Source organism: Bidens hawaiensis, unplaced genomic scaffold (genome assembly GCF_021521415.1).
Source record: "Bidens hawaiensis isolate Kalapana, Puna unplaced genomic scaffold, B.hawaiensis_p1.1 tig00020765_1, whole genome shotgun sequence".
NCBI lineage: Eukaryota > Viridiplantae > Streptophyta > Magnoliopsida > Asterales > Asteraceae > Bidens > Bidens hawaiensis.
In genome coordinates, this window is record NW_027493190.1 from 183,799 (window position 1) to 255,887 (window position 72,089).

The 72,089-nt window shown below is 39.0% G+C and overlaps 3 protein-coding genes and 1 pseudogene across 4 annotated transcripts; 2 read left to right on the forward strand and 2 right to left on the reverse strand.

Moving 5' to 3' along the window:
• Window positions 1-2,837: 2,837 nt before the first annotated feature.
• LOC143561642 (CASP-like protein 4A1) lies at window positions 2,838-5,643 on the reverse strand (annotated as a pseudogene). The gene is made up of 3 exons (XR_013140346.1): window positions 5,129-5,643; window positions 4,931-5,069; window positions 2,838-3,244 (listed from the first exon to the last, which is right to left on the reverse strand). The product of XR_013140346.1 is annotated as a CASP-like protein 4A1 (transcript).
• A 4,003-nt stretch (window positions 5,644-9,646) lies between these two features.
• On the forward strand, window positions 9,647-10,550 carry LOC143561639 (uncharacterized). Its single transcript, XM_077049660.1, has 2 exons — window positions 9,647-9,967; window positions 10,074-10,550. The coding sequence occupies exons 1-2, from the start codon at window positions 9,647-9,649 to the stop codon at window positions 10,548-10,550; spliced, it is 798 nt and encodes a 265-aa protein (XP_076905775.1).
• Window positions 10,551-32,301: 21,751 nt separating this feature from the next.
• Window positions 32,302-36,101, forward strand: LOC143561643 (serine/threonine-protein kinase 52-like). The gene is made up of 6 exons (XM_077049662.1): window positions 32,302-32,752; window positions 34,494-34,615; window positions 34,787-34,983; window positions 35,077-35,251; window positions 35,360-35,494; window positions 35,709-36,101. The coding sequence occupies exons 1-6, from the start codon at window positions 32,332-32,334 to the stop codon at window positions 35,910-35,912; spliced, it is 1,254 nt and encodes a 417-aa protein (XP_076905777.1). The 5' UTR covers window positions 32,302-32,331; the 3' UTR covers window positions 35,913-36,101.
• Window positions 36,102-37,006: 905 nt separating this feature from the next.
• Window positions 37,007-38,921, reverse strand: LOC143561644 (bidirectional sugar transporter SWEET6b-like). The gene is made up of 6 exons (XM_077049663.1): window positions 38,851-38,921; window positions 38,283-38,319; window positions 37,958-38,174; window positions 37,706-37,867; window positions 37,485-37,604; window positions 37,007-37,403 (listed from the first exon to the last, which is right to left on the reverse strand). Exons 1-6 carry the CDS (start codon window positions 38,894-38,896, stop codon window positions 37,266-37,268), a joined length of 720 nt encoding a protein of 239 aa, XP_076905778.1. The 5' UTR covers window positions 38,897-38,921; the 3' UTR covers window positions 37,007-37,265.
• Between the last annotated feature and the right edge of the window lie 33,168 nt (window positions 38,922-72,089).

A 72,089-nucleotide genomic window follows, 5' to 3' on the forward strand; every position in this document is an offset into this window, starting at 1 on the left:
TGTCATATTCTGTTCCAGAGGGTCTATCTTGGAAATCAGCGTCGGATACTTGCAACGACTTTTGGTAGAGACGATTAATTCATTTTGTTTATTAGGGTTTCTGGCTCATCTCTTTTGTATTCGCTAATCCGGTTTATTATGTTTTTATATCTTTGTTATTAGATCATATCAACTGATTGTGTTTGTATTCTGAAGAACTCATACATTTGTGAGTTGTGGTTTGGTGGGAAATTTTTGTGTTTGGGCGTTTGGCTTAAAATCTAAAAAAGGTTGTCATTGTTTTGTCGCTATATAGCTATGTTTTGGAGTATTGTTGAGATTTTGTTCAATGTATTAGAGCCATATGCTCTGGATTCATGATCTTCCGCTGTTCTTGTCGATTGAAGATGATTTCTAGGGATAGTTCATCGGTGCAATTTTACTCTCCATATGATAACGTACAGCATATCACATTGATGTATGTATATGTATGGTGCGCGATAATTATTCAAATAGTATTGTACTTCGAATATATATAACACTAGGTCAGTTACCCGTGTAGCACACGGGCTTAATTAAATTTATATAATAATAACATAATGTCAAATACATTATATTAAGTTTCATTGCAAAACAAAACTAATGTGGAAATTATGTTCTTTGAAATTAATCATTTTATCTAAAGGTGTAAAATTTTTCTTTTTAAAAATAGAAGTGTGAGTTCCGGTAATACTTCCGGATATGATTTCTGCTTCAATAACGCGGTTATCATATTGTATTTTCACATGTATTTTTAGTTTCATTGCATACACCATTTAAGCATCATCTTTTAGGACTACCCTATGACTTTGACAACCTTAGTTTTGAGGTCATTCAAAACATCAAAAAACTATTTTTTTTTTGTAATGTATCATTTTATGTCTGATAGATATCATCTGAATAATGGTAATATTTTTCATCTCCCAAAAACATGGATAACAAAAATTTGTTAATTTCTTGAACCACCTCATTTTTTGGTGCAAGTAAAACTCATTCACTAAAGAAATCTATATTTTTGAAATCTTTAATTAAAAGTGTGTTAATGTCTAACATTTATATTCCTAAGGTAAGAAGTTGTTTTATCCTCCTAAAAAACCAAAATATGTAGTCTAATGGTTATATATTTTTGTTGATTTTAAGATGATGAACTTAATATAAATGATGAGTTGATTAAATAGTCAATTATAAAAATAAGTTGTAAATGTCTCTTTTTTTAAACCAACCCGTGGACCGAAACTCATTATAATTATTAATTGTTTTCACCTGAACCATGTTAGATACTTTAACCAGTAAAAAAACCCACTCATTTAAATTGACATAAACACTGATAATGCATCAATAATGAATTTGTCTTTTAATGGTTTGAAAGGAAAAAAAAACTTGTAATTTAGTAAATATCATATATATTTAATTAGTTGAAGTTTATTGAAATTTAAATTTTAAATTAATCTTGTCTCTTCATCCAATAATATCATTTCTTATAATACCTCAATATTAATTAACTAATATAATATATTTAAAACCTTAGTTTTTGGAATCATTATTCAAAATCAACGTGAAAATTAGTTAATTATAAAAACCTAATTAATAACTAAGACAATATATTTATATAAAGCAAAACAAAATATTTATGCTGGTATTAATTTTTTAAATCAGCAAAAAATTATTAATAAGAGAAATTGAAATATTAAAGAAAAAAGAATGTATTTAATATGAGAGAGAGGAGAGAAAATTGTGTAATGATCACCATGATGATGATATGTGGCATTAAGAAACTTTTATTTATTATATATTATAGATACAGATACTAAAAAACATGAGTATAAGATAATGTACAGGATAAAATTCCATGTAACCTATAGCCTCGTGTGTTAAATCCTAAAAGCTTATAGGCAAAGTAGCACATACATGCTATGAAGAAGTATATCATTTCTCATAGCTACAGCTTTAAATGTGTTCTAAGATGCTTATTGTCTTATATATAACCTTGCTCATTTTCTATGAATTTCACCAACTTTAAGTATTTTCTCTTTCGTTTTAACTTCGATCAAAGATCATTGGAACCAAAAGCACAAGCTCGCTCTCATTAGGCACTCATAAGTATACGTATACATGTTAGTGTCTGTAGTCAATTATTACAGCCGTGGGGTAATAAAACCCAATCTTCTATATCCTCATATATCTAACCATATATCAAAAGGCTTGTAGTCTAACAGTATCAAGGTCATTGAAAATTTATTCTCCCCGAGTATTTGAAAGGTAGACAAGGTGCAAATTAAGGAGTAAGTTATTTATGAAAATGCGTTTACACATAGTGGTTACTCAGTACTCAATAGGCAAAGTGTAAATTAAAAAGTTTAGAGGGTGCCTTGAGTTAGTCATACCACAAAAATCTGACTATATAGAAAACATGATATGCAACTAGAATTCGCATAACAGACGTTCTAAAATACAAAAATTCTATTTATAAACCACAAAAAGAAAAATACCCTGTTGATCCACCCGTCCTGCCCCATTTTATCTCGCACCAAAATTACATCTTGAATCAACCGGTCCATATTGCCACCCAACCGAAAAATGACATGCGTATATATATATATACAGGACATAACTCCACTCACAATGTAAACCAACACTACTGCACGATTGCCTGAAGGGTCATCATACATTGGCACATAAAGCTTTCACTTTGCTAAAAAGTAACCACAAACTTCCTCTAGGTTACCCTGGATGAATAGTTACCAAAATCCACCCTTCGGTGTGAGAATATGACTGCAACGGGTCATACGATCTAGTCTATCAGTAAATGCAAGTTGAGCTAACATAAAGCTTATTTAGATTTAACAACCAATAAGTCTAGGGTACGGTCCAAGCTCAACTAGTAAAATTTACATCATCACACTATTATAAGCATGTTTTGTACCATACAATATCTATATACAAGAATCAAAAACATAGTGTTTGCATAGACGACTGACTTTACACCTTCTGTATGATTATCTCACAAAATTTAGCAAATAATTATCAAAAATCAAGAGGAGGTTGCGGTGTATAGTGAATAACCAGAAATCACAGAGCTGAAGGCAAAGGCAACAAAAGCCGCAAAACCCAAACCAACCGATGCAGTAGCCAGCTCCGGGAACTTGTCTGCACCCCAGTTTGCTTTCCATTCATCCACTCTGGTGGCTGCGCATGATCCCGATGATATCAGCAGGTATGACAGCATCTGAAGTTTACCAATATTCAGTAACAATTGAAAAACAACAAACGTTACCTAATAAGACCCACACATATCAGGTCTGTGGAAGGTGAGATAATTTCTTATGACCCAAGAGATATAGAGGGTGCACCCACTGGGGCGCCACTAACACCCAGCTCTTTTTACTTTAGATATAAGTAGGGGCGTGCATGAAATCGAAATAACCAACGGTTTGATTTTATATTTTCGTAGAACAGAACTTTTAGTTCGGTTTTGGTTTTGTATGTAACTAAAACAGAATAACCGAACCAAACCATATTCATGGATATTTCTTTACATTTTGAAGTATAAGTAATTTTAAAAAGTTTAAAAACAGTGTAACCCAAGTATTATACCCTAAATGCATAATAATCAACTAATATTATAGACCCTAGTCGCATTTTATTCTCTTTGATTTGAGTATGATATTGCTATAGTTTTTTTAGTTTTAAAACGTTAACATGTTACGCGCTTACGATTTGGAACCGAGTAACAGGTCGAGTCGGGCGAGCTCAGGTCATTCGTAGAAGTACAGTAGGGTCGGAATGAGTCAATACAAAAAAAATTGTTAATTTGGTTCGGGTTCAAGTAGAAAGGGGCCAGGTCAGAACGATGTCGAGTCAGAACAGGTTTGGGGCCAAAACGGATTGGTTTAAAAAAATGATGTATTTCAGATTGATGTATATTTAATGTTTGCCTTTTGATTTTCGTTACAAGTTACGCAGATACTGTTGTTTAAATATACTGGGGCCGATAAATACGTGTCCAGTCCCACGTAGCACCCTACACTGTTAATCGCCATGAATTACACGCGTGGTGTTGGTTAAGCATGTTCCAATGTCGGTAACGTGCATTCCCGCCGGGTTACGCGTGTTCAGTATTTGATAACACGCAACTGGCTTTGCACGAGTTACGCGGTCCAATTTTAGGCTACGTGTGCACTGTCACCAGGTGATGTAGGTACCGATACGAACTATGCGTTCACTGTGGAGTTGCGCGCGCCCCCGCTGCATCGTGCGGGCACCCAGCTAGTATAACAAAATATGTGAATATCAATATAAATAAGAGAAATACACTTTTAAATAATAAATTATTCTAAAAATTGCTAATCATTAATTAAAAAAAATTATATTTGTTTTTTAATATTATAAAATATACGAATTGTGTTTTATTTTTTAAGTCAAAATCAGCTCAAGTTCACAAATAGATGTGATTTTGGCTGAGGTTGACCACTTTCGATCGATCCTTAGTAACTAGGTGGAGTTAAAAGAAACTCCCCTCGGTGACATACCTTGTAGCGAGTACCCGGCCTCATAAACCTATTTTTACAACATTGATTTTGGGCCAATATTTTTTTCAGCCCAAAAAATTCAAGCCCAAATGGCGAAACCGAATTAACGAACCCAAGCCGAAAACCAAAAAATACGAACCCATGCCAAGATCCCAAGCTAAAAAACAAACCGAAACTGAATTGTTTTCAAAAACTCAAAAATCGAAAAACTGTTTCCTAGTTTGGTTTGAGCTCAAAACCGACCCAAACCAACCCATGCACAACTCTAATATAAGCGCAACACAAAGTGAATCCATGAAAAACATAATAAACTACAGTAACAAGTAATCAAGGAGTACTAAAACTAGCTATCCTAATAATTATTTCATAAATTTAGAACTCACCTGATCCATGGCGAAATCCAAGTAGTATAGAAGCGGGTGTCGGCTGGCGGAACGATTCCCGGTGGCCAACTGATACACCAAGTCACACACTTGTAGCACGGCGTACGCAAATCCAACCACATTGACTCCCATAGAGTACCTGTAACCCCACCATTAAAAAAACTAAAAACCAATTAACATAATTAAACAAAAACTCACCGGAACTCTTTATAACGGTTGTACGAATCCATAGCCCATCCTTGACGCTTATCAGTAGCCATCACCGACAACGAAACCAAACAGAATATTACTTCGAATATTCTAAACCCCAGCGCTATCTTCTTTAACGACCCTTGTTTATCCGATCTCCGGCGCCGGCGGTTGGCTGCCGGACGAATCCGTCAATTGGGGCGTGTTCGGATTTCTTAACCGGCGGTGTTTCGTCACGGACGTACCGGTTCAGGTTGACCATCGGCACCGGCGTCGGGGAGGTTATACGGTCTGGTGGTAATTCCGGCAAGGGATCTAACGGCGGAGATCCGTGTGGTGTTTGTGGGTGTGGGTGTGGTTGTGGTTGTGGGTCTGGTTCTGATTCGGGTCTTTCCGGTGAGAATCCGTGGCTGAGAGATGAAAGAGATGACACGGATGAGGCCGGAGAGTATTCCGGTGCCGATGAGTCAACGGCAGTTTGGTGTTTGGGTTTTGATTCTTGTTCCATTAAAGGAGAATCTGGAAACCAGTTTGGTTCAAGCGATGGGTTTAGAAGGAAGAAGAAGAAGACTGATTGGATTGGTGGTTCAAGTGAAGGGTAAAGGTGAATAAGATGTACAAGTTTAGAATTTTGGGTGTTTTAAGTGAGGACAAAGTACCACGTGTTTGTGTGCTTAAAGGTGTCTTAAGTTATTTAATTTTCTTGCTTTTAGCATTAATGTATTCTAATTAAGTTGGATATTTTTAGGTAATCTTTTCTACTTTTAGTATATTGTATTAAGAAATCGTTTTATATGAGAAGATTGAATTTTAGATTAGACATGGAAAAACTTTTTGTACAAGTAAATAGATGATACTCATACATATACATAAGTAGTTACTATTATTTATTTAAAAAACTAAAAACTAATTATGTTTAGTTTTGGATCCTAAATATGAAAAATTACACTTTTATATTTTAACAATCTTTTGACGTGTTTGTCACTTTTGAACTTTTAAAACTACTCTCACCCTCCATTTTCAATTAACCAGCAAAAACTCTATCAGATTCATCGTCAATACATCTTTCGATGACCTAGCTATCCCTTACCCGTTGTCTTATAATCATTTTTGGGTAGCGTTAATATCACTAGGACTCTAAGCTAGCTCTAATATAATCCTCTAAACTTTTCAAGAACTTGGCCATGTTTTGGCCTTTCTTACGGCAAAAAAATTCACCCAATGATTCTTAAAATAAGCAACTCCAAGAACACCGATTGGATCCCCATTAATTCCAAGTCAAAACCTTCATTAATTCACTATTCCTTCAAACTAATATCACCCCTTGTGCAGAGCCAACCTACCTATATATGAAAATAAGTTATCTCTTTGGTCCCAATTTTTTTGGAGTTTGAGAAATAATATACGTAAAACTAATATACTATGTGTGTTTTGATTATTTGAATACACAAAGTCGTTGTAGTTGTTTAGAGGGGCACTTTTCCATGCTATTTTGTACAGACATGGAGATTGTTAATCGGCATTAATCCTAAATATTAGCCACAATACGAGCCGTATATAGTCATACGACTTGTATACAACTCGTATCCCAAGTCGAAAAACCTAAATTTCATTAAGTGTATAAAGAAACCGACCCCAATAAAGCAAAGGTAGGCTTTTATTTGAAGATCTTCTATCTAAACCATTGCTAAAAACATATTTGATAGTAGAGGGTTGATCTTTGGTGAGAATTGAGGCTGAAAGGAGGATTAGTCTTATTCATGTGCTCCCCACATAGTGCCACTGGTGAAGGTTGTCTATAGAGATAGGGTACTGAAAGGACCCAAATACTCTTAAGTATTACCCGCGGGTCAACCATAAGTCCTTCATAAGGCACCCGCGGGACATACGGACCACCCGCATAGTCACCTGAGGAAGAAACACCCTCAAAGGACATGCGGAAGCATCCTAGCACCCTCAAAAGTTATTCGCGAGACGGAATATTCATCCGCGTAAATAATCATGAGGTAATGCCCCGAGACAGCTGTCAACATTCTAGAAGAGCTACCAAGATGCTTTCTTGAGCAATACGTGATGTTTCAGCTAATCAGTAAAGGACACCTGGCCAGGCCGTTATAACCCTGCACATGGCCAGGGTTGTCTATCGTCCTATCATGTAAAGACGCGTGTCCAGGTTGTTATACATGCACATGCAACGTATAAACTAAACCTATAGTACGAGGACACGTGTCCAGGCGGTTACGAGAGCATCTTCCAAAGGGACAGCTGGCCCAATCACCTTCTCATACCCTTCGGCTATAAATACCTTCTCAATCATCATCAGGTATTCATATTCACTCCCACTGTACTTTCACTATTTACTTAAGTGCATTATCTTTGTCAGAATTGTACTTATTCTTACGCCGAAGGGTGGTTACGGGAAGACCCCCCCCCCACCCTCTTGTCCTTCCCGTAACGAGCTCACGGTGTCTGTTTTGCAGGTTCACGTCATTGGACTTTGGGAATTGTGTTCATATCGCATTGGCAATTAGCCGTATCCTACCCTGTGGAATCATTGGATCTAAGACCCGTTAAGGGGAGTAGATCCGTGTTTCTTCATTGGCGCTATCCGTGTTTTCGTTAGAACAACAAAAAATATTCCGTTCTTTTTACGATATGAATCAGTTACCTAAAGGGCCGACGGAGAACCAAGCACAGTCTTCGCGTGATTTCAACCCAGAAACATCTATTTTTGCTCGAGTCACGACTCCTACTGCACGAACTGATGTCGTAAACCCTGTAAATTTTAGTTTAGGTGGTTAAACGACTCGGGGGCATTTCACTCCGTTAACAGATGCTACTCCGGTAGACACTGATAATGTCATTATACCAACAGGTCCTACTCATACTGATCTGGGGCATGTTACAGCCCCAGGAGGTTCCATTTTGGGAGATCTGGAAAGAATCATGAGAGAAGCCCAGCGAACTCACTCAGAGTTAGGCCTGGAAGAAAATTTCGGTGACTCTAACCCAAGAAGAGCTCGTCATCATAGCTCCAGGTCCAAAGGACTTTTGTCCCCAGACGAATGGCTTCGTATTCAGCAAGACAATTTGAAAGCAGAATATGAGCGTATGGTGCGGAATGAGCGTTTTCACGGTCGTACCCTGACGTATGATGACCTTCCCAGGAGATCTATTTCTCCTCCCATAAGGGGAAGTCACATTCAGTACAGTCAGCCACCAGAGCAGAATATAGGCGAGATCCCAAGGTTACGTCCTTGTCCCCGCATAGATATGCGGGTACCATCTTATGAGGACGAACTGGATGGGTACGATTCAACTTATCGTCAGGAAGGTAGTTATTACAGCGGGGATAGCCGTCTTCCTTCATATAGAGGGGCTAGTTACCCGCGTCCAGTCGTCCATCAGGCGGAATACTACAGTAATGCTGAGCATGATTTTTCTAAGCCATATCGTCCGGAATCCTTTGCTGAAAAGTCAAAGTTTACTGCGAGCATCGCGACAGCTCCGTTCCCAATAAATGCAAAGATCCCAACGACTGTTGGAACGTATAACGGAATGACAGACCCCAGCGATCATTTCTGAGATTTGTGGCAGTCAGGAGAGTCAGTGGTTGGACCCTTGTACCGGTGCCACATGTTTGCACCAACATTCACGGGAGCTGCTCGATAATGGTTTGAAAAGTTTCCATGCGGAAAAATTAAAAGCTGGAACGATTTTGTAGCAAAATTTTCCCAGCATTTTAGTTAACAAAAGAAACATACCTGTGACCCTTCTAAAATACTGGATGTCACAAGGCGAAATAATGAGTCTATCGAAGACTTCATTACTCGTTTTAGTAACGAGAGCCTTAACATTGGAGGGGTCAGCGTGGATATGCTGAGGGGAGCATTCCGTAAGAATGTCCATAGTGATGCCCTGATTCGCACTCTCATAGGGAGAGATGGAATGCCCGAATCATGGGACGAAATCATGAAGGTAGCAAAGTTGTTTGCAAGAACCGAGAAAACTCTAGGTTCCAGTAGTCAAAAGCAATTACCAAGGGTCGAGTTCCAAACTACGAGACCAAATAGACAAGCCAAGGGAACAATCTGGTCGAGACTACAGCCGACTTCGGAACAACCAAAGTAATTCGATGCAAGGTCCTTAATCGGCAACAAAGGCAAACATAATTTTTCAGCCCGGTCCCCCAACAGTTGGACCCCGTTATCAAAGACTCCCTCATAAATTTTCACCACTAAGAATCTGACTTTCAGAAAACCTCAACCATTACCTAGGAAGTCATTCCTCGATAATAATAAGCACTGCTCATATCATAATGATATTGGACATAACACGAACGAGTGTGTGACCCTCGGAAATGAAATTGAAACAGCCGTCAAAAGAGGCAAACTCTAACATTTGGTCAAAGGCACACGACCAGGGACCAGCAAACCTCCCGCAAGGGACAACCAGGGCCCAGCTAAAAGGCAAGTTAAAGACTTAAACGTTCACATGATTCAGGGTAGACATATAGTTAAAGGAAAAATGAGGGAGTACTTAGATGAGGAATGGAAAAACGAGCCTGTGATTTTCCCTCTGATTAAAGGAGGACCGTGCAACAAGAATCCATTGATAATCACGGCTCTTTTTGGTCACTATCGATCGCAATATGTGTTCTTTGACTCCGGCAGTACGTCCGACATCATGTACGAAAAATGTTTCGAACAGTTAGATGAGGAAGACAAAGAAAGATTAAAACCAATCCACGCCCCCGTTTCTGGTTTTGGAGGTGAGATAATGCACCAACGAGGGGTGATATCGTTTCCGGTGGAACTCAGTGATGGAGTTCATTCAATGACAGAGGAAGTAGAATTTTTAGTCCTACCAGCAACTTCTGAACACAATATTATTCTGGGACGAGAGGCGATTGGTGATTTCAATGCTCACCCGTCCACAGCCCACGGTGCAGTAGGAGTTCCAACTCGCACCGGGGGTAGCAATAATTCATGTCAACCGACACTGCTTTGCAACCGAGAGTTCAAGACCTAGCAAGGTCCCAAGACAAGCTCAAAGGACGGAACCAGAGAAATGGGTTTTGAACAAGAAATTCCCTGACCAAACAGTTACAATTGGACCCGCTATTTCAGAAATAGTGAGGACCTTTTTGAAGCAGCTATTAACCAAAAACATAGACATCTTCGCTTGGCAGCCCGCGGACATGACTGGTGTTCCGCGGAGCATTGCTGAACACAAGTTAAGGGTAAACCCGATGTTTACCCCAATTGTGCAGAAGAAGCGGAAAATGGGCCCAGAACAAACGAAAGCCATGAATGAGCAAGTGCAAGAACTTCTTCACGCCGGGATCATCCGAGATAGCAAATATCAGACATGGGTAGCCAATCCGGTCATTGTTCCAAAGAGAAACAGGAACATGGCAGATGTGTATTGATTTTAAAGATCTAAACAAAGCTTGACCGAAAGATTGTTACCCATTACCTGAGATCGACCTCAAGGTAGACGTTGTAGCCCTATTCAAATTTAAATGCTTCCTTGATGCTTACAAGGGCTATCACCAAATCCGCATGGCGGCGGGTGATGAGGATAAAACGGCATTTTGAACCGATCAAGGCACCTTTTGTTATAAAATGATGCCTTTCGGGTTAAAAAAACGCGGGTGCCACATATCAGCGGTTAATGGATCAAGCTTTCCAAGGTCAGATAAGTCGAAACCTAGAAGTTTATATGGATGTTTTAGTGATCAAAAGCATAGAAGAAGATCAAATGTTAAGAGATATTGAAGAGACCTTCAAATCATTAAGAAGCATCAACATGAAGCTGAACTCGGCTAAGTGTTCGTTTGGGATGGAAGAGGGAAAGTTCTTTGGATTCATAGTGACGGATGTGGGCTTTAAAGCCAACCCTAACAATGTTCAGACTATAGCCCGCATGCATTCCCCGTCTTCCCTCAAAGAAGTTCAGACACTTAATGGAAGACTTGTGGCGTTAAATCGTTTCTTAGCAAATCATGTGGCCAAGTCTTACCCATTTGTGTCAACACTTATAAATTGCCTCAAGAAGGCACATTTCAAGTGGACCATGGAAACTGAAAAAGCATTTTTAGAGGTTAAGAAACGCTTAATGGAGCTGCCTACCCTAACAGCGCCATATGCGGGTGAACCTCTGATGCTCTATTTATCTGCTTCTGATATTGCCATCGGGGCCGTGCTACTGACAGATAGGAAAAATCTCTAAACTCCAATTTACTGCGTCAGTAGGACGTTGTCAGACCCGGAGACAAGATATTCGATGTTAGAAAAACTTGTTTTAGCATTGGTCTATGCAGCACGACAGCAACAAAAGATATTTCTCAACAACTTGAAGCATAAAAAATTCCCAATTACGTGTTAAGTCTAGAATTTCACCCGCATAAGTAATCCACGCGGAAGAAACACTGGAGTGGGGGGGCTTATAGAGGTAGGGTACTGAAAGATCCCAAATACTCTTAAGTATTACCCACGGGTCAACCAGAAGTCCTTCATAAGGCACCCGCGGGACATACGGACCACCCGCATAGTCACCTGAGGAAGAAATAATATACGTAAAACTAATATACTATGTGTGTTTTGATTATTTGGATACAAAAAGTCGTTGTAGCTGTTTAGAGGGGCACTTTTCCATGCTATTTTGTACAGACATGGAGATTTCTAATCGGCGTTAATCTAAATATTAGCCACAATACGAGCCGTATATAGTCATACGACTTGTATACAACTCGTATCCCAAGTCGAAAAACCTAATTTCATTAAGTGTATAAAGAAATCGACTCCAATAAAGCAAAGGTAGGCTTTTATTTGAAGATCTTCTATCTAACCCATTGCTAAAAACATATTTGAGAGTAGAGGGTTGATCTTTGGTGAGAATTGAGGCTGACAGGAGGATTAGTCGTACTCATGTGCTCCCCACATAGTGCCACTGGTGAAGGTTGTCGATTGGTCGGTGATAATTGGGTGGAGAATGATTGGTGGAGGTGTTTTTATATTTTATTTTTAATAATGAAGGAATGATTGGAATGACGGATTATCCATTACACACCTTTTGAGTATAATGCTCATGTGATTACATGACACCACATGACGCACAACGCCCTCATAGAAACGTCATCCATTATACACGGTCTAATGGTTTAAGTAAATTTTGTAATCTTATATTTATGACTAATACGGATAAATGATTATTGTTATGATTGTGTGGTTGTGCTTGTGTTATACATAGGACTGTGTTTAGGATAAACGAATGTCATTGTTAGGTTAATCACCTATGGCTAGACATCAAAAATAAAAAATCCGATACCCATAAACTCCGGTTCCAATCTGGACTGTCACCGGAATCTTCCAAAACCTTTTCCACCATCACCGGTCCTCGCTTCTTATCCAGTTCCATTACAAAATAATTCACTAATTCTTTTAATTGAAGTTGCAATAATCACATTAGACGCATAACGCATTATATGCCATTATTATAATTTATTGTATTGCAGGCTGCCAATGGAGTTGGGCTGTCTCAAATCATTCAAGGGCATTATCTTAATTCTTTCATGACTCGCTCTCCAAAGAATGGCTTGATTTGGCAAAATAAATTGTATATGGGCTCATTTGGGTCGTCTCAAATCATTCAACGGGCTAAATTTAAGTCTACTAAAATTAGTCAATGGGTCAAAAAGGTAATTGTTATTGAAACTGTTTTGACATGAACCAAATTTGAAGAAACACTAATTGACCCCGAGCAGATTACGGATAATCTGGGGGTTAATAGATGTTTCCCACGAGGGGTTAGGTCCGGCAAAGATGGTTCTTCTGACCTGCAAAACAGACACCGTGAGCTCGTCACTGAGAAGGGGGTGGTACCTCCTTGTGACCACCCTCCGGCGTGAGAATCAGACTAGATTGCTCTTGAATATAAGTGTATATTAAGAGATTGCTAGAGAAGATAAGATAATGAGATATCAGATAATGTAAGATAATGTAATGTGTATACCATTCCAAGGTGTTGGAGTATTTATAGCCGAAGGTAGGTTTCCAAGAAGGTACAGCCGGCTGAATAGTATTCCTGTTCTGCCAACTGTGGGCTACGCACATGCCATGCTGGTGGTTGGTGGGTAGGCAGCGGCTGATAGTGACCAGGCCGGCTGTGTACTATTCCTTTTCCACCAACTGCAGGCTATGCACGTGCTACGACAGGTTGGTGAGTAGGCAGCGGCTGATAGTGACATTAAGTAATAGAGCATGCTGCTTGTTGTACTGTTGTCATTGAGCTGTCGCAGCTTTGGTCAGATCTTTTGTCCATACCTCGTCAGGTACAGTACAAAAGATCCTCCAGTAGCGTACGGCCTGGCTTATTTGGGCGGGAGTATTCCCGGCTTTGGGCGGGAGTGTTCCCGGCTTGCTCACTCCTTCTTCAGGTGACATTACTGAATTATTTAAGAGTTAAGTGCCTTGTGCGTGTAGCCTTGCTGCGCGGGTAGCCTTCCCTGATGGCTAGTATCCGTTACTGCGGGAACAGGCGGAGTACGTCGACCATTGGGAGGCTTTTCCTGCGGGAACAGCTTGCGTACTGCGCGTAAGGACGTCACGTCTCTGAGCATGGTGGGTCCTGCGGATCCAGTTGGTTTCTGCGCAGACGTCTCTCTTCAAGGTGAGTCTTGCGAGTTTAGCCTTTGCGCAGACATCCCTGTTGAAGGTGAGTCTTGCGGTTTCAACTGCGCAGACATCCCTCTTTGAGGTGAGTCTTGCGGGTCCAACTGGGCTCTGCTGGGACCTACCTCTTCAAGTCCCCCCAGTCCAATGTTCTTCTCATGAATTGTTTAATAAGTGAGGTGAACTTTTGGACTTAAGCAAAGGGTTTTGAAAAGGGTTTAGTTTTAAGGTTTTCCATGGGGATTCTTCCCGCGGAAGTCCTAATGTCACATGCAGAAATTCCCGACTTTTCTGCTTGATCTTTGGGTATGATGCGGGTAGGTCTGTAACCTCCTCGCAAGTCAGGAGCTTTGAGTTCCACTTGTGTAGATTCTTGATGAGGTTTTGGTAGTTTTGAACATAGTGATCAATTATGTTTAAACAACCAATTCCATCTTGGAGCTTCAAACAATCTAGTTCTCGACGTTCCCGCTATGCGGGGATGTTATTCCCGTTTCCGCAAGCATGGCCCAGAAGATCCTTCTTGGTTTCAATTCCCTGCGGAGTGCTAGGTATGTGAAGGGTTTCGCCTTGACACTGTACCCGCACTCGTCTTATAGTTACTTTACTTCCAAGGTATTCCTGGCTTCAATTCCCTGCGGGTGCTAAGTATGTGAAGGGTTTTGCCTTGACACTGTACCCGCACCCGTCTTATAGTTACTTGGTTGCCGAGGCATTCTTGGCTTCAATTCCCTGCAGGTGCTAAGTATATGAAGGGTTTTGCCTTAACACTGTACTCGCACCTGTCTTATAGTTACTTGGTTGCCAAGGTAAGGGGTATAGTCCCGCTTACTTTTGAATCTTTTTTGAATCTTTTTGAAATTTGAAGAGTTGGTGAAAGGATAAGAACAGTCCAAACTGTTGAAACGTCGTCCGACGGTTTCTTCTGACAGTGTCAGGACGTGCAGGAAGTTATGGCGACGTGACAGTATATGGTCATTCCAGACGCTTTTTCAGGCGCGTGGGCGCGAGTTTTCGGGCGCGTGGCCGCGAAGTTTACGGCACGCGTCCTGTCAACAGTTTTTGCCAGCTTGCATATTCCACGTGTCATAGTTTCATTGCACCTGCGCTTTCCTCTCTCTTCCGCATTAAATTCATCGCATTCATTGCGATGAGTATATAAAGGGAGGAGAGGATGCATCTCAACTCACAGTTTCACCTTTCTTCTTCTTCTAAACGATTTCCGGTGAATACTCTAACTTTTCTGTCGAGCATTCTCCTGAAATCGTTCTTTACATTCAAAACATGTCTTCTCATGATCTTGAAGTTACTGCTGAAGAGTCGGACGTGTATTCCGAGAACCCGACGTCCACTTCTGATAGGGACGATAAGAGTACTGCTGGCGAGTGCCAGTGTGCTCTTCCCGTCGACCAGTATCAGTACATCGTCAGGAAGTTCATGCTCGAACCTTTCGAGCTGAGTTTCCTGAGCCACACCAGACGGTGTACGATGCCCCCAAGGGCAAAATAGGGGTGTATGCTGCATTCTTCATCTATGGGAATCTCAGGTTCCCATTGACGAAGTTTGTGTACCGTGTTTTGGAGAGACACGGTGTACATTTGACGGAGGTACACCCAATGGCGATCGCCAAGATTACCCATTTTGAATGGGTGTGACTCATTCTGGGCGTGGAGCCCCATGTCGACCGCCTGATGACCTTCTATTCCTGGAGGTGCATCCAGGGGTGGTATACCTTGGTCACTCGGATCAAGGGTTTGAAGATCTGCGCTACCGAGCGCAGTCTTCGGTCTTGGAAGCGGGAGTTCTTCTATATCTCCGCCCGCGTCGTCCCCATAGCGTTGACGTTCAAGAACGGGAGAGCTCTCCCGAACCTTCACGCCTTCAACTATGAGGAGACGGAATGGTTCTCCAAGATTTCCCGGGTCCAGTCTCCGGTTTACCGCTTTGCGGAGTCTAGGATGGTGATGCTCGGGATGAGCCGGGTGTGGAAAGATGCTGGGGTGGAGGCGCCACAGGTTCCCATCATCCTTGAATATGGTTTGAACTCTATCCCTTACGGTATGCTTCATTTTCTTTGCTGATTTAAAGTTTTCTTCTAACTGTTTCTTTTGTTTTCAGAGGGAAACGACCTACAATCGCTCCTGCATCCGCGGGAGGCTGGTGGTCCCGCTCGGATGGGTACCCGTGCTCTTGATGAGAACGAGTTGCCCATCTTGGAGCAAACGGCGGATCGGTTTGTGGAGGTCTACCCGCCGGGCCACCCGATTCTGAGCGCCACGCGGCCAGGTAAGGAGTTATTTAACCCTCGCCCTGTCAATGCTCAAACCTCTGCTGGAATTCCTCTAATTTTGTCATCTTCTGATGAGGAATCCGCAGATGGTCCTTTCTTCACGCGGAAGAAGAAGGCTGCTGGCGGGAAGGGTAAGGCGAAGGTTGCCTCTACTGCCGATCAGGGGAATCGGTCAGAGTCAGAGACCGAGAGTGAAGAGGTGGCGGGGAACCCTGGTGGTGACGATACCACTGTTCCGGAGGTTGAGACAGCTGTCACCTCCGGGCAGCCTAGTACGACGGTGAGCGGCGTGAAGAGGCCGGCTCCATCGGGTTCGTCCCCGCCTATCAGAACCTTCAAGCTGAAGAGAACTCGTAAGTATAATTTTCATTTACTTTAACTACATATCCTTCCGCCATTATATTTAACTATCTTGTCTTCTTGCAGGCGTGGATGCAACTGCATTCCAGGGTGGAGCGGGGAGGAGCACCTCTGGACCCATGACGGTAGGTTTGGTCAACCTACCCGAGGCGATGACCCAGGCGACAGCGCCTGCTTCAAGTGTTGGTTCAGTTGCTCACTCGGTTGAGGCAACTGTTCCAACTGTAACATCATCCCCGCCGGCTGTCAGTGCGATCTTCACGGAATCCTTCACTGAGCCGGCGGTGATATTTTCTGCGGGTTCCGCAGCGGCGGCCACGGTTGTGAGTTCACCTCCAGTGAGTTCACCTCCGATGGTCTCTACCGCAGCGGCTTCGACCGTGCCGCCGGCACCGGCGACTACCTCGTCCCCGGCCGGTTCAGCAGGTATGTTCGGGGTTTCAAGCCAATCTCTGCCTCCTTCCCATCTGCCTGACCTCTTGGATGGATATCCATTAGGTTCGGGTGATGGGTTTGGCGGCTACCGGCCTACTGTCGACCCTACAGGTGCGTAGGGTTATTTTGGCCTTTTTATATATATTTTTGGTTTTATCATCTTTTCCTAACTGCTTTTTGTTTTTGCAGTGTCGGATTCAAATGAGGTGTTTGTTCCGCGGTGGAATATCCGCCGGGGAACCACCCTTCGGACGGCTGTGGATTGCGTCGAGTGGGCGCGCCACGCCGCCCCCAGTGGTGCACTGGGAGAAGCTATGTCAAGCTACCAAGATGGTAGGCTGACAAACGAGCTTCGAATTCTCCTTGCCCGGATGCAGCCGCCCGTCGAGCTGCTTTGTCGTGAAAACGACAAGTTAAAGGCGGCTCGTATCCAAGAAGTAGCTCAGGCGCGGGCTATCCGGGAGGAGAACAGGAGACTCTCCGCCGTTGCTGCGGAGAAGAAGAAGGCCTTCAAGGCCCTCGAGGTTGAAGTTCAGGCCCGTCTCGAGGCCCGTTCCAAGGCTACCCAAGCTGTTAATGAACAGCTTCGGTTGGCTAAGAAAACTGCACGGAACGCAACTGAGAGGGCCACCAAGGCTGAAGCTGTTGCTGAGCCTCTACGCACTGAGAATGAAGAGCTCAAAGCCAAATTAGAGAGGCTCCAGCAGGCTCATGATGCCTTGGCCATGGAAGATGCCAATAAGCTCCAAGAGATCTTGGACCAGAGGGGGGTGCTTGACCACACTGAGCGTAAGCTAAAGGGCGTCGAAGAGGCTGCAGCCAAAGATGTGTTGCTTGCCAACCTTACAAAGAACGAAGCCGAACGCGCCCGTAATGAAGCTCAAGCTGCCCTCCAGGAGGCTCTGGTTACCAAGAATGGCTTCTACGAGAAGCGTTGTCGCAGCTATGCATAGCTTCATAATATCTTTACGCTTTTCTTTGTACTTAGAAAAGGTTTTGATACTTGTATTTTTGTTTTGTAGGTTGTGCATCGGGTCTTCACGGACACATCATATGACGATGCCATGAGCGCAGCCCTCAATGCTTCTCATGAGGATGGGGAAAAGGCTGGCTTCCTGCTTGGTCTAGGGTTCGTTGAGAAGGGCATCCCGCCTTCCAACTTCCCTTTATATGATGTGGATACTGAAGCTGTATATGACCAAGCAGTGAACCAGTATGCCGCCTTCCCGCACCCGGTGGTGGAGAAGGTGAACGAAGTTGCTGCTACTGATGATGGGCTAACAATTCTCAAGACCTTCCTTGAACCGCCACAGCCAACTGATGGTGCGGGTACAAGTGGGTTTGGAGGGAGTGGCCCTGAAGCTTGATCTTTTAAATCCTTTCCCACTGTTAGGATAGATTTACGTCTTTGTATAGATTTATATTCTTGTAGGCGGGTAGATACCCGGCCATTCTTGTAACAGTTGAATTTTTATGGAATATAAATCTTTTGTGCGGGTAGGACCGTCACTCTTGCTTTATAAACATTATACGACTTGCTCATGCATATTATAGTTTAATTTGGCACTAGTTTTGCCGCATAAACAATATATGATTCGCTTGTGCATACTTTAGTTTAACTTAGCAATTTCTTAAGTACTTTGGATAAGTTAACCTTTCAACGTGGCAGATAATAGGTTAAAGTTTTGCTTTCTCTTTCGTGATTGTGCGGGTAAGACCGTCACTTTCACTTAGTAGGATGGCTAAACTTTACCTATATCTGACCTGCGTGGAGGTTTTCCTCATTTTTTCCTTAAGAGATTTTCTAAGTGTTCTGAATAAGTTAACCTTTCGACGCGCGGTTGTCAATAGGTTAATGTTCAGTTTCCTCTATCATGATTGTGCGGGTAAGACCGTCACTTGCATTTAGTAGGATGACCAAACTTTACCTATGACTGACCTGCGTGAAGGTTTTCATCATCTTTTCCTTAGAAATTCTTGCCGTTTTTTGTGTTTATACGGGTTTTACCGCCTTCCACACGCAACGACTTCTTTTCACACTTATTTATGCGGTGAATACCGGCATATCAGTGTTTTGGATAAGTTAACCATTCGACGCGCGGTTGTCAATAGGTTAACGTTCAGTTTCCTCTATGATGATTGTGCGGGTAGGACCGGCACTTTCATTTAGTGGGATGACCGAACTTCACCTATGACTGACCTGCGAGAAGGTTTGCCATTTTTTGTGTTTATGCGGGTTTTGCCGCCTTCCACACGCAACGACTTCTTTTCACACTTAGTTATGCGGTGAATACCGGCATATCAGTGTTTTGGATAAGTTAACCGTTCGACGCGCGGTTGTCAATAGGTTAACGTTCAGTTTCCTCTATGATGATTGTGCGGGTATGACCGGCACTTTCATTTAGTGGGATGACCTAACTTCACCTATGACTGACCTGCGTGAAGGTTTGCCGTTTTTTGTGTTTATGCGGGTTTTGCCGCCTTTCACACGCAACGACTTCTTCACACTTATTTATGCGGTGAAGACAGGCATATCAGTGTTTTGAATAAATTAACCGTTCGACGCGCGGTTGTCAATAGGTTAGTTCGGTTTCCTCTATCATGATTTGTGCGGGTAGGACCGGCACTTTCATTTAGTGGGATGACCCAACTTTACCTATAACTGACCTGCGTGAAGGTTGGCCATTTTTTGTGTTTATGCGGGTTTTTTCGCCTTCCACACGCAACGACTTACTTCCCCACTTATGTATGCAGTGAAGACCGGCATATCAGTGTGGAAAGTTCATAAGTATAAATGTAAGATTATCATCGTCAATGTGATAAGGAGAATCATTCCCATTAGAAGTGGCTCTGGGCCTTTTCTTTTACAAGTTTGGAATTGATCTACATGCACTGTGTAATTGAGCTCCCTTCCATGTTGCTTGGATGGGAGTGCCATCGAGCCGATATGCACTTGGTTCGGAATCTCGTTGTTTACGCAGTATGTAGTCTCCAACATTGTAGCTGTAGTTTCGTGTTTTTCCCAACTGGGGTTCTACACGCGTTGGCCTGCTCAGCATCCTTTACGCCACGAGGTGTGCGAGTTCTCCATCTCTGACGAATGTCTCGATGATGTCTTTCAAGTCTATGCATTCGTCGGTGTTGTGGCCTTTTGTCCTGTGGAAGTCACAGAATTTGCTCTGATCAGCGTTGTGACGCTCTCGGATTATTGGAGCCTTTGGCCATGGGAGCCTCTCGGTGTCGAAAATCTCGGTGACGCGTTTGGTGAGCGGTGTCCACTGGGGGTTCCGGTTCGACGACTGCCTGTTGTCCTTTTCGCCTAACCGAGGGTGCGAGCCGGATGAGGTGTCGAAGTTTACCCTTGACTGCCAAATACCAAGCTTCCTCTTTTTGTTTAGTCGGGCGGTAAGGACGTTATTTTCTCTTGTTTTCTGGGTCTAGAGGTTTGTGCTTTGGGGAAGATCTCTATCCAGTTGCTTTTCCGTTTCCGCGAAGCGTTTAGCTGCTGACATGATGGCATCCCATGTGGATGGCATGCCATCTTTACCCGTTAAGGTGCGGATGAGCTTTGGGTCTTTCGCGCCCTGGATGAAAGCAGCGCGAACAAGATCTTCGCTAATACTGCCCAGACTTAGCTTCTTTGAATTGAAGCGCGTGATGAAGTCTAGTAAAGACTCATCTTCCTCTCGGATGCAGTTGAGGATTGTCCATTGCTCTTCAGTGTACTTTCTTTGTTGACTGAAGTGTTGGCTGAACTTCTGTTGGAAGTCTGCCAAATCGTAGATGTGGTGGACCGGTAGACGGTCGAACCACGCTCTGGCTGCTCCAACCAACGTCATCTGGAACATATAACACCACGTGGGTTCCGTCCAGTTGCTGACGGTTTCCCCCGCTATGAATCTGTTCAAATGATCGTCTGGGTCGGATATACCATCATAGGTGCCGATGTTGGACATCTGTTTGGCACTTCTTGGGGCGATTGCTTCCGCAATGTCCCTTGCAAACTTGGAGGTTCCCGCATTTGCAGCGGTTGGTCTGAAGGTTTTAGAGAAGTCACGTGGGTTTCCACCCACGTTTTTTGGTTTGAAGGTTTCTCCAAAATTCCTTCTTGGTTGGAAGTCCGTTTTCTTACGCTTCCCTTTCGCCTTATGGCGAAGGTTTACGTCGGTGTCGGATTCCTCCGAATCATCGTCCAAGTACTCGCACTCATTGCTCATGTTGAGCTGTTGTCGAGTGCTTCCGAATTCGTCAGCCTGTTGGAGTGAACGTAAGCGTTCATCCAACTCAGCTTGGAATTCCCTTTGACGTTTTACCGCCCACGCTTTAACTTGCTCAAGTGTTTGGCGGGGGGGCCTCGTCTGTTGTCTTTCCACCTGGGTATCAATGAATCCCAGGGGAGGATTGTTTACTTCACTTGCCCCGGCTCGGGTAACCGGGGTAGTGTTCGTAAAATTTAATGCACTTGCCCCGGCTTGGGTAACCGGGGAAGTGTTCGTATAATGTGTGTATTCGCCGGTGTTCCCCCCAGTAGCTGTGGTTGTGGTTACCGGGGTTTCTTGGTTACTCCCTGGCCTGGGGACCGGAGTAACGTTAACCATCTTTTCGGAGGTTTTGAAAAAACTGAGAGAATTAGTTCTAGCATTTATGCACGGATGGCGCCAATGAAGAAACACTAATTGACCCCGTGCAGATTACGGATAATCTGGGGGTTAATAGATGCTTCCCACGAGGGGTTAGGTCCGGCAAAGATGGTTCTTCTGATGACCTGCAAAACAGACACCGTGAGCTCGTCACTGAGAAGGGGGGGTACCTCCTTGTGACCACCCTCCGGCGTGAGAATCAGACTAGATTGCTCTTGAATATAAGTGTATATTAAGAGATTGCTAGAGAAGATAAGATAATGAGATATCAGATAATGTAAGATAATGTAATGTGTATACCATTCCAAGGTGTTGGAGTATTTATAGCCGAATGTAGGTTTCCAAGAAGGTACAGCCGGCTGAATAGTATTCCTGTCCTGCCAACTGTGGGCTACGCACATGCCATGCTGGTGGTTGGTGGGTAGGCAGCGGCTGATAGTGACCAGGCCGGCTGTGTACTATTTCTTTTCCACCAACTGCAGGCTATGCATGTGCTACGACAGGTTGGTGAGTAGGCAGCGGCTGATAGTGAAATTAAGTAATAGAGCATGCTGCTCGTTGTACTGTTGTCAGTGAGCTGTCGCAGCTTTGGTCAGATCTTTTGTCCATACCTCGTCAGGTACAGTACAAAAGATCCTCCAGTAGCGTACGGACTGGCTTATTTGGGCGGGAGTATTCCCGGCTTTGGGCGGGAGTGTTCCCGGCTTGCTCACTCCTTCTTCAGGTGACATTACTGAATTATTTAAGAGTTAAGTGCCTTGTGCGTGTAGCCTTGCTGCGCGGGTAGCCTTCCCTGATGGCTAGTATCCGATACTGCGGGAACAGGCGGAGTACGTCGACCATTGGGAGGCTTTTCCTGCGGGAACAACTTGCGTACTGCGCGTAAGGACGTCACGTCTCTGAGCATGGTGGATCCTGCGGATCCAGTTGGTTTCTGCGCAGACGTCTCTCTTCAAGGTGAGTCTTGCGAGTTTAGCCTTTGCGCAGACGTCCCTGTTGAAGGTGAGTCTTGCGGTTTCAACTGCGCAGACGTCCCTCTTTGAGGTGAGTCTTGCGGGTCCAACTGGGCTCTGCTGGGACCTACCTCTTCAAAATTGATGCATTTTTAAAGTGATTGTTGTGACCCAAATTCATTTTGCGTAGAATCCATATTGACCCAACTCTATTTTGACTCCTAAACCTGAACTTGCCCGACTTGCCAAGTTTGCCAGACATATTACCTTCGGTATTACCTGCATTTAAAAGGTTACTTGTGTTTTTAAGTGAACATACCATGCCTAGTACAACCCTTTCTATATTTGATATCTGAAAATGGTGGCAACTGATTTTTGTGTCAACGTAAAGTTATTGCTTGAATGCTTTCTTCGTCTAGCTTTGGTGTTACAGTCATGCATCATGACTAGTGTTCAATATCTATGAGCAACTATGGTTTTTAGCTTGCAAACAGGCCTGGCAAACTGGGCGGGATTGGTTCACTGATCAGAATAGGTTTGGGGTTATTCGTGTTCAGAGCAAAAATGATTTTGGGTCAGAATGTCCGTTTAAAAAGATATCAATTTGGTTCGGGTCGAAACGGTGTGTGGCCAAAATGGAGTCAGGTTGAAATGAGTTTCTTTAAAAAATGTATTAAAATAGGTTCATCCGGAATATTGTTTTATGGTGGCAACTGGTGACCACAGAGATGGTTGTGGCCGCGGTGGTGGTGAGGCCGGTAGTGACGGCGTTAATGGAGTGGCGACAACGGGGCTGTTTTGCGGTGTTGGCGTAGTGATGGCGGCGACAAAGCTAGTGGTGGTGGTGTTGGTTGAGATGGCATCGGTGACAACGAGTAGGTGGTGGAGACAAACATGGTCATGGCGGTGGTAATGCATTACGACTTTTTTTAAGTTAAGTTTCATAATACTTGCTTGTCTTGATCCAGTCGACTAATTTGAGGTGACCCAAATTGATACGTTGACTTGCGACTCAAATTACTCATATAAAATTTAATAAGGCCAATTCAGTTCATTATTTGAAGAATGAGTCAAGATTTGCTACCTTTACTTTCAAACATAGTTTAAAGTTAAACCTTCAAGTTGAAAAATAATTCATAATTTGGTATTTGTTTTGGAATGCATAGCAGGTAAGTTTACATTACATATACAAATTTTATATGAAACACATATATTTACATTACTGAACAAAAAAATGAGGGGCGTAGAGACCACACCATAAATTTACAATGCATATCGTATATCTGTTTGAAACCATCCTCTTGATGATACATCACCAAAATTTTATCTTAGTTTTATTTACATGACAGGATTCGCTACACCACTGTAACACAGACTTCAAGTAACAAATTTATGAAGCTGTTAGACCACCTACTATGGGACGTGGTCAAGTGATGTGGTGGGTGCCCTTGGGTGTGAAACACCACCAAAGGGCACCCTTGGTGGTGGGGCGCGGACCCCAATGGGCACTCTTGGGTGAATGTGGGCCCCCCCTCTCCTCAACGGTCACCTAACGGTAACTAAAAAAATTATTTATTTATTTTCTATATAATACAAACTATTTTTTCAATTTTTACTCAACCAAATATCAAATTTCACTCAAACAAACTCTCAAAACTCTCTCAACTTTCTACCATGGATCATTTCTCAAATTTCACAAGCTCGAGCTTAAACCCTACCACAAACCCGTGGGATCCGTCTCAAAGGTGGTGGGCTAGTATGCTCGCAAACAACAATGACCCTACCAACCCTTTATATGCCAACCAACATCTACCCGTATTGCCTCCAACCATGCAATCGTTCCCCAACGATATGTTGTATCGAATGCGAATGCCGTTTATGCCACCGCCAACCCAAACCCAAATACCCGAAACTCAAGTTCCCAAAACCCAAGTAGACGAACCACAAGTTTGTCGCAAACGAAGTCATAAAAAGAAGGTTGATGTCGGTCAAACAACTACCAAAAGGACTGAAAGAAAAAAGTGGGAAGACGATGAGGAAGTGGCGTTGGCGCAAGCATGGATCGACTCATCCGAAAACTCAATTGAAGGTAAATCATCAAATTATTTATATATATTTTATGTTTTATTATTTTTTTTGTTTAGTAATACTAAGCTTTTAAATGTATCGTAGGTGACGGTAAACACAGTGCGGTATTTTGTGAAGAAATACGTAGTAAGTTCTTTGAGATAATGGGTCGAGGTCGCTACCGCGGGGATGATTCTGTCTCCAACAAATGGAAGGCAATGGTTTTAAAGATGAACAACTTCTCCAAAGTTCACAATTGCGTTACAAACAATAAAGGAAGCGGCACTAACGATGTTGACCTCATTGAGACTTGCTTGAAACAATATAAGGGCCTTCATGGTTACAATTTCGGTATGTTGGAAATTTGAAGGAAATGCACAAGCTCGCCAAAGTGGCATCCGGTCCCAACATCTTCACTGTGACCGTCCAAACGATCAAAAACAACGTCTACTTCGGTCAACCAATCGCCGTCTCAAGCTGGGTCGGATGCTCGTTCTCAATTTAACTTAAACGAGATTGATCCTGATTTTCTTTTTGATGAACCGGATGAGTTGCCACGTCCGGTAGGAAGAGAAAAGGCCAAGGCGGTGGGTAGAGGTGGGGGGTCTTCGTCTAGAACGACATCCTCGATGAGTTCCAATGTGAGCGCGCGGTTTGACAACTTGAAGCTTGCATTTAAAGAGTTTCGCGATGAGAAAAAACACTCAAAAAATAAACTCAAGAAAATGCATGAAGAAAGAAAAGTGATGCATGCGGAATACAAAGCCATGCATGAAGGAAGAAAGAAGGCTAACTGTTAGTGCACGGTTTGTGACTGGTGATTTGCAGTTAAAGTATTCAAGGATAAAGTATTCGATAGCTACGGAAAAGGGGGAGTCTGTTAGTTCACGATTTTGGTGTCCGTAGCGATCGAATAAGTTATAGGTTGTCTCGTCTTTGTATTTAATCTATATTTATTGTGAACTGGGCTTTGGCCTATAAATAGGTAGATTATGTCATAATTTAGGTAGAGAACTTGTACATAGTTTAAGTTATTCTCTCCATAACTTATCTCCACTATAATGTATTTACTCCATATTTATCAATAAAGTATTATATTTAAAGTAACGATTTCGTGTTGATGTATCGTATTAGCGGCTAGATCTTGGTCTCTATAACGTTTTCACAATATGTATCAAAGCTAGCGTCTGATTGATCTCGGTTTAGGTACGTCATTAACGTATTGATTGTTTGATTTGTCGAAGTTTAACGTATGAGTTGAAATCGGTTTTTGATTAATTTTGATGAAATCGGTTTCGGTTTGATAATGTATGAATTCGGATTTGTGTTATGAATTCGGATTTGTTTTTGGTTAAGGTACGAAATCGGTTTAGTTTAGATTGTTGAAATCGATTTTGGTAAGCTATGGATTTAGATCCGGTTTTTTGGTTGATGAATCGGATTGAATTCGGCTAGATTACAGTTTGTGTTTTATGAAATGAATTGAATCCGGTGGATTAATGTATTGGATCTGGTTTTTGGATGAAAAATTGAATTAGATCCGGTTTTAGTTTCATGATTTGGATTAGATCCGGATTGTTTAACGTATATGATTCATGTTTTCGGTTTGATTCTGAGAATCGATCACATAATTAAGTAATTATGGTTTGATTCGGATTGATGCGGTTCGAAGCAATTGATTAATGTATTGATTGGGCGTTATATGGATTTGATTTGAGTGAATTGGATCTTAGTCTATTAGCAACGATTTCGATTTCGTTGATGAAACCGGATTTGGATTCGGTGTTGAATAGTGTTTGGAGTGGATCGGGTGATGATTTTGTGCAAATGGTTAACGTATTTGATCTTTCGGTTTGATTTTCGGTAATTTCGGATGATAATCGGTTGATGTTTAATGTGTGAAAGAGTTAAATGTTATTCAACGAATGATTTCGGAATGAAATCGGGATGAAACTTGATCTCCGATTTTCCGACAATGATTTACATGATGATTCCGGCCATTGTATTGATTCTGGCGATTCATGATGATGATGATTGGTTACAGTATTACTTATGTGCATGAAATCACGGTTCCGGCGATGAATATGCGGTTCCGGTGTTAATTATATGCATGTGGTTACGGTTCCGGCAATGATGATGTATATGACGTTATGAGTTCCGGCCGTAGTATAATTATCGTTGCTGAAATACTTGAAGTTCTTCAAGGAAAGTTTGAATGCTAATTCGTATGGTTGGGCACATTCGTTATGTAACAAAAGGAAATTCGTTAGCTTATGAATCGTTATGGTGTGTGGTTGCTATGGGTTTGTTATGGAGTTGTCAGGGAGTTGGTAAATTGGTTATAACAACTTAACAACCTAGTTCGTTACAATCTTACTCCTCACATTCGTTAGAGGTGCATGTGGGATATATGCTTCATTCGTTAGTCATGCACTGCACAAGATATTTGTTTGTTCATTCGCACAACATGATAATGAAAGTCAACAATTATGGCTGCATGTTTATATATATATATATCATTCTCATTCTTTACTAGCACATGGAAATCACATCGCATACATCATGGTTCACATTCGTTATTAAGGGTCAACAAAGATGGCTACAACTTTATTATTTATTAGTCTAATTCGTTAGATGAAGGCATATTTGTTTGTCTTTCACATTCACTATATGCTACGTTCGTTGGATAGTATATGGGATATTTCATTCAATATTTTAATTCCATGGAATATCACATTCGTTAAAGCAGTTATTGATCATCCAACGTATGTGGTGGGTGGGGTTATCGTTTAAAGTATGAGAAATTCATTCGTTAGAAAGGTGTGAACGAATGAATATAAAGTATGATCGGCTAACGTATGAAGAAAATTTTCACCCGTTTGAAATTTTTGACGAATGAATATTAAAGTATCTAAAGAAAAGAAGATACAAAGCTCGAGATGAGGGGAGTTTGTTACTACACGACATCTCGTTCTTTGTGATAACGTATTCAAGATGGAAGATAACCAAGCTCGAGACGAGGGGGGTTTGTTAGTACATCGTTTAGCGTCTTGATCTTTGTTATATCGTATATAATGTATTCTTAATGTATAGGTTATAGTAGGATAATATAGAGGGATCGTTAATGTAAATATTTATTTCATTAGGGATGTCTAATGAATGAATATATCCTCTATATATACCTTAGTACTAATGGAATAAAGAAATGATGTTAGTTTATTCTTAAAGTATTCCTTCCATATTCTCTCTATCACCATTCACACCATAACATATCCAATACCTAAACAACATCATATCAAATGACCAGATCCTCTCGAATCTAAACGTTTTCTCAATTGGTATCAGAGCAGGAGCTGCTCTCGATGCATCAATAAGGTAAATCTGAGTTTTTGTGTTCTTCGGGTTTTGTCAGATCTGGAGTCAATTAGTGTTTTTGTGAATTCGTGTTTACGGATGGAAGATGATGCTTCCTGTGTAATTTGGTGTTAATTTATGGTGTATTGAGTGATTCACCATGGAAGAGCATGTTAACGTTTGATTCGGTTTATGATGATTTAGTGATTGTTAAGTTAATTGGATGGATTTGTGTTTATTAATGAAATCCGCATGCTTCTGTGGATTTTGGTGGTTAATTATGGTGTATTGAAGGTTTTGCCATGAAAGAGCATGGTTTCGGGTTGATTATTTGGTAATGAATAAGTAATCGTTAAGGTATTTGGATTATGGATTCAGAATCGTGATGAAAATCCGGGTGTTCGGGTAGAATTTCATGATTTATGATGGTGTTTTGATGATTTCACCATGGATGCAGCTTGAAAAATGCATATTCCGGCCAGATCTGCTTATTCCGGCCACTGTAACTGAATTTTCCGGCGAAATTCGTTTTTTCGGCGAAACTGTTCAGATCCAACCACCTGATTCGTTAGTTACTGTAGCTATTTTGGTAAGAAATCTTAACGAATCTACTGTAGCAATTCGTTATGGAAATGGTAACGAATTAAGTTAATTCGTTAAGGATATTCGTTAAGGAAAATGTAACGAATTAAGGCAATTCGTTAAGTTAATTCGTCATGGTAATTCGTTAAGTTAAAGGTAACGAATTAAGGCAATTCGTTAAGTTACTTCGTTAAGTTAATTCGCTAAGGTATTGGTAACGAATTAAGGTAACTCGTTATGTGTGTGACGAATTGGAATTCTTAACGAATAGGAGTTCATTCGTGTAACTGTTATAACGAATTAGAGTTGGTAAGTTATAACGAACTGGCTGGTTGACGAACTGCTTGGTTGAAGAATGGAGAGCACGAACTAATGTAATGAATGGTGGGAAAAATTTTCTTGCGCGAATTTTTTCCTGAATGCTCATCGTAAGTGAGATTTTATTATTGAAAATTTTGGCGTTAATATTTAATTTTCGAAAAATTTCGATGAATTTTTGGCGGGAAAATCGGGAAAAATTTTCTTAATTGAAATTTTTCTGGGATGTTCCTAAGGTATTGGAGACTCTTCGTGTAAGTTTTGGTAATATATTTTCCGGCCGACTATTTATGCGTTTTCGATTGGCCGAGGGGGAGATCTCGTGTAATTTAAGGAGGAGTGTGTTTGTTTGTGAATCTTGAATATTATATAAGACCTTGCCGAATTTGTCAAGAAAAGGGAGAGATAATACTTTCATTTGAGATTATTAGGCTTGTATCTTCCTACATTTGCAAGGTTTCTTGAAAAATTACTGCATTTCGGGTGGTAATTCATGCTTGCAAGGCTACGTTTAACTGAGTTCAAGACTGCAGTTGTTTTTCGATTGGTGATTAATCTGTTCAAGATTGAAACCTGACTATGTGGGATACGAGTGTCTGTTCGTTTACTTCTTTATGAGGGACTTGATCCTGACTATGTTGGCTACGAGTAAATGGCGGATTACTTCTGTTAAGGGGGACAATTCTCGAACGAGTTGATCTTATTGAAGAATATACAAGTCTTGTCATTATATTGAAGAATTTGATCATTTGGGGTTTATTAATGGAGGTTGGAACTCTGAATCATATGCCCAAACATTAGTGCATCTTCGCGAACGAGATGTGGAAGAGCTTCAAAGAGTTATTTGGGATAAACGTTATCAAGAGAGGGAAAACCGAAATGAAAGATGTTGAATGATCGAGTTGTTCATGAAGATGTGTGACGAAGTTAAACGTAAAGATATGTTTTCTTTACCGATGCTGACAGATAGCTGATGACTTGCTGCTGATTGTTAAAAGATTGAACCATATCATACGCCAGTGGATGATCGGGATGATCTCCAAGAGTTGCTCACATTTAGGGGGTGATCTGATATGAGAAGCTACAAGTTGTTGGTTTGCTGAAAAAGATTTAAAGATTGTTTGTCTGCACAAGCCCGAAAAACATCAATCAAGGGGATGTCTGTTAGTGCACGGTTTGTGACTGGTGATTTGCAGTTAAAGTATTCAAGGATAAAGTATTCGATAGCTACGGAAAAGGGGGAGTCTGTTAGTGCACGGTTTTGGTGTCCGTAGCGATCGAATAAGTTATAGGTTGTCTCGTCTTTGTATTTAATCTATATTTATTGTGAATTGGGCTTTGGCCTATAAATAGGTAGATTATGTCATAGTTTAGGTAGAGAACTTGTACATAGTTTAAGTTATTCTCTCCATAACCTATCTCCACTATAATGTATTTACTCCATATTTATCAATAAAGTATTATATTTAAAGTAACGATTTCGTGTTGATGTATCGTATTAGCGGCTAGATCTTGGTCTCTATGACGTTCTCTCACTAACTCGAAGCAGCAATGAGCGAAAGATTTCAAGCTCCTCGCAAAATATCTCTCGCTTCTAGATGAGGCCACACATGCGTTTTGGAGAAAAAAAAAGCAAGATAATGGCAAAATACGCAAACGAGGGCGACGAAAATTAATTCTATTTTTTTTTTGTTTTTTTATTTGCAAGTTTTTTATTTTTATGTTTTTTTAGTTTAATTTAGTTTGATTTTTATTATTATTGTATTTTAAGTTTAATAAATTTGTTGGTTTTATAAAAAAAATAAAAAATAAAGGGGCTTCGAAGCACCCTCACCATAGAAGTTTTGTGATGGGGTTTTGAAGCTCTTAGTGCCCACGTGACGCTGATGTAACACTAGAGAAGGACTTCGAAACCCCTCACCATAAAGGATGATCTTATGACAAAGTGCCTTTGGCTACTGTGTCTTGTTCATGTTTCCAATTAATTAGTCAAAACTTGATACTCATGATATATATTTTTTTGTTGACATTAGTTAAGGACTTATGTTCCCTTAATTGGAAAGAATACCCAATCCATATCATCCATATATCTACACAGGAAGACATTATGTTATTCTATCCTAAAAATTAATCTATAAGATGATCTATGTAACTAGAGGAGATGAGTCGAGTCTCTCAAAAAATATCGAGATCGGTTGCTAGAAGCTTAAATTGAGCCGAACTTAAACAAGCGTCTTAATAAGCTTATTATTTTATGAAAATAATAGTTTTAAATATAATAAAACTAGTGTTTTACTTGGCGCGATGCGCCGGGCAGGTTGGTAAAACTCAAACGTTGGTAAAACCCAAACAATTATTCTAGATCTTGGCTTTGTGGCGGTATGTCGACACGGATTCAGTCAGTTTTGGTTATGTGCGTTATGGCATCGGAACTAAAACAAAAAACAAAATTAAAAAACTAAGGTGGACCAATAGGGTCAAGTCGGTCAGTAAAGCTTTGGCTTTGGTAAAACCCAAGTTTTGTCGATCACGGCGTTGAGGCAATGAGTCTACACAAATTTGGTCGGTCTTCATCACGTTCATTACGATACCGGAACTAAAAAAACAAAACAAAAATAAAAACAAAATTGGTATCCCGTCAGTTTTCGTTATTGCACCGATACTAAAACAAAATGTGGTGATTGTATGCAAATTCGGCCAGTTTCACTTAACAACACAACTATCCGATCCACACTAAAGTTAATGTTGAAAGACAAACCATTCTACGTACCATACACAAAATCAAAAAATAACACAATTTAAAAAAAAAAAACCGTCATTCGCTGCATGACAAACCATTCTACCATACACAAAAACATAAAATAACACAATAAAAAACCATCATTTTACACCATAAGGGACTCAAACCCTGATTGCATATGGTAGAAACACTTACCTTACCAACAAAGTCATCCCATCACCAATACATGTGCCAACTATCAAATAGATTACTACATATATAAAAAGGTCACTTTGTGACACCAAGTTCTCTTTTATATTAATTAGATAATTATAATTACATAATAAGTAAATATAATATAAACGAGCATGAACTAAGTTCGAACTTGAAAAATTACCAAGGTGACGAGCTCGAATTTCATGTATAGTGTTTAAAATAAGTCAACCCTGTATGTTAAACTAACTAGAGCTCTTTTATATTCAAAGTTTGTGGATTTATGTTTTATTTTTCTTTATTATGTTAGAATGACTAGCTCTCACACCCTTTAAACATATTTTTAAATCTACACCATAAGACTACAACCATACCGTTAATCGTTACATGCACTTTGATGTTTGCAAATTTATCTAACTTTTATAAAAGAACCAATCAATCACATTTTTACCCCAAGTTGGGGTAATCTACACTTTGACAAGTGTCATCATCCCATGAACTTGCATGCATATATCTTTCCATGTATCGTATATTTTAGGAGAAACACCCTTGTGTGAGCAAAACTTAAAAGAAGAAAGCAGTTGTTACCCTATCCCAGACCTATTTATGGATCACTCGCATAACAATCAGTATTCTTCACAAACAAAAATGGAGGGAAACAACGACCACATCAAAAACGGCTTTCTGAGAGCGGATCAGATTGATCTAAAGAGCTTAGACGAACAGCTGCAAAGGCATCTCAGCTCTTCTGCCTCGACTACCAGAAGAGGAAGAAGCTTCGATAAGGGCACCGGCCTCAATCTCAGCATCAATTTCAATAATAATCTCCCAAAACCACATGATCATCATCATAATCACACTGGAGATGGGGCTAATCCTATTTCTAGGTTAAGGATTGATACTAATGTTAATCGGCAGAGACAAGATTGGGAGATTGATCCTTCAAAGCTTGTAATAAAATCTGTTATAGCTCGTGGCTCCTTTGGAACTGTTCATCGTGGCTTTTATGATGGGCTTGATGTTGCAGGTGTGTATTCGTTCTCATCCTTAATTACACTTATTGCTAAATTCGTGCTCATTAATTCTACATAGTAACACGTCTAGATTTTCGTTCCCAACTTGTACTTCCCTCATGGGGAGTTTGAATGGTCTCATGCTCACGCCTAAGATATTACTTATAACTTAACGAGTCGAGTTTTAGCTAAGCTCATCTCTAGCTTGGCTCGTGACACAAACTCGAGCTTCACTACTCTCGCCATATTCTTCCTATGAATAATTCATTATGTATTTCATGTAAACTATTTGCATAATTGCTGTGTATATATAAATATCTTTTCTATGTTTAAATGATAGCTACACATACATAATATACTATAATCACTATGTAATTATATATTATATTTTAAAATACAATTGTACAAGTAGTAGACATCTTATGCTTGCGAGTCTAACCGAGATTCGTATATAAAACTCACACTTATGATTGTTTATTAAGGTGACTTCAATTTAGATTTGATTTCGAGTTATTTAAAAACAATTACTTGACTCATTTGCACCTTAAATTTGGATTTGATCTGTAGTGGTGTATAACCCATAAAAAAGTATTAATATTTAAATAGCTTTCCAAGGTATTTATTTGTATTACTTAAAAAGGATTCAGCGTTAATGAATATGGGTAAGTGGTTAAAGTTGTGAATGTGAATGCTTTTAGTAGCAAGTCACGAGATGGAAGTGATCCATAGTTGGACCCTTTAGTTATTGTTTAAAGCAGGTAACCTTTTTAATCCTACCCAAATTGAGTGGGTATTTGATGTGTGTTTTGAGCTTGACATGTGAATTATATGTGAAGGAGGATAAAAGATGCATGTCTTTTCATCCCAAAAACGAACGTTGCTTTTCTAAATTCATATAACTTACTTTTTTTAATTTATAATAAAAAGTCTTAATTACGCGGATGGTCACGATTATGGATATAGTTTCTAACTTTAGTTAGTTTCAAGTCTAGTTACTATCGTTTGTTTGAACGTAACACATATGGTTTTAAAGTAGAGATTCGAACTGTAATTAAAATAAGTTAAGAAATCTAAACTTTTATAGTATCGTATCGATCTGTGTACGTAATTTACTCTATTCAATTTCTTAACTATTTTACAGTTTGGTATTTAATACTATATACTAGAATAATAAATGTTACTAGTATAAGTATTATTATTTTATATTTATATAATTATAAACTGTGACTTTAATCAACACTATTAATATGATTATGATTATATATTGAATATTATTAACAAAGAATTTTATGTAAGTATTTTGTAAATAGTATTCTTTAATCATATAATATTATTTACTATTTTTAATTTTATAACCCATTTATATGATCCAGACAAATACTCCAATTTCAAATTAAGGATATATTCACATATATAGTTTCTAGTATCCTTAAAGTGCTCATTCCAAAAAAGAAATAAACATGCAGTCAACCCAAATCAATAATTTTCAATCCTATTATGTGGCTATGTAATTGAAGATCTCAATCATCCTCTATAAACTAAAAAAAAATAAAAGTATCCGGCTTGAGCATCTGTATCTGAGTTATATACTTTTTCATTACAAGCACACAACTTCAAGCATCTATATACTTCACTAAATAGATCCGTCCAAAGTTAATGAAAAAAAATCATATTTTAAAAAATAGAGTTATTTTATTTAGTAGTAGAAAACGAATGTTCACCGGTTAATTAAGGTTAATTTTTAATTATCTTCAGTTAAACTTCTTGATTGGGGTGAAGAAGGGCACAGAACAGATGCTGAAATCGCTTCACTTAGAGCCGCCTTTACACAAGAAGTCGTCGTTTGGTACAAACTTGATCATCCTAATGTAACCAAGGTAATCGTCATGCATTTTCATCTCAAAATAATGTGTGAACTAAAGAAACTTTGGATGAGTTACATTAAAAACATAATAACATAGTGAAACTATTAATTTAGGTTGTTTGGTTTGGCTAGAAACGGTTTGTTTTCTAACAGATGTTTACTATGTCACCTTTTGTTTTGGTAGTTCATAGGGGCTACAATGGGCATACCAGAACTAAACATACAAGGAGATAATGGTCATTTTGGCGTGCCACGTAACTCTTGTTGCGTCGTAGTTGAATACCTTCCCGGTGGTGCTTTGAAATCTTTTCTCATAAAAAATCGAAGAAAGAAGTTGGTTTTTAAAGTTGTCATGCAACTAGCACTTGATCTTGCTAGAGGGTGCATCTTCATCCCTTAATTTAAATCATCACATTATATTTATATTTAACTTTGAAATATTATAAGTGTCATATTTTTAAAACACCTTTGCAGGTTGAATTATCTTCATACAAAGAAGATTGTCCACAGAGATGTGAAGACGGAAAATATGCTTTTGGACAAGAACCGGACGTTAAAGATTGCAGATTTCGGGGTTGCTCGTGTAGAGGCATCAAACCCGAATGACATGACAGGAGAGACCGGAACCCTTGGTTACATGGCACCAGAAGTATGTTTAGTTAATTATATATAATTCGATGTCATTTGGGATTCAACGTAACTCTTATAGATCATACATTGTAACCATATGTTTATTCTTCAATCAACATGGAGGCAGGTTCTTAATGGCAGCGCGTATAACAGGAAATGTGATGTTTATAGCTTTGGGATTTGTTTGTGGGAAATATATTGTTGCGACATGCCTTATCCCGATCTTAGCTTTTCTGAAGTCACATCAGCGGTGGTCCGTCAGGTATGCAAAATAGACTCTTTATCTTTGGGTGAGTGAACTCCTGGGACCCACCAATCCTTGTTAAACAATGAAAATCAGGTAAACTGCAGTTTACGCAAAGTAGATGACGGGTTAAAGGCAGAAAAACAGTGCAAGCTAAAATTGGGTTATTTTTTGTATACTTATGGTATCATTTTGAGGTTTTTTTAATTGAAAATTAATTGTGAAATTACAGAATTTGAGGCCGGAGATACCGCGTTGCTGTCCTAACTCACTTGCAAGTGTTATGAAGAGATGCTGGGATGCAAATCCGGACAAGAGGCCTGAGATGGACGAGGTGGTGGCGATGTTGGAGGCCATTGATACTTCAAAGGGTGGAGGAATGATACCCGGAGATCAACAAGGATGTTTCTGCTTCAACCGGACTAGAGGCCCTTAAGATTGAGCGAAAATGGACATATGTTGCATGATCCTTTGGTGTTTGATGGTATACTTATCTGCAGATATACATACTTTTTTCTTAAATGTTTATATAGTTGTATAATCTGTGTATTGGATCTTATATTAAATCTCTTAAACTTTATGGCATTTTTCAAAAAAAAAAATAAAATAAATAATAATAATATATGTAATACTTTATGATTATGGTTACAAGAATCAATGTTAACAGGTGTAAATTATGTTTTTATTTGTGGGTATAATTTTGCAGTTGCATTGCAAGATCAAAATTTTGAAATATTTATTTATGAGAAACTTTATATCATTCTAAAATTTAACAAAAAACCCAGTAGAAAAATGAGAGCCTGTTTACAAAAAGTTCAAGCCCAATAAGAGCCCACCTAAATTGCATATACGCTGACTTTATAACTTGATTGTTGACTATTCCCAAATTCGCCAACTTGAAACTCTCCGACCCTTTCCATGTTGTAGCGTATGAAAAATAGATTGCTATGGTTTTTAATTTATGTCGACTACTTCTATCAATAAAGCAGTTAAGCTTATCTTTGGTTTATATTGCAAGCTATGGGTAATTGATGAACTGTGTCATTAAAATGTTAATATTGTTAATAAACTCTTTCATGTAAAACTGATAACTAAGATTTCTATATAGGACTCCTTGCAAAACATCACATTGCGCTAATGACGCGCTTTTGAAAACGTACGTTGGACCTTTTTGAGCGTCCAAATCTTCCTTATTGTTCATGTAAATAAACAAACTTCTAAACCTCTGAATATATTTATTACTTAAATCAAAGTCATTTGACTATACTTTTGAATATATATCCCAACATAACATACTCTATTAAGTATTACCTTCCTGATTTGTAAACTAATTAATTAGGCTGTTTGCTGCCTAATCTGTTAACCAATTTTGCTTTTTCTCCAAAAGAAAAGTTTAGTGTTTGATATGTCATATTAATAATATGTGTGTTACATGGTAAAGTATTAACTCGATCCAACCTGTTTACTTAATCACTTTGAATTTCGGTTTTAGTTAACAGATTCTCTACTCTTTATCCGCTTGTTAACAAAGTAAAACACAAAAATCCAATCATTATCATATGTTAACCACGCCATTAAACACCACCATAAAGAAAATTTTCCACAAAATTTATATACCACCAAATCCTCTCAAAAGTTGATACTCATGAAACTAAAAAACTCTAAAACCAATTCAAATGTCAGTAACCAAAACATGAATCCAAAACCACAAACTAGACAGAATTTCAAACCTATGTAAACCCAAACTATGAAAATCTAACTCCATATTTGTACCAGAAAATATAAACTTCTATACATTCTGGAGCTGCACCACACCATCACCACCATTAACAGGTGGAGTTCTGCTCTTCTTTGGAGTTGTACTCCAAAAACATGCATACAAAACAAGCTGTACAAACCCAAGAACCGCACCAGTACCATTTGCAATCTACAATAATAAAGCAAAACAATCAGTTAACATAAAGTGATAATTGCATATTAACATCATTGAAGATTATGCTTCAATTACCAGAATAGCTAAATCAAATTTGAGTAGAGCATATGCTGTCCAGCAGCATCCATTCAAGAAAGCAGCCACTGAAAGCGGGAGTGGCATGTACTCGACACTCTTTGTTTTGATCACTTTCCACTATCAATTATCATGATAAAGAAACATGAAATCAATTAGTACGTAATAATGTAAATAAATATATGGAATAAATACATGAAGCAGGTAAGTTTGATACTAACCATGATAGTTAAAGGGGACCCGTACATGAAGATACCACACACCACACAAAACGCGCCCACAAAAGTGGACCGCGCCTTATGAGTGTGGAAAGCTCCCAAATCAGCACCCGCAATAGCTCCAACAACAATAACTTCTGCAACTAAAGCACAGGTGATATATTTCTGCAGATTGAAGGAAAATTAGATATATCTAATGCGAACAGGGCGGAAAACATATGACAGTTAAGATATTTGAGGCAATTAAGTGCATACTCTGACTTTATTATTGCCATATGTGAGGAACACAATGAGATATATGAGCTCCAAAACTAGACCAGTGCCATTAATAGTGACCACAAGTGTACTGTTGGGATGATTGAAGGGTAAACCATAGAATATCCATAACAAGCAGTTTAAAACACAAAATATGTAAGGGTCTGCTGAAAACTCCTCTACTGATTTCTTCCTAAAGATTCTCCAAATTGTAGGCCTGCAGGTTTTATTATAAAATATCATTAACTTAGTCATAAAGTTCGTGTCTACTATAATACATATATAACGAATGAATGAATGAATAAAGGAAAAGGAGGTTGTATACGCTGGCGAGATGAACAGGAAGAACGAGATGACATTGCCTGCAATGAGAAATTAGGAATGCACTTCATTAACATAATAATTGATATTATTACTAATCTAATAAATTGATCACATCATTAATTAAGATTCAATGAATTAACTAACTGAGAAGTTGACCTAATTACACATCAGTTAAATTAAGAATGAAATCAGGATATACATGCAGCTAATTAACTAGAATTGAATGCTTCAAATAATTAATTCATCTGCTACAATTAATTAACCCTAACCTAACTACCTAACAGAAGTTTAAATACCTAACAATTAACAGAAGAGATTAACAAAAGTAAGATGATGATTCACTCGAGCTCGTAATCAGTATACGTACTGATTAACCTAACAAAATCAATATAAACCTAGCTCCATGTGCACTTGAATTCATATACATATATAGACATACGTACGGTTGATTAACGAGTGGCGTTTGATAAATTGATAATCAGAAACGATGATGAGATGAATATTGAATGATATGATGAAGATGAAGATGAAGATTAATATGTAACGGATCGTGAGAATGAATGACGTACCAATGATGCCGACGATAGTACGAATCTGCATGTTATCCATCGTCATCTTTGAAAACGGAGCGATTGAGGAAGAATTAAAGTCTCGATGTATGTATGGATAATCCGCAGCATATGTATATATATATAAATATTATGGTGATCGGTGATGTATTTATATCTATATCAATATCAATACACATACACATGCGAGATACAGATAGAGAGCATATGCATATCCTCCTATGACTAGCTAATTGTAGTTTAATTATAATAATATTAATAATTAATAATAATTTGCCTAGCTATAAATAGTAGTATCATACCATGACTATGATGCCATTGTTTCTTTTCTTTTCCTACTAATATATATATATATATATATCCATTTTTCAAACTTATCAGCTATAATCCTTTTTTGTATTTATTATTCTCTCGTATATCATAATAATAACTGAAATATTTATTCTGCATGTATATTTTTATATAAGGTTAATTGTAAAAAAACAAAACGAAATATTGATAGTGATTAAGAGAATGCAGGTGTTAATTAGTTAGAATGGGACTCGGAAACTCGACCAAGGTTAAGTTGGTGGATTCTGGCTTGGACTTACGTAACTTACCTAATTATCACGAAAAGGACGTGATTCCAATTTTAAATTCAAATTAAGTCGTAACTATTATTGATGTTATTTAACAAAAAATAAAGAAAAAAAAATTTTGGTTTCATATTATATATATGTTTATCTATCTATATTTATATACTAGTTTTTATCCCCCGTATTACGGCGGTTGTTTTATATTGTTTGTTCTAATATTTATTTATTTTTTTTAATTTATATTTTTTTTATTGTATGAAAGTTAATAATATACTTATGGTTAGATGATAAATTGTTTCACAAATAAATTAGATGTTATAACCCGGTTTAAAAGCTATATGGTTTATCAAGAAGGCACAAGTGCGGAAGATGGAGGTAGCAGAAATGAGAATGCTACGTTGGATGTGTGGGCACACAAGGCTAGACCGAATAAGAAACGTTGTGTTTCGCGAGAGATTAGGGGTGGCGAACATAGCAGACAAGATAAGAGAGTGGAGATTGAGATGGTTTGGACATGTAAAGAGAAGACAGACGACGAATCCTATTAGATCCGTAGAAAACATTACTATAGAGGGGAGGAGGGGTAGAGGACGACCGAAATTGACTTGGGATGAGAGGATTAGGCAGGATTTGATAGACCTAAACCTCTCCGAGGACATGGTTGAGGATAGGAATTCGTGGAGAAGTAGAATTAAAGTTAAGGATTTTTAGAGAGAATTGAATACCTTAGGGCTTAGACTTAACTTATTTAGGTCACATACCATAATGGTATTTCCCTTACATATATTATTAATATTTTTATAATTATTATTAGCTTTTATATAGCTGTTAAACTGTGATCTTATTATTAATATTATTATAATTAGTAGTAGTTTTTATATAACTGTTAAACGTTGATTTCCTTATTTTGCTTCATACACATGTACCTAGAGCCGAGGGTCTCTCTGGAAGCCACCTCTTTATTCCTTTGGATAGAGGTACGGTGTGCCTACATCCCACCCTCCCCAGACCCTACTTATAGCTTTGCTGTCGGTGGGATTTTACTGGGCATAATTGATTGATTGATATGGTTTTGATGAGACCCGAGACCCGTTTATTTTTTTTACTATGAAATTGATTTTTTAATTATAAATAATATTTATGAAAGTTAATAATATACTTATGGTTTGATGAGACCCAAGACTCGTTTATTTTTTTTACTATCAAATTGGTTTTTTAATTTAAATAATATATATATATCTTTTTTAAAATAAATAAGATATTATTTTTTATTATATCCTATTTTATAGGATTTTTACATAAATAATTTGGTGAGAATAATTTTTAATTTAATGAGATGTTATAACCCGTTTAAGAAATATCTGGGTTTGGAGACCCATACCCATGAATTTAGGTCAAATGCATGAGAAGCCTTCATTTAATAATTATGCAAATCTGGTGACTCCAAAAAAAGGGGGAGCGACCACATTGCAACACGTAGGATTTTTATGTCTTCATTTATATATATTATAGATAATACATGAGATATGAGCAAATTAAGATACTTACAATTTAAGTAATTCACAACTTATAATGTATAAAGTACACTTCTATAGCAGGTAAGATAAGGACAAATCTGTCAATTAGAAAATATGCATAGAAATAATTACAACATTGCCCCTAACTTGAAAAAGAATAGTTACAACATTGAACATTCATCTATACTCATTTATTTCTTTTAATTTTAGTTGTAAACTAACTTCCCACCAACGATTTTTCAACGGCCGTAACTTTTTCGTACGTTAATATATATTTTTTTTTCAAAAATTGCACCTTAAAAATGAGTATTTTATTGTCTTTAATTTGGGTATGGTATTGCTTTAGTTAATTTTCAATTAAAAAAATTATCATGTTACGTATGGGTGCTCATAATTCGTTTTTAACGGTTTCTAAATTAATCTGTGTGCCGTTGGTTTGATTTTTTGTCATTGAAAACCGAAACTGAACCGTTGAAAAATTAAATTGAATAGTTACTAATGGTTTGGTTTCACGCATTGAGCTTCAATAACAAGTTTACCATCCGATCCGTTTTTATATGGTCGATTTCGATATAAACTGTAAACCAAACCGTTTGCTATGTTTTGAACATTCGGAAACCGACTGACCAAAAGCGGTGATTGGTTTAACGTTTTCAAGGTTTCAAACGAACATTGAACAACCATAACTATTACATGATTATTAGGATTTTTGTTTTCCGCAGCATCACGTTTGCACCCATCTGGTAATCAAATAAACACAAAATATGATAATTTACGTCTATTCAGATGTAAATCATTATCTCTCTTGTTTGTTCATTTACTAGGTTAGGTACCCGTGTAATACACGGGCTGAAGAATATAAACTTACAAATCTTAAATGTATAAATAAAATAAAAAAACTGATAAATAAAACTGCATATTATATTAGATAAATTAGAGCAATTTTTGGGTATTACACAGTTTGGAAATTCTAAAAGCTAAAATTCATAATTTGTTTAGGCTTCTTAATAACCAAGTTATTATTTTTTGGCTTCTTGACCGGTTGTTCCAACAACTCCTTTCTTGTAATTTGCTGACCCTCATTGTTTTTCTTTTCTTCAAAACAATCTCTAATACACAATAAAAACATTAAAAAAAACTATAAGAAAGTTGCAAATGATCAAACCTGCTCAACCCCCTCCCCCCCCCCCCCCTTCATAATTCCTAAATTATCCTTAATTAACTTGATCTTTTGATCTCGTTTTTTCTTATAGTGTATTGTCTTGACTCTCTTAACAATTATTCCATTAACTGTAATACTTTTGTATAAGAAGTTTGGAAATCTACAAAAATTGTTTCAGCCCAATGCAAACTATATATAGCTAAATGTATTTGCAACTAAAATATAGTTCAATAGTTGTGATCTTTTGATTTCCATTAAGGCAATGACTTTACTAAGTTGTAGGCATATATTAGTTTTAGTACTTGTATTCATCCATAACAAGTACCAAACATAAACCATTTCTCTATAAAAAAACATTATAGAAGTTAAGATTCAAGCAAACCGATTAACAAAATGTTTATTGATTGAAATTACCATTTTACGGTTTCCACAACTGAAGAACAAAATAGATGACCCAAGTTCAGTTCCAGATTTCTTGAGCGCTGATCTTTCTTGAATAAAACCTCCGAACGGGCCAATCCGGTTCCAAGACCAATCATGATACCCGGAGCTTTAGGGACAGGAAGTCTGAAGGTTGATGTTGTAACAAAAATGGGCCCGAGCTACAATCTTGACTTTCGGTCAAAGGCACAACATACTGATACAAGCCATCAAATTTAGCCAATAAATTAAGAATTTAATTAAAAAATTTTGTTTGAAAATCGAAATACCTTCATTCAGGTTAAACGTATTCGTTTATGAATACGACCTGCAAGAGTTTTCTCATTAACTATTGCAAACATAACATAAACTAATGCCCAACAAAAAGAGAAAAAAATAAATAAATATCAAAACCATTTTACTGTATTAAAAAAGTTTATAGAAAATGGCCCAACTGTCTTCGAGGCTTTGTCTATCATTACTACAATAAAAAAAACGGTCCAAATCAAATAATCCCATCGCAAGCATCATTTTTGTTCATGACCCAAATTAGCGATCCATAATCCAAGCTATGAGATCAGTTTATAAGTACCAAAACATTCAATTTATGGATGAGAAACATTATAAAAAAGCACTACTAAAATAAGCACATGCCGCTTCTAAACAAAGCTTTTTCTTGTTTTTTAAATGACAAATCACATAGCCTTAGGCCTTCATATAACTTTGTTTTTCCTTACAACATTACAAACTCAGTAGATAAAACCAACATTGCGTTTAAGAACAAAAGTAATTAGAATATACCTGACCAAGAAGAGCAAGAGTATTATCTAGGTCTTCATCATATACAATCTTTAATGCAACAAAAATCTGATCCACATAGCCTCTTCCTAGTAAAAGTTGACTTGTAACCAAACATATATGATAATTAAACTGATCATTGCAATAATGAAAATAATAATATTTCAGTGGTACAGATGCAATGCAATGATAATTCATATGTAATTATATCAGTGACTGAACTTGTAACAATGAGCATGCCATCAACATACATGGAAAAAATTGTCATCATGAAGATAACATAACGACCACAAAATGCCATTTCTATTATATCTCCTAGCTTCTACAAGTTACCAAACAAGATAGCCTATCAATATTCAATAAAACATACTTTTTTTACATTAAAGTTTAATGTGCTATTTATCTAAATTTTGTTAAATAATACTCAGTTCAGTTTCAAATAACCAAGGTCAGTTTCAACAATTAAGTTATTGAAATAATAAAAGAATGATCCAACCATATCTCATTAACATGGGCTGAATACACACACCAAAAAGATATGATCAAAGTGAACAATTTTAATACAAAAAGTATAGAGTTAATAATTTGTCTATCAGGTTCCAATTTTCATTGATCAGTCATAATACACGAAGTAAAGAATTAACGATTTCATACATAAGAAAATCATGATTATGATCATTTGCAACTTATAATAAATAAAGGACCTAATATATATATATATATATATATATATATATATATATATATATATATATATATATATATCTACACAAGTTAATGTCACATTTTCCACTTAAATTTTATAGTTTATTCATTGTGGCATTTTATTGAACACTTGGTGTGCTTCAAACTTTAATGTAAACATGTTCGAACCTAATGTTATAGATTCCATTGTGATCCAACTTAACAAGTTCAATATCCAAAATACATAGGCATATTAGATGAATTAAATTCCTTAACAATCAAATTTAACCACTCTCTTTGATTAATACCCTAAACTAACATGAACAACCAAAAACACCAACATGTATCGTCATTGTCATAGAAAATTTCCATAATTGAACCAATAGGGAAAATGAAATCGATATAGTCTAATTGTAACTGCAAATTAAATAACTTATGAAAATGATGAGAGATGATAGTCTGATGCTTGTATGAAATCGAATACTTTAAACCGTAGAATATAATATATAGAGCTGGAAAAATCAACAAATTGGAATAAAAGAAACCCTAAATCGTCGTTCATTTATTGAACATGGCAGCCATATATACCCCTAAACCGAATACCTTAAACAGTCAATTGACCACCATTCATCGATGTCACACTCCCATCTAAGACCTAGGAGTGTGACCAACAGTTGGTACCACATTTGTAAATAAATCAGAGTTACGGGTTAATGCTGAAGACTTTATAAAACATGTGGATTTAAAGTTATAAATATTTACAATACAAAAGATGAGACAAAAGTCTCATTCAAGTTTTACTTGTTTATACTTTACAAAACCACCATTCATTAATATTTAAGTTAACAAAATATCCGAGCCATCAAAATCATGAGCACTTCGTTCTTCAAGCCCTGTTCTTGATTACCGGCAAAATGTTAAGAAAATACGTCAGCAACGAATGCTGGTGAATATGCTGACGCTAAAATATTTTCTTTTACTTAATCACCCCTCGAGACCACGTAAGTCTCGGCTCATCTTGGCTTAGGAATAATTAAGTTAAAACAACATCATTATAAACTTGAGTCTCTACACTAGGTCACCCCAGCAAAACACCGCAGCGTTTCGACATACTTAGGTACCATAAATATACACATGGTCAATCTCACTCGAACGTACTTAGGTCCGGCCCATCGTGGCTGGAGGTCGTGACCAAGCGTGGTGCGATGTGCCCACCGCATTTTACCACATATGTAAGGATCCAGACAAACGTATACTACAGCCTGAGGGCTAGGCTTTTACTCTTATTCATAATGTTTTTAGAGACACTTAGTCTCATGTAAAGTTTTTCACATAACACGTTGACTCGTTTGAAAACAAGTTTGTAAAAGTTGGGGTGTATTCACCTTTTGATTGGGATCGTCTTCCCACACCGTCCGAGGGTCTTTCCCTTGCTATCTCGCACCTATAGTACGAGTATAACTTTTTATTAGTCGGATATACAATCCGGCTTAAGACCTTTAGTCTTAGTTTTATAATCGACACCTCGATTTACGTTAAAACCTTTAGTTTATAAAGTAATCTCTTTTCTTTTCTTTTTAAACCTTTAGTTTAAAATATCTTTCTTTATAAGATAACCTATAGATATCTTATTCATAAAACCCTACGTTTCTTCTTCTCTAAGAAACGTATATCTTTCTTCTTTATTATTTAAGAATACTCATTATGCTTAAATAGTATTTATAACAAAGATTTATATATATATATATATATATATATATATATATATATATATATATCCACACATGTGTTTGAATATACATTTATATTTCTTTCTTTTCTTTCCTTTGTTATTTATTCTTTTATTTATCGAGGTATCGGTATTTACTCAACCTTAGGTTTTAAGCCTTTTCAATATTTTATTATTATTTTATTCGGGCATTATGCCTACCTTTTCTTGGCTTATCAAACCCTACACAATTGAGCAGCACTTCGACGCCGCTTCAAGTTCCTTATCACCTTGTTCAACTTCTATACCCTTTTCTTTGTACGCAAAACGAGACACCAACGTTTCTCTTTATCTTGACACGTACTTCGAGGCACCGGCACTTCTTAAAAAGAAACGTTGGGATGTCGAAATGGCACCACCTTCTTGTTTGGAATGTCGTCGGGATATGGCACAATTATCGAGGTATGGCACGGAAATCGAGGAATCGAGGACACGTTTATCGAGGCGAATCGAGGGTTGGTATCTTGGAGTTTAGAGAGATGTTAGAGAGATGATTATGTGTGTGATTTTGGTGTGAGTTGTGAAGAACTCGTAGCCCACTATTTATAGGCAAATTTTGGAGCCCATCGCTGTACGCAACGGCCTCCTTGGCAAGCCCATCGCGTATCACGACGTAGGCTGCCTGAGTCACCATGTAGACCTGCCACGTCCCGATACGTGGCAGGCGTTGTGCTGCATGGCGACACATTGTGCCACCATTTGCCACGTGGCACACGTGTCACGATGTGTCAGACCACGTCATCGCGATACGCGATGACGTTGGTTCAACAGCGATCGCGTATCGCTGTTGACTTCTTCTAGAATTTTTTGACCAAGCCCTTCACGTTACGCGATGGGTTTGTCCTTTGTCCCGTCGCATATAGCGATAGGTCAAGAAAACAAAATTTTCATTTTTAAACCTTGGAGTTTGGAATTTGACAAGATTGGTTCATTGACTTTGGAAGCTTGACATTTTTAACTCCAAATTTACGTGATGTTACAATCGATTCACCATGTTATCACCATATCACAACATCGATTTCAAACTGGCTGGCCATAAAGAATCAGGGGGCGTCAATTAGGAATTAGAGATGAAGAACCCTGGGTAATTGTGGAAAGGGGGTCGGATATAATAATTTTGTAATATGAAACACCCGTTGAAATTATTAAATTAAACCCTTAATAAAGATATGGGCGGGAAAAAATTGATTGAGAAGGGGACACGTGTCTAATTATGGATTCTTTTATTAGAGAGGGTAGATTTTTCCGTATAGATTGATTTGAGTATACTAAATTTGGGCATGTGAATATAAATTTATGTAACGATATAAGACAAAACTGCTATTATAAAGTTTTGTTAACTTGAAAACCAGTATAAATGAGTTAGCATCACTCAAAAACATTTTTTTGTCTCTACCACATACTCATCTCCCACTGGCCATGCAACCACCACCATCGACACAATGGTTGCCCCGGACGGGGCCAGCCCTAGAGGGGAGCTGGGTGGTCGATGGCCTCCGGCCCGACACCCCCTATACACAAAAAAAAAATTTAAAAATTTATATGTATTTTTATGAAAAAAATATATATATTCAATGTTTCAACTCAATTACACAACCACTAGTTTGGTCTAGTGGTAAAACGGTATGAGTTCTAACAAAAATGTTCTGGGTTCTAGTTTCATTTGAGATATTCTTAAGCCTACTTTTATAAAAAAAAATTTACACAACTCAAATCATAAACATTTGAGACATTCTTAAGCCTATTTTTATAAAAAAAAAAAAGTTTTATACACAACTTAAATCATAACCAAGCTAGCTCATTTATAATAAATCGTTTAAACCCAACAAAATGTTCCTTTTACTTATGGCAAAAAAAATTTTTCGCTTTCGATCCAAAATTTATTTCGCCTTTTCAGAGCCAGCCCTGGCCGCATGGTCAGCTTGTTAAAAAAGGAACTAGCACCCTAAATACAACTACTCTCGCTTTCTAACAGTAAACTAAACTGCCTTCCGGTTGCCTCACCAACGCCTTCTCTCCCTAGCGGTCGTGACTTTTCCATCCTCACTTGTTGGGAAAGGGATCAATTATCTAGCACCGACATGAGAATATAAGGATATAATTTCAAAGTTAATTGTATTGACAAAAGCAACATGTACATATCGGAAAACTACAAAAGAGACTAATTTGCCCCTAGGCTACAGAATACTTAACGTCATAAACTTCCTATTTTAACACCCATCCATTCTAATATTATGTTCCAGAGTCTCATTTAACGAGGCGATGGGAGGGGAAGAAAATTAAGAGAGAAAAGAAATGAGACGAAATTTTTTTTTTGTGTTTCCGAGTTTAATGTGAAGGAAAGACAAATCAAGGAATTTACATATTTCATGTGTTCTCGAGTTGAAAAGAAAAGAAAAGAAAGTTATAGTTTTACTATTATACCTTTTAAGTAAAACTAAAATTAAATTAGTTTTAAGTGTAATTTAGTAATCAATAAGATTTTCTCTCCTAATCTCTTCAATTTGAGAGGATGATATTATACTCAAATTTTCTAGCATTTTCCCTCCTTTCCCCTCCCCTTCCTTTCTTAAAAAATCTCTGTAACATTATTTTTTCTTATTTTCCTCTCTTTTCCTTCTCCTCCCCTTGTTAAATGAGACTCGGGAACACAGATGTTCACTTTCTAATCTTTAATTCAGTTTACTTGTAGCTAACTTGGTAAAGGCTCGTCCATAGCTCTGATTGAGCTTATTCGGCTCGAGCTTCTCCTTTCGTATAAACATTCAAGCCTTCAGTAGCTGGCTTTTTGGCTCGATTGCATAAATTTTCATCATTGATTTTTATTGTATTTTGTTATATTTATACCATGGATATTAAGACTTGAACAATTTTGAGGTTGTTTTTTGCTTGTTGTTCTATAAAAACACGCAAAAGAACCAAAGTTCACAATAAGCAAGTTCACTAAGAGCCACGAGCTGGCTACAGACTCAATCTCAACGAGCTGGCACAAATCGGGAATTTTCAGGAACCCTAACCAATGTGGTCGCCTGCTCGGGTATTTGACCTGGTTTTTATCGGGTTTTGACCGGGTCAGGTCGGGTCCGGGTTTTGACCGGGTAAATATGGAACCGGTTTTGGTGGGTCCGGGTATGATTTTATTGAGGGACTGATACATGGTTCGTATCCACGGGTCGAGTAGCTCCGGGGGCAGGTCCGGTCTGGAACCGGGTTTTTTTTCCATCTTTAATCCAAGCTAGCTTGTTTTGTATTTTTATGAGGTAGCTCATTTGGGCTGGGCTCACTTAACCTGCGTCATGTTTGGCCCGTTATTTTTGGTACTTTTTTAAATGAACCCAAATCTTAACACACACATTGCACAATAATAATGGGGGTGTCAACTGAATCGAATTCGATTATACTAAATTACTCATTGAATCAAGATTCTTGAATTCAGAATTTTTTAAAAGTGGATTTGAATTTTGAAAAGGTTGTTTGTGTTCACGGTCAAAATCAGGTTAAAACGATACAAATTTAAAATAAAATAAAAATATAGTAACAGCTTAAATCTATAGATATATTTATCCAAATTAGTTCCACGAAGTTACAAACTAACTTTTTAAGGGATGAAATGATCCAAATTCGACATTCGAGCTAATACTCTAATAGAGCTTAGGGGTGGTAAATTCCACCATAATCCGAAATACGATCGAAAACTAAGGTAGTGTTCGGTATAATGTACTGAGTGAGAGAACCGAATAACCTATTTAAGTGTAATGAGAATTTATGATGTAAGCCTGCCTTTCATTAATTTTGTCTACACTGCATTATATAAGAAAACATATGTTTCATAACAATGCATACACTATATTAGTTTTGGATGCACTATATTAGTGATTTTAGTGTAATTAGGAATTAACATGTTGATCAAGTTAATTATAATATGAATCTAAATAAGTCGGGTGCGGGGTGCACGTTTAATTAATCTTATTATAATTTATAATTCTATTGGTACTTAGGGGCGAAGCCCCTAAGTCTTAGGGGTTCCAAAGGGGCAACGCCCCCTTGACGGGGGCCCAGGGGCAGCGCCCCTGATAGCAGGGTCCAAGGAGCAGCAACCTCTAGCTGGGGAAATTTTTATATATCGGGCATATGTTGCTTCATTATAATCGTAATAGAAAATTAGTTATTATAAGTTTTCATTACAAATTTAATAAACCAACAAGAGCGTATTTTCAATTATTAGATAACTATTGTGATAACTACAAAGATGTTATCATTGTCCCCGTCTCAAAAATCCTAATATCTATTTCGTTTTGATCACACGATACAATCTCTGGTTCATCATACTCTCACAGATATCATACTCAAGTCTTGCTCAAATTAATCTAAGTTTCATCCGGTCAAAGTATTTGGGAACCATAAAATAATTTTGATCTGATAGTGTTTACACAACTATCAGATATCTAAAGATTCTCGTTTGCAGAAATTCCTCAACAATACATTACGTAGTTACGCCTACACTACACTATATATGGCTACAATATTATCTAGGCATGCCTATACTACATTGAAAAGTGTGAGTAATCTATATTATATATAAAGGAAATCCCAATGACCTCTTAATTTTTAAGATGTACAATTATTGTTGTTCATTGTACTAGCCTTATTGCATGTCTTAAGTTGGTTAAGAGAGTAATATGGTATTTAACCAAATGCAATCATTATTTATATCATACTTACATTTTTTACCCCTCAACTTTACTCAATTTATGTAAATTAAAACAATATTTACTTTTCCACCCCTTATGTTTATCCATATATTCCTCAATTTCTATTTTATTTTGTTTTCCTCATATATCTTTTATTAAACTATGTTTTGAAAAAAAATCAAACATATCATTGCGACTAGCTTATTTTTATCAACGTTTCAATATTAACTTTATTAAATATCGAGTTGCATAGCATAATGTACAAATCATAACTTCATCGGGTACAAGTCTTTAATTTTAAAGGTTAAAGATGCAACTTTTTAAGTAACTTTTGTCTTTTTTTTTCAAATTACCAAAACAAGACCTTCAACTATTAATATAAACCAAATTAAAAACCAAAAATACAAAATAAATCCATCCATTTTTTTACAACATGAATAAAGAACAATTAAGAGAACCATTTTATTAACGGGTTACATGTCGAACGGTGTTTTTCAAGAATGGGTCAGAAGATTTTATTAGCGAGCAAGAATTAACCCGGTTTTCCTATGAATTAAGAGGGATGTGTTACTCTCACAATAATATAGATGGTTTTTTAGAGTAAGTGTATTTTTACTTAAGTACTGACCCTTTGCATCAGTTGTAACGCGCAGATTTCCTGCTAATACAAAAGGTTTATAAGGAAGTGAGAACATATATATATATATAGTGGTGGGTTATTGTACAATAATCAGTTATCATACATTAGGTACGCGAACGTTGATTTAATTTTTACGCGGTGGCATAATCGTAAATAACCTAAATCTAATTCTACAATCTAATTCATCAATTGATTCATCAGACGTCCATCCATATCAATATAATTCAATCGTCGATCCATAACAAACTAATCTACAGATTGACATCAAACTAAATTGAGTTATCTAAACCTAAAAAATGTTCGTTACCTGCGAATAAACTTCAAACACAATGGGTCAACTTTTTTTTGCAATTAAACAAACGATTGTTGTTTGTTCTTCAATTTTTCGCCTAATCATACAAATTTTAGCCTTCAATTTTACAGTTGCAACTTATTTTGGATGTTAAACAAAAACTGAAGACATTGTACATTTAAACGTTCTGACAAAAAATGAACACCTTTAAACGTTCAAGTTTAGAAGTTCTGTACCAAAACTTTAGAAGTTCTAACATTAAGTTTATACTTTCTAATTATATGTTCTGTTTAAACGTATTATACGTTCAGTTTAAACGTTCAGAACAAAATCAATTAGACTTTAAAAAGTTTATACGTTCTGTTTATACGTTTTTAAATAATGTTGTTTATAAGTTCAGTACAAATATTATGTTTAAACGTTCTGAAACAAAACTGAAGACCTTTAAAATGTTCTGGCAAAAAAGAACATCTTTAAACGTTCTAAAACGTTCACAGACGTTCTGGGTGTTCAAAAAAATGAACATCTTTAAACATTCTAATAAGTTCTAAGAAGTTCAGGTTGTTTAAAAAAGTTTAGAAGTTCTGATAAAGTTTAGAAGTTCTGGGTGTTTAAAATGGTTTAGAAGTTCTGATAAAAAGTTTAGAAGTTCTAAGAAGTTCTGGGTGTTCAGAACTTCTAAAACTAACATAAAAAAAAATTAAACACATGTAAACATGAAATTGAACACTGAAACCACTTCATATAATCTCATAACCATTAAACAAACGTCAATCGTTCGTTAATTTGATCATTGATTCGATCATATGAACAAAATATGTAACGTTTGCAACTGGGTTCCTGCAAAACTCAAAATTGATCAATTGAAACTTCAAATTGATGATTAATTGGACCAATTTCAAAGTTTAATTGATCAATTAGTGCAACAATTTCAATTTCAATTGGTCACTTTTATAAACTGACCTGTGAGAAAGGCGTGACGTGGAAGATGGTGTTCACGACGGTACCTCGACGGTCGCGGCGGTGGATGCAATCATTGGACGGTGACGGTGATGGTGAACGTGTACGAAATCGATGGAGCAGTGGATTAGAGTTGATGGGAGCAGAGGATTAAAGCACTGGAGAAGGGGAAGGTCGCGTGTTTTTTTGAAATCGATGGTGTACAAACTCGCGTACATATTGTATGATAAGGGATTATTGTATTTGATCCTTTATTTATATATATATATATATGTTGGTGATAATATAAATCGTCAACTGAATTAATATCAAACAGAAAAAATTGATTTAAAGACTCTAATTTAAAAATAAATAACTGATTTAAAAATCGTCAATTGAATATTTAATCTACTTTATCATAATTAAGGGAGTTTAAAAAAAAATGAAAAAGTGAGACATAAATCTTATACCATCCATTTAATCATATGATTCAAATTTTGTATTCTTTGATCATTTACAACTTACATGATCCCATCAAACCAAAAAAAAAAAATCTAAATATGAAAAAAATATAAGATCAAAACAAGCGCAAATATAAAAAAAATGTTTATTTGGCATCCCTTGGTCAACAAAAGTCAAAGCTGGTTTCGCTTCGGGTTGATGCTGGTTTCTTGACCAAGTACGATCAGTTTTGGTCAAGTTATGATTAGTTTCGGTTCGGGTTTTGATTGGTTTTTGGCCATTTTTGGTTTGGTTAACCGGTTTGGAACCAGTTTCGGTGGAGAAAATTACGAGCCGGTTCCTAACCTATGGTTTAAGTTGATTCCAATTCGGTTTCCACATAATCAGTTTCAAACCGGTTCGATTTCCAGGTTGGCTCGGTTTCAGTTCCGGTTCAATTTTCAAGTCTGTTCGGTTAATTGGTTGTTTTGCTCACCTCTTCTAATGTGTAATAAGAAATTTTTTTTAATACATTAACTATTGATAGGAAAGTTAAAAGATGAAATAAGTTTTTTTTCCTTTCTTACAACAATTAAGTTGTATGTATAAAAAACCTCTAATTTATGCTTTCTTTTTATGTTATAACTAGGATTTAAGACCACGTGATTCGCGTCGGGATCGTTAAATCGAATAAAAAAGCATAAGTAAAAACGTTAAACCATAAGCTCGCTGCAAATCGACGCGAGGTCAGTCTATATCAAGTTACGACATCAAAACTAAACAAAAGAAATAAATATTTCAATGCCAAAAATACAACAAATTATCATACGGAGAACCAAAAAAACCCAACACGTTACAGCTACGAATTAACACAAAGTCAATTAGTATAAGCGGTACCAACATAAATTAGTAAGTTAAAAAAATATTTTAAAAGTGATGTATCAAACGTTGAAGCGTATATATAAAACCCTACGGCAATGATATATTTTTAAATCATGAAAAAAGTTTCGGTCATTGTAAAGACAAGCTATAAAAATATGAAAACGAAGTTTAAGAAAATCGTTTAACCGACAAACAAAACATGTAAAACCGATATTTGCCCAAATTTAGTGTTTAAAAATATAGTTTGTTAAATATTTCAATTAGTTAAAATAAATATCATCATTATATTTATAGAATAGTTAATAGCTAGTGATTTTATGGTTATAATTAATAATTTAAAAAATGAATAGTAAAATGAATAGGAACTTTGTGTGGAGAATTGAATCAACCTTTTAATATATATATATATTAATGTTAACAATCTATAAATGTTAAAGGGTGGGACGGGTGCTCCCCAGGGACGGAACCACAGGCGGGTAAGGGGGTCCGTTAATTCTTCGGTGGCCAAGCTTTATATTAGCCTGTATATTTAACGGAAAAACATTTGTATGGTTTGACCTTTTAAAATGCATCATGTTGAGCAGTTAATGTGAAGAAAAAATAATAAAAGTGGCATTTTTAAAATGCTTCGTTGGTTGACGGCGAGCTGAAGCAGAGAGACAAGAAGGAAGAAGGAATGGTTTTTGGTTAATAAATAAATATAAAGTAATATTAAATTATATTAGTTCAGAATTTAGGGTAGAGTGCTAGAATTTGTAGCAGTTAATATAGCCTGCCAACTCAACTTCTTTTTCTTACTTTTGTGTTTTCATTTAATTGATATTTCATTTTTCATATTTAATTGTTTATTACTTTTAACAAAAAAGTAGACGAATTAGTTGTGTTAAGATTTCCACTTCATATCTTAATTTTATAGTTCTATATAACAAGATAATTATGTAATATAGGGATATTTTTTTGGGTCACTGTCTGAAGAAACACTAAATGACCCCGGCAGATTACGGATAATCTGGGGGTTAAGTAGATGTTTCCCACGAGGGTTAGGTCCGGCAAAGATGGTTATTAATCTGATGATATGCAAAACAGACACCGTGAGCTCGTCACTGAGAAGGGGGGGTACCTCCTTGTGACCACCCTCTGACGTGAGAATCAGACTAGATTGCTCTGAATATGTGTATATTAAGAGAAATAGCTAGAGCAGATATATGATGGTATAAGATATGATATAAGATATAAGATGATCATACCGTTCCAAGGTGTTGGAGTATTTATAGCCGAAGGTAGGTTTCCAAGCATATACAGCCAGCAGTATAATATTCCTTTTCTACCAACTGTGGGCTAAGCACGTGCCATGCTGGTGGTTGGTGGGTAGGCAGCGGCTGATAGTGACATGGCCGGCCGTGTACTATTCCTTTTCCACCAACTGCAGGCTATGTACGTGCCACGACAAGGGTTGGTGAGTAGGCAGCGGCTGATAGTGACATTAAGTACTAGAGCGTGCTCCTCGTCGTACTGTTGTCAGTGAGCTGTCGCTGCTTTGGTCAGATCTTGTCTATTTTGTCCATACCTTGGCAGGTATAGTACAAAAGATCCTCCAGAAGCGTACGGACTGGCTCATTTGGGCGGGAGTATTCCCGGCTTGCTCATTCCTTCTTCAGGTGACATTATTGAATTATTGAGAGTTAGTGCCTTGTGCGTGTAGCCTTGCTATTAGTGCGGGTAGCCTCCGCTGATGGCTTGTATCCGCAGCTGCGGGAACAGGCGGGGTACTTCACCATTGGGAGGCTTTTCCTGCCGGAACAGCTGTCGTATGCGCGTCATCTCTCTGAGCATGGTGGGTCCTGCGGAACCAGTTGGTCTTCGCGCAGACGTCCCTCTTCAAGGTGAGTCTTGCGGGTCCAACTGGGCTCTGCTGGGACCTACCTCTTCAAGTCCCTCTGTAGGTTCCCAGCCGGATCTACACGAGATATCTCGTTCTACGTAGGTGCGGAATCTCACGTAAGACGTTACGAGCGTAGAAGACGATACGAGTTAACACAATCGAACACACGTTACAATAAACAAATACTCATTATATTGCAACATTAAACACGTGATATCAATCACTGATTACAGGACTCTCTGACTCGTAAACTCGAATAACAAAACTTCTTTTTTGTTATTGATTAAGCCGTAACCTAATCAATATATAACACGACAACTTCGCCTGGCATGTTCAGGCGAAGTTGTCCCTAACTTCGCTTGTCTAACAAGTTCGCCTATATCAGCGAACTTGTTAGCTAACTTCGCTTACATCAAATACAAAACATTACAAACTCGATTACAGACACTAGACACTGAACTACTGACATCATGCACCAACAGACTCCCCCTTGGCAGTAGCTTCATCTCTTTATCTTCAAGCACGTGTCTTGTAATCTTCAACAATCTTGAATCTTCATCTTTAAGCATTCACTCATTCTCGTACACATACCGAAACAACTCTTTGATATTTCTTCGCTTCGTCTTTCCAAGCAGGAATATAAACGATTTTCTTCTCATTCAGCACCTGCAGATCAGCTCGAGACAGGTTCACTAGATGCATCGGATCATAGACTCTCAGCAGCTCTTGTTCATCTTCATCTTCCATCACTGCTTCAGCTGTCTCACAATCTACATACCACCACTTCAACTCTTTGAGCACATCCTTGGGCATTTGTTTCATCGGCACTTCTTTCAAACACCGGATCGGTTTATACTTCATAATCATCCAAGGCTTGTCATCTGCTCTCAACCCTCTATCTTTATCTTTGATAAGTTTACCCTTCTGTGGTTTCAGCAGCTCGAACTTCTTTTCCTTTATACTCTCCTTCCATACTATCTTCCCGATGACTCTAGCCATATTATCATCACTTCGATTTATCAATCCCAATCTGGCTAAGTCTTTCACTTCACATTCTGGCAGTGTGTTCAACGATCTCAACATTCTTTTGAAGTACTGAATACCATCATATCTCTTAATCACGAAGAGCCTCAACTGCTCATCGTATATCCAGCAGATAATCCCTTTTCTCGCTTCAGCATAGCCTCTAATGTTGTAAGTCTTCTTAAACATAGTTGGGACCGCTGGTTTCTTCGTTTTGACGAACCACTGAGCATATCCTTCTTTCCATCTAGGCTGCTCTTCCCATTCAGTCTCATCATTTCCCATCTCTTTACTCATATCTGCGTTATCGACTTCTGGAATCTCATGCTCTACATTCTCTTCTACTATCTCTCCCTCTTCTATCTCATCATCAATCACAATTTGTTCACCAATCTTCTCTATCTCATCACTCGGTAATACATCATCATCACACATAAAATCATCATCCATCTCCTCAACCTCCACTACCACCACATCATCACCACCAGCTGCAGTTGTCGACTCCCCCTGAGTTGTGGTAGTCCCATGAGCTTGTACAGTTCTTAGCTACTCACCACCTGCACCTTTCGATGCATTGGGATCATCGTCTCGATCATTTCTCCTCTTGGTCCTCAACTCATCGCCTTTACAACTCATCTCCCCCTGAGATGCCAAGAACTCCTTCAGAGAATCTATGATTTTTCCATGTTCTACCAGCAGGGACGACTGCATCTGATTCTCTGCAACTAGGCGTTGAATAGCCTGGGTCTGGATAAGATTAATCCTTGACTGTTCTGCCACGACCCGTTCAAGTGCTGCTATTCGTTCGGAGTCAGATAAGGTTGCATCGAAATCAAACCTCAAATGTGATATATCTTGAGTGTACTGAGGAGGGATTTTCGATGTAACCGGGACCTCAGAAGTAGACGTAACCGCAGGTTGTATCGTCACCGATAACCCTGCAGTGGCCACAACCGTCGACTCAATAAAATGTGCCACGACCTCCGTTGGAGTAAGAGTTGGAGGTGGCAACGATACGATTTCCGGAGCCGAAAGTTGAAATGAAGTGAGTGGGAGGCCAAATGAGGATGAGGTAGCCACCACGGGAATGTCCGTGGCGCTTGGCCTTGTAACCTGTAATGATGAGGGAACCATTGTCATACCGGACAGTGCGGGTGGGGTGAAACGTACCACCCTCGAGCTCTCACCGGCTCCCGATCCTGCACCTATCCGTTCCCTTCTTGATCTGCGAATCAACTGTTGAACTTCTTCTTCATAGTCTGACTCGCTATCATCATCAGTTCTCTTCCTTTTCCCATGAGTCCGTTCATGTGTTACCAAAATCCGTCTTGCTTCGGTCAATTCATCATCAGAATCTGAGTCAGCCACCGTTGTAGCTGCCCTAGTAACATTCACACCCGAAACATGTGCAACAGAGACTTGCACAATCTCCTCTGGATCAACCCTCTCCATGTCAAAAAATCATTGACCGCCAAACTCTGCGTCAAGGTCAACGTTCTCCTCCTGTGACACAACAGGAGCAGCAGGTATAGCTTGAGGTGCTCCTGCCTGTTGTGGTGCCGGGTCCCGAAACTCGTCCCCTCGAGCAGGCACATACCCCGGGTTGATCAAGTACCCAAATAGTGGAGTATGTCGAGGACGGAGCTCAGGTTTGCTCCTCGCACTGGAGGATCTGCATTGGGCAAAGATCCTTTTGCTCACACTTTCTACGTATCGGATTGGTCGGCGCTGAGGTAGCGTTGGAGCAACATGATTCAAGATCATTTGGAGAAATCTTGGATACATGATAAATCTCTCACGCGCCACCGCTCTTCTTTGTCGATCGATCTCGTAGAAGACCATCTGACTAAAGCTGTAACGCTTATTATAAGTCAGAGCAGTCATTGCCGACTGCATGGTCGTGCCCATGCCATCAGTGCCCGCCTTTCTCCCTGACATGCAAACAATCATGACATGCATGAGAAAGCGCCACTGGTCAAGTAAAAATCCCTTCCTTCTCTGGGTATCTCCCAAGGGACCTGAGTATCCCATCCTCAAAAACGCTCCATCACGGAAAGGAGCTACAAAGTCTGTCGGGTCATCCCTCGTCTCATCTCCAAAACGTAAAGCCACCCGGATCTGTTCAGATGAGAACTGAACAATGTGATTGTTGACTGTTGCTCGCATCACCGGGGGCTCGACCCTACAATCATATTCCACGGTCTGCCAAAAATCCTCAATGTTTGGCAAGGATATTGGCAGTGTTGTCGTAATCGCGTGGAATATACGCGAGCGTAGTAGGAATGTGATGATTTCGCGGAAATCATCAACTCCGCTCGCCTCCGGGTCTAATGTTATATACATGTTGTGACCCGGGAAGAACTGTCTCTGGTTATCACCACCGTCATCACCGCCTGCACCACCTATAGCAGCCATATCTGCACCAAACAAACTAAGTTAGATAAGCGACAAAGCAAATCACAAGTTCGCCTGTTACCATGAGCGAAGTTGTGATCTTTTCAGTATAGGCGAAGTTAAAGATGGGGCGAAGTTGGGAAACAACTTCGCTTCAACTTTAACTTCGTCTGTTAACTGTTAAGTAAAAAAGTCCAGGCGAAGTTAATGGTAACTTCGCCTAACCACAACATCGCCTCATAAACTGGTTCAAAAATAATTATCAGGCGAAGTTAAACCTCAGGCGAAGTTACGGACAACTTCGCCTAAACTGTAACTTCGCCGAATATGAAACGGCATCAGTTAGGTATATCGAACGACGTGATTTGGTCAATTTTGAGCTTGCGAATCACGTAAAACTTGATTTAATGACGATTTAGACGATTAGATTGATTATGAACACGTAAAGATACGTTTGAAAATCGGTTGTTAAGGGTTCGAAAAACGAGAACGTGAATCGGGTCGAATCGACCGTTGATAAACGTTAATGAACATGATTAATCGATTCGATTACCCTACACACCTTTAAACACGGATTAGAATCGAAGGAAGAGAGAACACAGAAAGATCGATAAGTTCGCTGTGGGTTTAGAGGTTAAGTTCGCTGGATAAGTTCGCTGGGTTTTGAAAATAATAAACCAGTTTGACCTTTAATTTCCTTTATATAGGGTCAAAATTATACAGGCGAAGTTGTGGATAACTTCGCCTAATGCAGGCGAAGTTATAGACAACTTCGCCGGTATTAAAATTTTCAAAACAAACCCCTATAATTTGAACAATTTGAAATTAAGTTTTAAAAACAACCTTTAATGTGTTAAATGATACGATCAAGACCAAGTAACCAGATATAAAATCATACAACTACATAAGTAGAAAAATTTTAAAATTTAAAGTACACGGGATCAAATTTCAGTCTCGATAGGGACTACCATTTTTTAGAAAAGATCCGAACAGGAATCATACTAACTACGTGACTGTCACACAGATCCGTGTTCAGCTTTATTATGACATAAAGAAACAGGTTGTAAGTAGGTAATAACTTAAAATGGTTTTCATCGTTTCTGTGATACGGGTTAGGTTCAATTAAGCTCAAAACTTAAGTGGGCAACAACTCAGAGATTATGATACCTCCTATCTATTCTCAAAGCGTATTTGGCTTTCCCCAAGTCACCCCGAGTTGACCTCGACCCGTAGTGTCTGATTAAATAGTAGGAACTCTTCGATCTTTGGACTCTTAATCCCGTTCTCTATCTTGCATCTTGATTGAGAAGTCTTATCATTATGAACTCTATAATGTCTCAATAACTAATTTTTTTTAAGTATTTACACAAACTTCATATAAACTACTGCAAGTCCCGAATCTGGATCACTGCAGTTTCTTGACACGCTATCTTCACGGGAATCAGAACACTCACGGGCTCGTGTATGACTGGGTAATCGCTTTTCTGCCTATCATTCGGAAAGATATATATGGAGACATGCACAATTGTTAAGAAGTTTCCACGTAAAATCGAGTAGATTTAGTTAGTATCACTTCTATTTTTACGCACCATAAAAAGCTACCATGACATACAATGACTGTTCTAAAGTCTTTTAGGCCTAATAACTTCACTAGTTAAGCACACAGAATCAGTATATCTATCACTTTCCAAGGTTGGATCAATTTTCTGTTAAACATAGTAAAGGAACTTCTTACGAAGTAGTAGACTTGAAAAATAATTTCATCTCCCATAAAAATTTTTAACTTCAATCGCCCTGATCAAATTGAAGTTTTCAGGTAAACGGCTATCCCGAAGATCCAATGGATCAGCTGGACCGACCACATACAAGTATGTGTCCTTCTAACTAATATGATCGACTAATTTTCAGCGAAAGAATAAAAACACATCATAAACCGCCCCGGTCACTTTCAGTCATCTGGTTAATGGCTATCCTTATATTCAACAAGTAGAAATGAGGACCAAACATATCCGAAGATATGTCCTTCAAACTGGGGCAACCGACATAATTCTAAGCGATAGTGATCTTTTTTTTTTTTTTAATAAAAATACAAAAAAGCAGGGTTACTCGGGATTGATCATCCCATTCAGTTCAACAAGGTTTTGAAATCTAGTTTTGTCAAACGCTTTCGTAAACATTTCAGCGAAATTATCTAGCGTATCAACCTTTTCGAGCACAATCAGTTTCTTCTCAGCACAATCCCGTATAAAATGATGACGGATGTCAATATGTTTAGTTTTACTGTGTTTTACGGGATTGTTAGTTACTGAGATAGCAGCAGTATTATCAATGCAAATAGGAGTATGAGTGAAATTCAGACCATAATCGCGCAACTGTTGTTGAATCCAAAGAACCTTGGAGCAGCAGTTGGATGCTGCCATGTATTCTGCTTCACAGGTTGAAATGGCGACTGAGGTCTGCTTCTTGCATTGCCATGACACTAATCTGCCTCCGAGAAACTGACAACCACCTGTTGTTGACTTCCGACTCTGATTGCACACTCCATAATCAGAATCTGTGTAGGCGACCAACTCCAAGTCTCCTCCTCTCGTATACCACAACCCCAGCTTAGGCTTGCCTTACCGTAGAATCCTCTTCGCACCCTTCAAGTGAGATTCCTTTGGGTTTGCCTGAAAGCGAGCACAAAGACAAACAGCAAACATTATATCAGGCCTAGAAGCAGTTAAGTACATTAAAGAACCTATTATTGCCCGATATTGAGTTAGGTCCACGTCTGCATCGTTGTCTGAATCAGCACCCAATTTGTGGTTGACGCAGACTGGGGTATCGTATGGAGTGCTGTCCTCCATCTTGAAGCGTTTGAGAACATCATGGACATACTTGGTCTGATGAATGAACATCCCATCTTTCTTCTGATCAACCTGCAGTCCTAAAAAGAATGTTAGTTCACCCATAGCACTCATTTCAAATCTCTTCTTCATGACGGCCTCAAACTCCTGACACATGGCGACTTTTGATGCAGCAAAGATGATGTCGTCCACGTAGACTTGCACCAGTAGAAAGTCGCTCCCTTTTCTCTTAAAGAACAAAGTGCTATCAATCTTTCCCCGTTAAAACCATTCTCAAGCAAGTAGTCGGATAACGTTGAGTACCAGGCACGAGGTGCCTGATGTAGTCCATACAGTGCTTTACTTAGCTTGTATACGTGATCGGGAAAGTCTGGGTCAGGAAAACCTGGAGGTTGCTCAACGTACACAACCTCATCGACTTTACCATTAAGGAAAGCACTCTTCACATCCAACTGAAAAACCTTCATCTCCTTATGTGCAGCAAATGCCAAAAACAAACGAATGGCCTCCAATCTTGCCACAGGAGCAAACACCTAATTGTAATCAATCCCATCTTGCTGATTAAAACCTTTTACAACCAGCCTCGCCTTATTCCTGATAATAATCCCTTTCTCATCTCTCTTGCATTTGAAGACCCATTTTGTGCCAATCGCATGCACATTCTTTAGTTTTGCAACCAAGTTCCATACCTCCATTTCTTTAAACTGGGCTAATTCTTCTTGCATGGCTTCGACCCACGAGTTGTCCTTGAGAGCCATTTGATAGTTCTTTGGTTCAATCTGGCTGATGAAGCAGGTGTACAAGCATTCGTTGATTATGCCTGAATCTTTAATGCTTGTATAAACACATGTGTGCTCATTCAAGTTTTGTCTTGTTTGTACACCGTCGGACAGATCACCTATCACATTCTCCAATGGGTGATTTTTGTAAACTCTCGTATTCGGAACCGCACTGACATCTAGATTGTCTTCCAGGTTCGAAGGTAGCTCATCAGTAGGTGATTGTTGTTGAGAGTGAAACGGATTGAAAAATTCTTCTTCAGTAGAGGTAGCAGGGGTATTGACAGCTTTTGATGAGGAAGGCTGACATTCATCATACTTCGGTCTTTGCACATAATTGTCTTCCTCATAAAAAATCATCTTCGAAGCAATTCTCTCATCTACTTCTGCACAATCCAAATAAGGTATATTAAAAGATTTGAAAAGTCTATCATAGTCGAAAACCCCAGCGGGTCCCGTGCTTGGTTTTGGTGATTTGTAACTTGTGATGTCAGTGTTACAGACCACCTCAACCTTGCTGGTCGATGTATTAAAGACTCGTCTGTTGGGAGTCCTAACAACGTATCCGACTAAGATTCCTTCGTCGGCTACTTCACCAAATTTAGAATTTGTCTTTAATATCGAACACGGGGACCCGAATGGTTCAAGACCACTCAAGTTGGGCTTTCTCCCATGCATAAGTTCATAACATGTTTTATTTAATCTTTTAACGGTTACACTTGATTAAGGATATAACAGGCTGTTGCAACAGCTTCAGCCCAGAACACCACATGAAGTTTCGAATCAGCCAGCATGGTTCTGGCTCCTTCAATTAACGTTCTGTTCTTCCTCTCAGCCACTCCATTTTGTTGTGGAGTATACGGAGCGCTGAACTGATGTTCGATTCCTTTCTGTAAGCAGAAGAGCTCCATCTGATAGTTCTTGAACTCAGTCCCATTGTCACTCTTGATGAATTTAACTCTTTTTCCCATAATGTTCTCAACTTTGGTAATCAAATTTATTACCATCTGAACTGTTTCATCCTTTGACTTCAGGAAATATACCCAAGAGTATCGAGAGCAATCATCAGTGATCACCAAGCAATACGATGTTCCCCCTAGACTTTTTACATTCACGGGACCAAAGAGATCCATGTGAAGTAAGTCTAGGGTACTGACAATTGAGTTAACCTTCTTGGTGCGATGGGATTTCTTGTGTTGCTTTCCCTTTTTGCACGATAAGCATTGATCTTCAAAGTTGAAATTCTTCAAGGGAACACCCATCACAAGCCCATTCTTGACAAGGTAGTTCATTTTTCAAAGATGAATATGCCCCATTCTCCTATGCCATAATTCGGACTCCGATTCAGTTGCTTTCGACAGAAGACACGATTCTTCTGTGGTCATCTCAGTCGACCTCATGTCCATTATATACGTATTCTTTTCTCTTGGAGCCTTCATAACAATCCAATCATTTGGTATCTTGAAACCAGGATATAGCACGATCGCTTCATTCTTGGTGAAATGCACGGTGTAGTCTTTGTCACAAATCTGCGAAACACTCAGCAGATTGTGCTTTAGTTCTTCGACAAAATTTACTTTCTCTAACGTCATCTTTCCGTTAGTCACCGTCCCAATTCATGTAATCCTACCACCGCTCTCTCCAACGAAACTCACTCTTCCTCCCTGAACAGGTTTCCAATCGTGTAACAAATTCTTGTTACCCGTCATGTGCCGGGAACAGCCGCTATCCACAACCCATTGATTGTTTGCAGCCCTGTTCAACTGTTCCTGCACGGTTAAAGCAAATGATTAAAATCTGGGGACCCAAGACCTATTGGTCTTGGGTCGATACATCCCGTACCTTGGCTGTCCAAAGTTAGTATCAGAATAGTTTCTGTAAGTCCTGAAAGGATACCTTCTTGGAGATTGACTATGAGGCCATCCAAACCTTCTAGAATTAAGTGAATTATTACTTATGGTTTGGTTGTTAGCAGTGAAAAACTGAGATCTTTTTTTTTGAAAACCTGAATTAGTCCAATTTCTGAACTTTGATGAGTTTTCAGTTTTACCACAATTATAGTTACTGTTAGATCTGTTTTCAGTTTTTGAAGGCCTCACACCTCTGAATCTCTGCTTCAGAGGGCAATCAGCAATTAGGTGTCCTAATTGATTACATCTGAAACAACTTCTGTGTTCAACTTTCTTTTCAGTAGTTGTTTTAGATGTTGAGGCTGTATTACTGCCCGTTTGTCTCACATATGGTGGGACATACGGGTTTAGTGGAGATTTCTTTTCATTTGTTTTATGTTTCTCTCCACTTTTTGGTAACACTGCCTTTTCTTTTGTCTCACACGACTCAGATGACTTGTCCGAGTTTGATGAGACAGGACTTGGAGCAGAAATCTTAACATTTGAAACAGGCTTACTTGTTTCGCCTTTACTAACTTCTGGTTCTTTAATAGTAACTTTAACCGGAACTGTCTGACTATAATCAACATCAACAGATTTCTGATTACTAGGATCATAAGTGTAATTATGATTGTAAGGTGGTGGAACTTCATGATAACCAATTCCTCCCCTTTTAACTGGGGAACCTTGATCACTAACGAGGTGATCAAGTATAGCGGTGGAATTTCTAAATTTCTCAAGTTTCCTGTTAAGTTCCACCACTTTCACCTGGTGATCAGCTATCTGTTTATCCCTTTCAGCTATTAGTTTGGTTTTTTCTTCTAACACTTCATAGCTCAGATCAATTACTTTAATTTTTTCAGCTAGATTTGCTTTAAGACTTCTAATATCTTTTTCACTAGCTTTTCTTTTTACTTTATAACTATTTTCTCTAGCTTTAGTGAAATGATGTTCTTCTTTTAAGGTTTTAAATTGAGCATCCAAACTAACATACTGATCAGTTATAGTTGACAATTGTTCAGACAGATTTTCACACTTAGTGCAAAGGAGTTTAGTACTTACTTCGGTGAGCTGATCTTTCACATCTGCCATACAAGCTTCATTTTGAGCCTCTGCCATGTAAGCTTCACTTTCACCAGTCACTTCCTCAGTATCTGCAGTTTCGATGTTCGCCACATTTGCCTGTTCGAAGACTTCTTCAACATGCAGATTCCAGTTATACTCCCCATTCTGTCTGGATATCATGGCCCTATTATCATTACCACCTCCATTCTGGTGTGTCGACCTATTATGACTACGTTCAACTCTTTCATTCGTGCACTCCTTCGCAAAGTGGCCATTTTGTTGACAGTTGTAATAGCGCACCTTTGACTTATCGAACCCTGGTCATTCACCAACAAACTTCCTACCTGTCTTCTTCATAAACCTCTTAACCCTTCTCACAATCATCGCCATCTGCCACTGCAGATCCATCTCTTCCAGATCATCAACATCGATCTGATCATAGTCTTCCTCCAATATTGCTGGATCAACAATCATACGAAGCAATAAAGGATGCATAGAGAGCAAACTGCTGTTCAGCAGATTTAACACTCATGGGCATCCTTGAGTAGTTGTTGTTCGAAACACTTGGGGTAAAACTGCTCTTGGTTGCTTGAGGGTTAGATGCATTTGATCCTCCAGCTACAAAGCATACATCACCATTCATGTTGAGAGATACATGACCTTCATGTGTTGAGTTAGCGCCCGACTCTCCCTTTGAGTAGTAAGCAGACGAATCAGACTTCGAACTTGAACTTGTATTAACCTTTGCACCATACATTCCTGGATCTTGAACCTGATCAGTAGGTGTCTCTTTTCGAACCATGTTTAGTTCAAAAGTTCGTAGCTTGTTAGCTGCTGTTTCCAGGTCATAGTCAGCAAAGTCTTTGTCTTCTCTCATCAACACAGTGTACATCTCCCATTTCGGTGGGAGAGCATCAAGAAGCTTTTCAACAATTTCATCTTCTTTGTAAGCAATTGAATAATTGTTGAGTTCGGTCATCAGATGATAATATCTAGTGATGATATCATCAAGTGATTCATTCTTCAAGTACTTGAAGACCGAGAATTGGGTTTTAAGTAGTTTAATCTTTGAAGCACGAATTCCCACATTACCTTCAAAACGGTTTTCAAGAGCTTCCCAAAGCTCTCTAGCAGTCTTATACTTTTTGAAGGTGTGTAGAATCTCTTGTGGAAGAGCCATAGTAATCGCAGCATGAGCTTTGCTTTCAGCATCATACATTTTCTTCTCTTCTTCTTCCATCTCTTTGTATTTCTTTATCTGATCACGACCCTCATACTCAGCAGTAGGTGGAATGTAACCATCTTGTATGCATACCCACATCTTAGCATCTTGGTACTTGACATATTGTTCAAAACGATCTTTCCACGTTACATAATCGGTTTTCTTAAGCATCTTCGGTGCCTTTGTAGCCGAACCCGCTTCCACTTCCATCTTAACTAGTTCCGTAATGTTGATTGAAGACATCTTTCACGAAACACACAGAAACCCGAAAAATAAAAATTTTATTTTTAACAGTACTGTAGGCGAAGTTGTGGATAACTTCGCTTAAGTCTGAACTTCGCTGATTCTGAACTTCGCTTTCTTTTTAAATTCGCCTGATTTGGCGAAGTTGTAGATAACTTCGCTTAAGGTAAGCGAACTTGTGAAGTAGGCGAAGTTGTGGGTAACTTCGCTGATACAGGCGAACTTGAGAAGGTAGGCGAAGTTGTGGATAACTTCGCTTAACCTTATATCTTCGCTGAAACCCTACGAAGAGTGACGGCAACTTCGCCTGATGAACACGATGAATATGCAGGTTAGATTTCTGGATTTTACGAGGTTTGTGAAGGTGTTATGGGTTGTTTATGATTGTAGGAGGTGAGTATAACACAAAAACTCAGAAAACTCGTCCCACGAATAGTCGAACGGAATGATTTCTACACCCGCGTGATAATCCCGAACCACACAATCGAGCAAAAGCTCTGATACCAATTGTAGGTTCCCAGCCGGATCTACACAAGATATCTCGTTCTACGTAGGTGCGGAATCCCTACGTAAGATGTTACGAGCGTAGAAGACGATACGAGTTAACACAATCGAACACACGTTACAATAAACAAATATTCGTTATATTGCAACATTAAACACGTGATATCAATCACTGATTACAGAACTCTCTGACTCGTAAACTCGAATAACAAAACTTCTTTTTTGTTATTGATTAAGCCGTAACCTAATCAATATATAACACGACAACTTCGCCTGGCATGTTCAGGCGAAGTTGTCCCTAACTTTGCTTGTCTAACAAGTTCGCCTATATCAGCGAACTTGTTAGCTAACTTCGCTTACATCAAATACAAAACATTACAAACTCGATTACAGACACTAGACACTGAACTACTAACATCATGCACCAACACCCTCCAGTCCAATGTTCTTCTCATGAATTGTTAATAAGTGAGGTGAAGTTTTGGACTTAAGCAAGGGGTTTTGAAAAGGGTTTTTAGTTTTAAGGTTGTCCATGGGGATTCTTCCCGCGGTTTCCCTAATGTCACGTGTAGAAATTCCCGACTTTTCTGCTTGATCTTTGGGTATGATGCGGGTAGGTGTGTAACCTCCTCGCAAGTCAGGAGCGTTGAGTTTCACTTGTATAGATTCTCCACGAGGTTTTGGTAGTTTTAGACATAGTGATCAATTATGTTAAACAACCAATTCCATCTTGGAGCTTTCAAACAATCTAGTTCTCAACGTTCCCGCTATGCGGGGATGTTATTTCCCTTTCCACAAGCATGGCCCAGAAGATCCTTCTTGGTTTTAATTCCCTGCGAGTGCTAAGTATGTGAAGGGTTTCGCCTTGACACTGTACCCGCACTTGTCTTATAGTTACTTGACTCCCAAGGTATTCTTGGCTTCAATTCCTGCAGGTGTTAAGTATGTGAAGGGTTTTGCCTTGACACTGTACCCGCACTTGTCTTACGGTTTCTTGGTTACCAAGGTATTCTTGGCTTCAATTCCCTGCAGGTGCTAAGTATGTGAAGGGTTTCGCCTTGACACTGTACCCGCACTTGTCTTACGGTTTCTTGGTTACCAAGGTAAGGGGGTATATTCCCTCTTATTTTTGAATCTTTTTGAATGTTTTTGAAATTCGAAGAGTTGGTGAAAGGATAAGAACAGTCCAAACTGTTGAAGGGACGTTAGCGTCGTCCGACGGTTTCTTCTGACAGTTTCAGGACGTGCAGGAAGTTATGGCGACGTGACAGTATATGGTCATTCCAGACGCTTTTTCAGGCGCGTGGGCGTGAGTTTTCGGGCGCTTGGGCGCGAATTTTACGGCACGCGTCCTGTCGACAGCTGTTGCCAGCTTGCTTTCCACGTGTCGTTGTCTCATTGTGCCTGCGCTTTTTCCTCTCCTCCGCATTAAATTCATCGCATTCATTGCGATGGGTATATAAAGGGGGAAGAGGATGCATCTCAACTTACACCTTCACCTCCTTCTTCTTCATCTAAGCGATTTCCGGCGAATACTCTAACTTTTCCGTCGAGCATTCTCCTGAAATCGTTCTCTTTCAAACCTCCAAAATGTCTTCTACTCATGATCCTGAGGTTACCACCGAAGAGTCCGACGTATACCCTGAGAATCCGATGTCCGCGTCTGACAAGGACGATAAGAGTACTGCTGGCGAGTGCCAGTGTGCTCTTTCCGTCGACCTTTATCAGTACATCGTCAAGAAGTTCATGCTCGAGCTTTTCGAGCCTGATTTTCCTGAGCCTCACCAGACGGTGTACGATGCCCCCAAGGGCAAGATATGGGTGTATGCTGCATTCTTCATCTATGGGAATCTCAGGTTCCCATTGACGAAGTCTGTGTACCGTGTTTTGGAGAAACACGGTGTACACTTAACGGAGGTGCACCCGATGGCGATCGCAAAGGTTCGCCACTTTGAATGGGTGTGCCACACTGGGCGTTGAGCCCCGCGTCGACCGCCTGATGACCTTCTATTCCTGGAGGTGCATCCAGGGCTGGTATACCTTGGTCACTCGGATCAAGGGTTTGAAGATCTGTGCTACCGAGCGCAGTCTTCGGTCTTGGAAGCGGGAGTTTTTCTATATCTCCGCTCGCGTCGTCCCCATAGCGATGACGTTCAAGAACGGGAGAGCACTCCCCAACCTTCACGCCTCCAACTACCAGGAGACTGAATGGTTTACCAAGATCTCCCGGATCCAGACTCCGGTTTACCGCTTTGCGGAGTCTGGGATGGTGATGCTCGGGATGAGCCGGGTATGGAAGGATGCCGGTTCTGGGACGCCGCAAATACCTATCATCCTTGAATACGGTTCGAATTATATTCCCTACGGTATGCTCCATCTCTTTTTGTTGATTTAGGGTTTTTCTAACTGTTTCTGTTTATTTTCAGAGGGAAACAACTTGCAATCTCTTCTGCAACCGCATGAGAGAGGTGGTCCCGCTCGGCTGGGTACTCGTGCTCTTGATGAGAACGAGTTGCCCATCCTGGAGCAAACGGCGGATAGGTTCGTGGAGGTCTACCCGCCGGGCCACGAGATTTTGAGCGCCACGCGGCCAGGTAAGGGAATCTTTAACCCTCGCCCTCTTCATGCTCAAACCTCTGATGGAGTTTCCCTAATTTTATCATCTTCTGATGAGGGATCCGCAGATGGACCTTTCTTCGTGAGGAAGAAGAAAGCTGCCGGCGTGAAGGGCAAGGCGAAGGTCGCCTCCACCGCCGATCAGGGAAATCGGTCCGACTCGGAGACCGAAAGCGAGGAGGCAGTGGGGAACCCTGGTGATGGTGAGACCACTGTTCCGGAGGTTGAGACAGCTGTCACCTCCGGGCAGCCTAGTACGACGACGGTGATCGGCGTGAAAAGGCCGGCTCCATCGGGTTCGTCCCCGCCTGTCAGAACCTTCAAGCTCAAGAAAACTCGTAAGTATAAATTAATCTTACCCGCAATTCTTTCCGCCATTAATATTTTGTCTTCATGCAGGCGTGGATGCAACCGCATTCCAGAGTGGAGCGGGAAGGAGCATCTCTGGACCCATGACGGAAAGTTTGGTCAATCTACCCGAGGCGATAACCCAGGCGGCTGCGCCTGTGTGCAGTGTTGATTCAGTTGCTCATCCCGTTGAGGCAACTGTTCCAATTGTGACGTCATCTCCGCCGGCTGTCAGTGCCATCTTTACTGCATCCTTCACTGAGCCGGCGGTGATTTTTTCTGCGGGCTCCTCCGCAGCGGTGGCCTCGGTTGTGAGTTCACCTCTAGTGAGTTCACCTCCGATGGTCTCTACCGCGGCGGCTTCAACCGTGCCTCCGGCACCGGCGATGTGACACCCGGTAATTTCCCAATCCTATAAACTAAGTAATCAACCTAATAATTAGGTGATTGTGAATATTATGCGCGCTAAATTAGAATCAGCGCGGGCATGTATTATGTGCGCCCTGCGCGAGCGCGCTATGTTAGAGTCAGCGTGGGCACGTTATGTGCGCCCTGCGCGAGCGCGCGATGTAAGAACCAGCGTGGGCATATGTTATATGCGCCATGCACCAATGTTTTGGCTTTATGTTTTCATGTAACTTAACTTTATGTTGTCTAATGGGTTGACCGTCCCGCATGATGCTAAGGCGGGAGCATCCCAAATCGTTTATGCGCGTGCGGAAGGGGAACTAACCTCCCCGCATGGCGGGAACATTGAGAGTTAGTTTGTCTGAAGCTCCAAGATGAAATTGACTTCAACATAACTGATCACTATGTTGAAATACCAAGACCACCTGGAGAATCTACAAATGAAACTCATTGTCCCTAACTGCAGAAGGTTACGCACCTACCCGCAGCAAAGAAATGTCCTTCACGCAGAAAGCTATGCGCACAACGTTATACGCGCAGAACACTTAGTCTATTCTCCAGATGTAAGGAGATTATTCCCGCCCAAAAGGAAACAGTAGCGTGTTTCAGAGATTTCCACTTTTTACTGTACACTGACAAAAGTACCTGAAAAAGCACACTGTAACATGAAAAGTCAACGGTCGGCCACCCCACTCTCACCAACCACAGACCTGCATGTCCTGTCCAAATCAAATCAGAATCTTTTATCCACTCCCTAGGACCAATCACCTCCACTTTTAAATAAATAATAATAATTTCCATACTTTATCATCATTACACCTAGATATGAAAAGATTACAATCCCCTAAAGCAAGGGATTGTGTTCCCTAAATCTTGCCTATAAATATGTAACCCAAATTATCACCCAAACACACTTCAAACTTCTCTCTTAAGAACTGCAATCTTGCACTAATCATCTCCCAAGAATCCGTTGTTTTCATTTCCGATCCTGTTACTAGGTAATCCGAGATTATAACCTTGAGATCTACTTTCCAACCCTTATATTCTCCTATTTCTTGATCTTAATATATATACTTCTTGTTATTTAATCGTATTCTAGACCTTCAATTCCGAGGCCAACACCAAGAAAACCCGAATCTCGATTAATCCCTTAACAAGAACCACAGGTGAGTCTCACAGCCCCTATTTTCACTGTTTTCACTATTTTT

Excerpts from the sequence above, each read along its gene's own strand:
- LOC143561639 (XM_077049660.1), top strand. The coding sequence starts at position 9,647 with ATGAGGGAGTACTTAGATGAGGAATGGAAAAACGAGCCTGTGATTTTC. Across the intron at positions 9,968-10,073 it reads TTCATTCAATGACAGAGGAA|GAGTTCCAACTCGCACCGGG; the intron begins GTAGAATTTTTA and ends ACGGTGCAGTAG.
- LOC143561643 (XM_077049662.1), top strand. The coding sequence starts at position 32,332 with ATGGATCACTCGCATAACAATCAGTATTCTTCACAAACAAAAATGGAG. Across the intron at positions 34,984-35,076 it reads GCACTTGATCTTGCTAGAGG|GTTGAATTATCTTCATACAA; the intron begins GTGCATCTTCAT and ends ACACCTTTGCAG. Across the intron at positions 35,252-35,359 it reads TTGGTTACATGGCACCAGAA|GTTCTTAATGGCAGCGCGTA; the intron begins GTATGTTTAGTT and ends ACATGGAGGCAG.
- LOC143561644 (XM_077049663.1), bottom strand. The coding sequence starts at position 38,896 with ATGACGATGGATAACATGCAGATTCGTACTATCGTCGGCATCATTG. Across the intron at positions 38,320-38,850 it reads TACTATCGTCGGCATCATTG|GCAATGTCATCTCGTTCTTC; the intron begins GTACGTCATTCA and ends TTCTCATTGCAG. Across the intron at positions 37,605-37,705 it reads GGTCCCCTTTAACTATCATG|TGGAAAGTGATCAAAACAAA; the intron begins GTTAGTATCAAA and ends GATAATTGATAG.